This window comes from Ovis aries, chromosome 13 (assembly GCF_016772045.2).
Source record: "Ovis aries strain OAR_USU_Benz2616 breed Rambouillet chromosome 13, ARS-UI_Ramb_v3.0, whole genome shotgun sequence".
Taxonomy (NCBI): Eukaryota; Metazoa; Chordata; class Mammalia; order Artiodactyla; family Bovidae; genus Ovis; species Ovis aries.
This window is the reverse complement of record NC_056066.1, coordinates 81,360,319-81,432,260: the sequence shown is the minus strand read 5'-3', so window position 1 is coordinate 81,432,260 and position 71,942 is coordinate 81,360,319. Positions and strand designations below refer to the sequence as shown.

At 48.8% G+C, this 71,942-nt stretch overlaps 2 long non-coding RNA genes across 2 annotated transcripts; both read left to right on the top strand.

The window, feature by feature from the left end:
* The first annotated feature begins 29,777 nt into the window (after positions 1–29,777).
* On the top strand, positions 29,778–36,164 carry LOC132657593 (uncharacterized). Its single transcript, XR_009595999.1, has 2 exons — positions 29,778–29,985; positions 31,387–36,164. It is a non-coding gene; the product is annotated as an uncharacterized LOC132657593 (long non-coding RNA).
* Positions 36,165–40,323: 4,159 nt separating this feature from the next.
* LOC132657592 (uncharacterized) lies at positions 40,324–50,246 on the top strand. The gene is made up of 2 exons (XR_009595998.1): positions 40,324–47,904; positions 48,449–50,246. It is a non-coding gene; the product is annotated as an uncharacterized LOC132657592 (long non-coding RNA).
* The last annotated feature ends 21,696 nt before the right edge of the window (positions 50,247–71,942 follow it).

Below are 71,942 nucleotides of genomic sequence, written 5' to 3'. Positions count from 1 at the left end.
TTGCAAAGAGCTGGACGCGAGTTAGTGATTAAACAACTGAACAATGTCCTGTTTCAACATTTTCTGTCTTTCTGGCCACAAATGCAATCCAATGTGAAATTCAGCAACCGCGCATATAATAAAGGGTGACATGAAGAAGTGACCATCTGAAATATCTAAACCCAAGTCTTTATTTCCATTTTGACCGAAAGCAAGATGTTCCTTTCAGTGGTAAGAGGCCCTCAACCTCCCACTTCACTGTGTGACTCAGTCTTACTGCACTCCCAACGACATTCTGGATTTTTCTGTAATCTCCTCTCCTTAATAAATTCAAGATAGACCCACACATTGCAAACAGCTTATAATAGTGTTACTGTTTCTGGGCTAAATCAGGGATACAGCCCTGGCCAGTAGCTATGTCCATGGATAACTGAATAATTGCTTCAATTCCCCGCTTGTTTCTGAGAGAGTGTCAGCCTGGCCTCTGGGCATGGCTGATCATTACTCATTGTCAAACTGAGAGTTTCAATGCTTAATGTGACCGTGTGCACTATATCTGCTTTCTCCCTGGCAGATTATTTAAATACCATCGAGTTGAAGTCAAGTTGTCCCAGAGCGCACTGAATCTTGGCCCCAGAGGTCCCCATAGCAGCCCTTCCTTAAAGAGCTTCTTTTGCTATATTGTAATCTGTTTCTCAGTGAATATGTGATGATCGGATGCTTTCAGCCTGATTCTTTTTTCCTGCCTCATGTCCCCTGGAGATCCCGCTGCCTCCTTATAAAGGCCATGTGTATCTTATCTCTTCCAGCGCAGTTGCTAAAACCAGAAAGCAGCCTGGAAAACATTTCCCCAAACTGTACTGTTTTTCCTCATTTCTTTCTGACACCTCCAGATAACTTGTTAGCATACTGTCTTTCTCTATTGAGCCTTGCCCCAGTGGGTGTTTGGGGACTGAATGACATCACCTAGGAATTTATAATTAGAAACAACAATGCCACTTTCCAAATCTATAACACCAGGAGACAACTGGAGAGATTTTAAAATCTGTTGGTAAAACCTCAAAGGTAAAAGGTCTTTTCTAATCACGTGGACACACTCACTCTGCCAGCTTTTAGGACGCTACCAGGAAAGTGCTGGAACAGGCAGCAGCTAACCTTTCCAAGCACTGATGGCAGTGCCATATACCAAGGCGGACTCTCCAGACCTGGGGTTAGCCTTGGACTCCGGACAGGAAATGTCACTGGGATCTCGGCTCGCCCAGGCGAAGCTGTGTTTCTCCAAGTTCCTGGAAGTCTCTGAGAAGTGTTCTGAGTTTATGTCACTGCAGACATGGGGCACAGTGACTTGATTACTGAGCTTGTATTTGTTCAACCAATTCTTATTGTGCTAAGTCACTTCAGTCGCGCCTGACTCTTATGACCCCATGGACTGTAGCCCGACAGGCTCCTCTGTCCATGGGATTTCCCAGGCAAGAATACCGGAGTGGATTGCCATTTCCTTCATCCAGGGGATCTTAATGACCCAGGGATGGAACTTGGGCCTCCTGCATTGGTAAGCGGATTCTTTACCGGCCGAGCTACCAGGAAAACGATTAGTCACTGTGAGTGTGTGCCAAGTCACTTTAGTCGTGTCCAACTCTTTGCGACCCTATGGACTGTAGCCTGCCAGGCTCCTCTGTCCAAGAGATTCTCCAAGCAAGAATATCGGAGTGGGTTGCCATGCCCTCCTCCAGGAGATCTTCCCGACCTAGGGATCGAACCTGTGTCTCTCATGTCTCCTGGGTTCTTTACCTCTAGCACCACCACTGGACACATGCAACCATGTTTGAATTTAAATAACTTTCCCTGGCAGACTGCACCCTTCCATGACAGGGAGCCCCTGATAGGATCCCTGGTGGGGAACTAAGGTCCTGCATGCCCTGAAGTGGGGCTAAAAAATAAATAAATTTAAATTAACAAAAATTGAAGGACAAAGTAATCTCCCAGGTTGCATTTGCCACACTTCAAATGATCAGTAGCCATGTAGGGCTGGTGTTACCCTATTGGACAGCACAGATCTAGAACATTTTTATCATCGTGGAAAGTTGTTTTTGGACAATGCTGAGCTAAAGAGTCTGCCTTGCCTGGCACACTCCAGAATTACTCGTACTGACATGTTGTGATCATTAAATAGCACCTCTTTTATTCTCAAAGTGTCACTAATAATTTATGAATGGACAGGAACTTGGCCACCATCTCCTCGAAGCCCCCGCCCCCGCCAGCCTGGCGCAGCCACAGTCTTTGCCAGGATGTGAGACCCCAAACCCTTCTCTTTGATGAACAAGTTGGCAGTGTCCCGCAAGACCCCTGCCTTCTCCCTGCTTCTCTGGCACCTGTGAAATTCAACATTTATTGACAGGGGAAAAAAAAAATCCCAGTGAAGAAATTTTCAGTTCTCTTAAAGTGAATGATTTCCTTGTAAAGCAGTTTCAGTTTTGGTTTTTAGTTCCCCTTGCAGAAAGAACTCAGCTTGACTCCCTTTGCCCTGAAGGGTCATACAAGAAGGTGAGAGGTGGGGAGGCCCCGCCCATCGCGCATAGGCCCCGCCTCTATCTCAGGGACAGATGCCCAGGCCCCGCCCATCGTGCCCAGGCCCCGCCTTTAACTCAGGGGCTGACGCCCAGGCTGCGCCCAGGCCCCGCCTCTACTTCGGGGACCTCCGCGCTCAGGCTCCGCCTCTATCTCGTGGAGAGAGGCGTCCAGGCCCCGCCCGTCGCGCCCAGGCCCCGCCCCCAGCCCGCTCCCTCCCCGCCGCGGCCCCGCCTGTCGCGCCCAGCAGAGGGCAGCTGCGTTTCTTCTTCTCGGGGAAGGCTACACAAGCGTGAGGGACACTCTTCCTTTCGGTGTGACTTCTTTGTGAGCAGCAGTCCGAGGCCGCAGATAGCGCAGGTCGCTCTGAGGACACGGCGTCCGAGCCTGGAGCCGAGAGCCGCGGGGCGCAGGCGGCGTGCGGGGAGCCGCGCCCCGCGGCGCGCAGCGCCTCAGCCTCCGGGGCCCGCGGCGCGGACACCATTTTGCAGAACTCGGGAGGGAGGCCCGAGCCGCGCCCCCTGCGTCCCCGCCGCCGCGCGAGCCGGCCCAGGGCCAGCGGGCCGCCCCGGGAGCTCCTGCCCCAACGCCGGGTCCGCTGTTTGGCGGCGCCCTGAACCCAGCCTTGGTCTCACGCACCTGCCGGGGAACAAAATGGTGGGGACGGCAGGGGCGGCTGCAGGGACCAGGGCCGGGCCGTGCCTAGCGGCCCTCCCAGACCGCCCGCCCACAGCAGCATCTACCTGTCCGTCCAGCGTCTCTCTCCCTCAGTCCTTCTCTCCCCTCTCCCCTCCCCCATCTCTCCCCTCCCCCATCTCTCCCCTCCCCCATCTCTCCCCTCCCCCATCTCTCCCCTCCCCCATCTCTCCCCTCCCCCATCTCTCCCCTCCCCCATCTCTCCCCTCCCCCCATCTCTCCCCTCCCCCATCTCTCCCCTCCCCCCATCTCTCTCTCAACTTCTATTTCTCCCTCCGCCGCTGCCTCCTTCCCAATCTTTGTTTCATTTCTATCCTTTCCCCCTCCTGCCCCCCATCTCTCTCCTCCTCATTTTTCCGGAACATTCTCTGCAGGAGTCTTCCCCCCCCCCCCCCCCCCACGGACGGGGCCTGAAATCCCAGCTGATTAGAGATCTGCTCTGGGGCCCGTCAAGGCTACCACTTCATTACTGAGCATCGTTTATAATTTGTTTTTCTGTATCTAAGGGGAAGATGCTGAGGAAAGTTTGCGTTTGGCTTATTTTTGCATCTTCTGGTGCCCTGAACATATTTATGAGGTTAAAAAACTCCTGTCCAAATGGATGTCCACTGCTCTTCGTAAAATTCCCGGAAACCTTTTGGAAGGGGTTTCGTGGTGGCAACCCCCCAGGACTAGTTTGTTGCACCTTTTGGAAAGAAAACAAGCCTGCGGCTGAACTCCTGGGCTCTTGTAACAGCCAGTGATTGGTCCACTGTATCCTCAGTTTCCTTCTCTGAAATATCTGCCCCTTCTGTAAGGAGTAAGCAAGACTGCAGGTAAAGGGCTTCAGAAGGCATGTAGCATGGATTCAGTAAATAAGTAGCGAGTACTAGTTTATCATTTCTTTGCCACGAGCTCCCTCCTGGACGCTGGAGCTTGGCTTCTGAGCACACATGCTTGATGGAAGAAGCTTTGCATTATCTGAACCAAGCAGTTCTGCAGGAGGGTTTGGCTCCACCAACTCCACAAATGCATTCTTGAATTTTATTAGCCCACCCCTGCTACACTGGAGAGGATGCTGGAGTCCAGGAGGGTGGGTGATTCTGACATCCCACGCCACAGGCCAGAGGACCAGTGTTTGAACATCCCTCCTTCTCTAAGGCCTTTCTACCTCTGATTACTTTCCACCTCTTCTTGCCTCTAGGTCAAGTTATCAGGTCCTTATGGCTGAGATTTGTCTTGCCTGCTTCTTGAACCTGAACTGAAACTGACTTAAGTAAAATAGGAATTTATTGGCTCATATAGTTAAAAAATCTAGGAGTTCAGGCATGGCTGGATCCAGGACAGGGGCTCAAACCAACCACCAAGTTCATCTCTTTTTCTGCTTTACTTTGTGTTGGCTTCACTCTTAGATAGGTTCCCTCTCTGTAGTAGCCCCTGGTAACTTCACATTAACATTCTCTTAGTTTTAAGCCCTAGTGGAATTAAAGCATCTTTTTGCCAATGATTCCAACAAAAATCTTAACTCAGGTCTTATCTGACCAACTTAAGCCATTCATGAACAGATCAAGTGGCCAAACCTAGGAAATAATGTACGTTTCTTAAGTCAGGATTCAGGGTCAGCCCCTCAAAACAATAGAATGGAAAAGACTAGAGATCTCTTCAAGAAAATCAGAGATACCAAGGGAACATTTCATGCAAGGATGGGCTCAATAAAGGACAGAAATGGTATGGACCTAACAGAAGCAGAAGATATTAAGAAGAGGTGGCAAGAATACACAGAAGAACTATGCAAAAAAGATCTCCATGACCCAGATAACCACGATGGTGTGATGGCTCACCTAGAGCCAGACATCCTACAGTCTGAAGTCAAGTGGGCCTTAGGAAGCATCACTATGAACAAAACTAGTGGAGGTGATGGAATTCCAGCTGAGCTATTTCAAGTCCTAAAAGATAATGCTGTGGAAGTGCTGCACTCAATATGCCAGCAAGTTTGGAAAACTCAGCAGTGGCCACAGGACTGAAAAAGTTCAGATTTTACTCCAATCCCAAAGAAGGACAGTGTTAAATAATGTTCAAATTACTGCACAGTTACACTCACCTCACACGCTAGCAAAGTAATGCTCAAAATTCTCCAAGCCAGGCTTCAACACTACGTGAACCAAGAACTTCCAGACGTTCAAGCTGGATTTAGAAAAGGCAGAGGAACCAGAGATCGAGTTGCCAACATCTGTTGGATCATCGAAAAAGCAAGAGAGTTCCAGAAAAACATCTGCTTTATTGACTACGCCAAAATCTTTGACTGTGTGGATCACAACAAACTGTGGAAAATTCTTCAAGAGACAGGAATACCAGACCACCTGACCTGCCTCCTGAGAAATCTATATGCAGGTCAGGAAGCAACAGTTAGAACTGGACATGGAACAATGGACTGATTCCAAATTGGGAAAGGAGTACATCAAGGATGTATATTGTCACCCTGCTTATTTAATTTCTGTGCAGAGTACATCATATGAAATGTCAGGCTGGATGAAGCACAAACTGGAATTAAGATTACCAAGAGAAGTATCTATAACCTCAGATATGCAGATGACACCACCCTTATGGCAGAAAGTGAAGAGGAATTAAAGAGCCTCTTGATGAAAGTAAAAGAGGAGAGTGAAAAAGCAGGCTTAAAATTCATTCAAAAAACTAAGATCATGGCATCTGGTCCCATCACTTCATGGCAAATAGATGGGGAAACAATGGAAACAGTGAGACACTATTTTGGAGGGCTCCAAGATCACTGTGGATAGTGACTGAAGCCATGAAATTAAAAGATATTTGCTCCTTGGAAGAAAAGCAATGACAAACCTAGACAGTGTATTAAAAAGCAGAGACATTACTTTGCCTATAAAGGTCTGTCCAGTCAAAGCTATGGTTTCTCCAGTTGTCATGTATGGATGTGAGAGTTGGACTATAAAGAAAGCTGAGCGCCAAGGAATTGATGCTTTTGAACTGTGGAATTGGAGAAGACTCTTGAGAGTCCCTTGGACTGCAAGGAGATCCAACCAGTCAATCCGAAAGGAAATTAGTCCTGAATATTCATTGGAAGGACTGATGCTGAAGCTGAAACTCCAGTACTCTGGCCATCTGATTTGAAGAGCTGACTCACTGGAAAAGACCCTGATGCTGGGAAAGATTGAGGGCAGAAGGAGTAGGGGATGACAGAGGATGAGACGGTTGGATGGCATCACTGACTCAATGGACATGAGTTTGAGTAAGCTCCGGGAGTTGCTGATGGACGGGGAAGCCTGGTGTGCTGCAGTCCATGGCGTCTCAATGAGTCAGACACAACTGAGCAACTGAACTGAACTGAATTCATTGGAAGGACTGATGCTGAAGCTGAAGCTCCAGTACTTTGGCCACCTGATGTGAAGAGCTGACTTATCGGAAAAGACCATGATGCTGGGAAAGATTGAAGGCAGGAGGAGAAGGGGATGACAGAGGATGAGATAGTTGGATGGCATCACCAACTCAACAGACATGAGTTTGAGCAAACTCCGGGAGATGGTGAAAGATGGGGAAGGAAGACTGGCATGCTGCAGTCCATGCAGTCTCAAAGAGTCAAACATGACTGAGCAACTAAACAATAACCCAGAACCACATGAGCTGCAGGTGGTGGTGGTATTGGCCAAAGTAAACCAGGGAGCTTTTTCCCATAGAAGGGAAAGTGGGTGCTCTGTAAACAGAATCTGTGGCTGTCCGTGACACACTGTAGGTGCTCAATATACTTCAGCTATTAAAGGGAGCCCTTGACCAAAAGTTAAAGACCTTTGGGGATTATTGAAGCTCCAGAATCATACCGTTAAGCTGGTGGTTCTTTATCTTAAAATTCTTCCATCCATGAACCTCACTTTTAGAACTTCTGATTCAGTTGATTGGAGTAGGGGTGTGCCCAGCACTGGGTGTTAAACGCACCCAGAAGAAAGTATGGGGCTGAAAACTACTGCTTTAAACTAATCCATATGCTTGCTTGGTGCCCACAAAGCTCATAACCATGGCACCACCTCCTTGGTTTAAGACCCAAAGAATTGTTATATAATTTTATACATATAAGTAATGATTATATGTGACTCTTCAATGCAGAATTTGAAAATACCTTCACATTATTTCTTCCAGTGCCCCATCTGCTGAAACAGGACTTTGGTGGCAGCTAAAAAAATGCAAAGAGGATCAGAACTTGGGTGTGTGAGTGTGTGTGTGTCCTTTGTGATTATACAAAGCCTTGCTTTGGGTGGTTAAATCAGCAACACAGATGACTCAGGAACTTAACAAATGCTGAGTCATCCGCCTCTTTGTTATTTCAACTTTCTTCCCCTCTCCCCTACCTCCTGTAAACACCAGATGAAAAGTTGTGGGTATTTCACATCACCAAGACAGACAGGTGGACATCCTCTGTCTCCAGACACGGTATCCTGAGAAGGATACAGTATCCTCTCTGTGCCTCACTGCAGCCAAGAATGCATAACTTATACCTAATCAGACAATCACAATTAGAGGAACATTCTGTTACAGTGGGGCAGAGGGCGGGGGAAGGACTGCGGTCTTCAAAAATGCTAATCTCACAAAAGACAAAGAGAAGCTGTGGAAATGTTCCAGGTCCAAGGAGGCTAAAAAAACATGACAATTAAGTGCACACCCTGGCCCTAGACAGGAGCCTGTGCTGGAAGGGGAATGTCAAAAGGAACAGCACAAGGCTGACTGATAAAAACTGGGATCTGGATGGTAAGTTAAACTGTTAGATCAGGATAAATGTATTGAGTTTTGAAATCTATTGTGGCTGTGTAAGAGAGAATCCCCATTCTTAGCAAATACATACTTGGAGTATTTGAGAGTCAAGGGCCGTGATGAATGTAAGTCATGAATGGTTTAGGAAGAAATTGTGTGTGTGTACGTGTGTGTGTGGAGAGAGACCAAACAAGCAAACAGAGTAACATGTTAATAATGCTAATAGGTAAATATATAAAGGGAAAAAGGTAATCTACATTATTTCTCTATTTGCAACTTGGTGGATAAATTTAAATTATTTTCAAATTAAAGGTAGTTTAAAAGCTGGAGACAAAGAATAACTATAAAAATAAACCATTCATTTAGTTGAAATGTGGAAATACACTTCATGACTCATGAAGATTAAGAATTCAAACACATGCACACATGAACACACACGTGCACACCCCGTATATCAAAGCTCACACCTCATACTGAAAAAATGAAGCGTCCCTGCACGCACCCAAGATAATTCAATAGTCAAAATGTGAGGTTCATTCCTAAAGGTTTTCATAAACTCTCCCAGATTATGGGGTTTACCAGAAGCTGCCAGATGGTATAGCCACACCTCAACGATTTCTCAGGACTTGAAGTTTCTGAAATACAGACTCTTGAGAGGCCCTTGGACTGCAAGGAGATCCAACCAGTCCATTCTACAGGAGATCAGTCCTGGGTGTTCATTGGAAGGGCTGATGCTAAAGATGAAACTCCAGTACTTTGGCCACCTCATGTGAAGAGCTGACTCATTGGAAAAGACCCTGATGCTGGGAGGGACTGGGGGCAGGAGGAGAAGGGGGCGACCGAGGATGAGATGGCTGGATGGCATCACTGACTCGATGGACATGAGTTGGAGTGAACTCTGGGAGTTGGTGATGGACAGGGAGGCCTGGCGTGCTGCAGTTCATGGGGTGGCAGAGAGTGGGACACAACTGAGCGACTGAACTGAACTGAACTGAACTGAACTGAAGTTACGCTGAATGGCATACAGAAACACTCCCTCTGTTTAAAGCTCCCCAGTGGTATTCACTGTCCTACAGAATAAAATCCAAGCTCTTAACCTCTGGCTCATGAAGCCCTATGGGCTTCCCAGGCGGCACCAGCAGAAAGAATCCTCCCAATGCAGGAGACCTGAGAGACGTGGATTCGCTCCTGGGAGGAGGGAACGGCACCCCACCCCAGTGTCCTTGCCTGGAGAATCCCGTGGACAGAGGGGCCCGGCGGGCTACAGCCGACAGGGAAGCAGAAACTGCGCCCCGACTGAAGCAGCTGAGTGCACACACACAGGCACCCATGCCTACACCTACAGCTACACCCGCACCTATAGGTATCCTGTCTTTATTTTTTTGGTGGCACCACTCAGCTTCCAGGTTCTTAGTCCCCAGCCAGGGATGAAACGCAGGCCCCCAGCAGTGGACATGTGGAGTCTTAACCACCGAATCACCAGGGAATTCCCTGGTCTCTTATTTGTCAGGCTTCATCGCAAAGACTCCCCCATGTTAACCTGATTTCTAGAGCATGCTGAGGGCTTTCTGACCTCAGGGCCATGGCACCTGCTCTTCCCGCTCCTAGAAAACTCTTACCCGGTTCTCCACATAACCGCCTCCATCTTCTAAGACCGTTTCAGCCGCAGCTCAGCTGTCGCCCAGCTCTCTCTGTTTACCATGGAAGTGACCACTAAGTGGGTTGACTTTAAAATCCTTACAAACGTACTAGAGAAAACTCACCCAAACGTTCCCCGCTCTGCTCAGTGTCTGGGCACTCGTTCTCTCTCCTGCCCCAAAGAGACCGGGTTAAACGAGTCGGCCCCCGACTTCTCCCGGGTCATCGCCTCCTTTCTTGGGGTCATCATCACCCCCTTCTTTAGGGTCATCACCCCCTCCTTTGGGGTCATCACCTCCTCCTTTCTTGGGGTCATCTCCTCCTTCTTTAGGGTCATCACCTTCTTCGGGGTCATCACCCCCTTCTTTGGGGTCACTGCCTCCTTCTTTGGGGTCATCATCGCCTCCTCCTTGGGGTCATCACCTCCTCAGAGCGTTCTTCCATCTCTGCTCTTTTCTGTGCTGTTTTTCTCTGTTCTAAATATTAATTATTCATTTACTTGGAGTATAACCGCCTGACGGTGTTGTGGTAACTTCTGCTGTGCAACAACATGGGTCGGCTCTAAGTGCACATACCTGCTCCCTCTCGAGCCTCCCTTCCATTGTGCCGCCGGTCCCACCGCTCTGCGTCATCGCAGAGCACAGAGCTGAGCTCCCTGTTACAGGGCAGCTCCCCACCAGCCATCCGGTTCACGTGCAGTGAAGTGGAGGTGGAGGCTGCTCAGCCCCGCCCGCCTCTCTGCGACCCCACACAGTCCACGCACTTCTCCAGGCCCGAGCACTGGAGGGGGCAGCCCTTCCCCTCTCGGGGCCCCCCCCCCCGACCCAGGGGTCGAGCCTGGGTCTCCTGCACTGCGGGCGGCTGAGACGGGGTTCATGTCAGTCCTGCTCTTTCAGCTCCTCCCACCCTCTTCTCCCCTCACCCCCGTGTCCACAGGTGCGTTCTGCCGCGTTTTCTTCACAGCGTTCACTACTGTCCGGCCACACACACAGCGCGTGCGTCTGACAAGCATGATCCGCGTGCTTTCCTGGTTATCAGTCCAACGTGCCCGCCCCAAACCTCCAGTGGATTGAAAACCCCACGAGGGCGGGAAGCTTGTGTGTTTCATCACCACCAAATCCCAGCAGCTAAAGCAAGCCTGGTGTGATGGTCACCCTCGGACGTTTCTTGAATAAATCGGTAAACAGACGGGCAGGACTGCACACACAGCGGGCACTCCACCAGTGAGCACAGAAGAGCAGAGCGAGACGGGAAGACTTCAAGCGCCTGAACCCAAGACCTACTATTAAAGCTACAGCAACCAAGACAAGGTCTTCACTGATCTAAGAAGAGATCTGTAGATTAATGGAACATCCAGAGAAATCCCCGCAAAAATATGGTCAGTTGGTTTATAAAAAGGCATCAACTTAATTTAATGGGGAAGTGGTAGACTTTTTGACAAATGATGCTAGAACAATTGGATCTCCATATGAAAATAATAATGAACCTTGACCCTTTCCTCAGAGTATACATAAAAAATTAATTTTAAATGGACCAAAGAGCTAATAGACCTAAACATGAGAGAGAAAATTATAAAACTTCTAGGAGAAAAGTCTTTACAACCTTGGGTTAGGCAAATATTCCTTGGGGTACAAAATCTCTCATATAAAAGAAAAAAATTTGATAATTCTCATAAAAATTAAAAAATTGATCTCAAAAGACCCTATTCAGTTCAGTTCAGTCACTCAGTCATGTCCGACTCTTTGTGACCCCATGAACCACAGCACACCAGGCCTCCCTGTCCATCACCAACTCCCAGAGTCCACCCAAACCCATGTCCATCGAGTCCGTGATGCCATCCAGCCATCTCATCCTCTGTCGTCCCCTTCTCCTCCTGCCCCCAATTCCTCCCAGCATCAGAGTCTTTTCCAGTGAGTCAGCTCTTTGCATCAGGTGGCCAAAGTACTGGAGTTTCAGCTTCAGCATCAGGCCTTCCAATGAACACCCAGGACTGATCTCCTTCAGAATGGACTGGTTGGATCTCCTTTCAGTCCAAGGGACCCTCAAGAGTCTTCTCCAACACCACAGCTCAAAAGCATCAATTCTTTGACATGCAGCCTTATTCACAGTCCAACTCTCACATCCATACATGACCACTGGGAAAACCATAGCCTTGACTAGACGGACCTTTGTTGGCAAAGTAATGTCTCTGCTTTTGAATATACTATCTAGGTTGGTCATAACTTTCCTTCCAAGGAGTAAGGGTCTTTTAATTTCATGGCTGCAATCACCATCTGCAGTGATTTTGGAGCCCCCCAAAATAAAGTCTGACACTGTTTCCACTGTTTCCCCACCTATTTGCCATGAACTGACGGGACCAGACGCCACGATCTTAGTTTTCTGAACGTTGAGCTTTAAGCCAACTTTTTCACTCTTCTCTTTCACTTTCATGAAGAGGCTCTTTAGCTCTTCTTCACTTTCTGCCATAAGGGTGGTGTCATCTGCGTATCTGCAGTTATTGATATTTTTCCCAGCAATCTTGAGTCCAGTTTGTGCTTCTTCCAGCCCAGCGTTTCTCATGATGTACTCTGCATAGAAGTTAAACAAGCAGGGTGACAATATACAGCCTTGACGTACTCCTTTTCCTATTTGGAACCAGTCTCTTGTTCCATGTCCAGTTCTAACTGCTCCTTCCTGACCTGCATACAGGTTTCTCAAGAGGCAGGTCAGGTGGTCTGGTATTCCCATCTCTTTCAGAATTTTCCACAGTTTATTGTGATCCACACAGTCAAAGGCTTTGGCATAGTCAATAAAGCAGAAAAAGACCCTATTAAGAAAATGAAAAAGCAAGCCACAAATGGGGAAAATATTTGCGAAACATGTATCTGAGGAAAGACTTGAATCTAGAACACATAAAGAGTGCCTGTATTCTAGATGTATGAGTAGTAAGAGGACATTTTTCCCCCGGGGGAAAAATGTTTAAGCAGACGCTTCACCAAAGGAATAACAACATCAAACAAGCACATGTACAGACACCAAGCATCATTAGTCATTAGGAAATACACATTAAAACCACAATGAGGAATTTACCACACACCTGCCAAAATGGCTAAAATTTTAAAGATTGATAATCCAGTGGTTGGCAAACGTGCAGAGCAGTTGGACATTCCCTACAGGGCGGACAGGAATGCAAAATGGTGCGGCCACATTGTCTAATGGTTTACTGATTCCTATAAAGTGAAGCGTACACTTAGCTTGGGACCCAGCAATCCCACTCCAAGGTGTTACCAAGGAGAAATAAAATCATGCATCTATACAAACACGTGTGCTCAATCTTTCATAGCAGCTCTCTTTATAATAGCCAGCCCCGAACTGGAAATAACCAAGTGTCCATTTACTGATGAGTGAATAAACAGACTGTAGTACCTCCCTATAATGGAATGTTACACAGCAGAATAAGGGGAGGGATTACTAATACACCTGAGAACAAGGGTGAATCTCAAAAACGTGTTCAGCAAAAGTATGTAATCCGTTTATATGAAGTTCTAGGAAAGGCAAAGCTTTAGAAACAGAAAGCAGATCAGTGCTGGCTAAAGGCTGCAGTGATGGTTAGAGGGCTGTATGTCTCGGTCAGAATTCAAATCTAGGATTAGCACGGGTGCACTGCATTCTGTGTGCATTGCCCCAATAAAACACAAGCATGCTTGATGAAGAGAGAAGCGTGTTACTATCAAGTCTGATACTCCTTCACTTTCCACCTCCAGAAAGTGCCAGCCTCAGCAGCCACTGCCTGTCTGTGCCCACATTCTTGTGGAGCTGCTGGGTCACCATAACCTCCCCTGGTGTTGCCAGAGGACAGACAGTAGCGATGGCTAACGCTCACGTGGTGACCCAGGCGCTGAGCCTGGCCTCCTCATCCGTAAAATGGGATCGTTGCGGTGCCTGCCCCACTGGCTTGTTTGGGGGAAGGTGAGAGGAAGCCATCGTAGTAAGTATGACTTGGTTGATGCTCAGCAAATATTAGCAAGCACCGTACTAGTTATAAGCTGGGCACACATTAATATTAATATGTCTGGTCCTGGACTTAAGCTCTTTGGAGACATGATTCCATTTCACCCTCATAGGGCAGGGCTTCTTCTGAGTCTACTCTTACAGATCAGACGGAAGATCAGAGCAGAGAGGGGATAAAAGGTTACACAGCTGATAAGCGATCAGAGTTGGGATTCAAATCCAGACCTGCCTGACAGCATGCTGCGGGAATCCAGCTCTGATCAGCGCTGCTCTCCTTTCTCTTCTTTACCGCTGTTCTTGACTCACCGAGGAGTCCTGCATCATCAGATCCTTCAAATCCCCCTCTGCCCTCCTCTATGGCACGTCCTTCCTTAGCGTCTTGCTAAAAGAACACCAAATTAGCTGGGAAGCGGTGGTCGTTCAAAGAGCCTCCCCGGACCTCTCTCCACCTCCTTTCATTGCTGTGTTTTTCGTCATTGCATTTACCCTCTCGGTATAGTGTCAGATTTGCATAGTATCTTTTTTGCAGGCTGTCCACACACACACACACACACACACACGCACACACACACACTTCCTGATCCTCATCACCCACCCACTGGCAAAGACTGAATCTGTGGAATGCTGGTTTATTTTTCTCCTGCCCCTAGTACTTAGACTCTTCACAAGAAACTGGTCTAATCATAAAACTTTAGAAGGAACTTGTAAGGCCTTCATCCAGTGCTTTTTCATAGCTGGGGGAATCCAGAGAGGTTACATGACTTCCCCAAGACCACACGGCTGGTTGGAGCAAAGCCACAGAGCACGCGCTGGGTTCCCGGGCTCCCAGCAAGTGGCGGCTCGGCTGCTTCTCTCTGCTCCCACTTCCAGGGCTAAGAAGACAAGAAGCTCAAGACATGACTGAATCATTCTTAATCTTAATTTTTAAAATTATTTTTCATAATTTAAAAATTACTAAAGTGAGATGGCGGGCTGGAGTGAGGTGTCTAAGGGACATTTGAACCACAACACCTGTGTTCCATCCAGAGACCACGCTGGCCGTAGTTCATTCTAAGATGCGGTGTCTTACAAACCCTATAACGCTGTACTCAGCACAGTGTCATTGTTGTGGACAGTAATCAGGGTGAGTATTCAAGTTCTTATTTCATTCCTGTAGACATTGAAAATATTCCCTAATTTTTGGTGGCCTTGTCAGCTCTTCATTTTTATTTCTTGCGATGCTGGAAGGCTCACCAAGCAGGCACAGGCTGGGCCTCTCCCAGACTCTCTGTGGCCCCAGGTCCCATACCTGTTTAATGTCCACATTCTTCAAGATAGATGCCCATCAGACTCACTCCCAGGGGGCACACAGCTCTCTGGAAGGCAGAGAAAGACAGACAGTCTTCTCAGGCACAAGCTCTAACAGGAGGTGATGGTTATGCAACTGGCTTACACAATTTCCCTTTTGCATCTCTAGACATCTCAGCCTCGTCCCTGGTTGCGCGCTGTGGATGACTTGGCGTGAAGCATTATCTTTACAAGAAAAACAAGTCGAAGGCCTGTTCCCCTGGTGATGAAACCAGCACTCCCTCAGTGGGCAGCTGTGAGAAGTGGGTGCCGGTTATGCTCAGGCTTTAAGATTACAAGGCAACATCCCACGTGCCAGAGCATTACGTAGAGGCCCACTGGGGATAGATATTTGGGAGTGTGTGTTTGTCATAAAGTCAAAATCTGGGTGAACAGCCAGCCCAAAGTGGCAGAAAGAATGATTAGCCAACCAGTGACTCAAAGGGTGGGTGTGTATTTCTGGGATGAAAATGGATTGTTTAAGAAATTCTTTGTAGTCATCATAGATATCAATGTTTGATAGCACTGACTGGTCCCAACTTACGGCAAAAATGACTATCAGTAACAGTCAGAATACCTTTCTGTTTCCCCTTGAACAAACTATGGTTGAAGCAGCCCAGTTCCTTAGAATGAAAGTCTATCCTTAGCACTTAACTCTTGAGGATTTCCTCTGCAGCGGACTTTGGTTATTAACCAAGATAAGCATTTACCTCCCCATTTAGAGTTCAGATCAGATGGAGGAGGACGCAATAGCAAGACTGCTGCAGCTGCCAGCAGCAGCAGCATCTGTCAATCTGCTTTAGGGACAAAAGGAATTCATCATTGTCACAGTCTCCCTCTGACTTCAGGCACGGCCGGATCCAGGCATCAAGTGTGGCCAGCGGGCACTCGCCATCCCCCATTTCCTGGCTCTCTTTTCCTCCACGCTGTTGTCATCTTCAGATAGACTCCTTCCATGAGACTGTACAGTGATCACCTCTAGCTTCAGGCCTAAGCGATCCTCATGGCTGGCGAGTCCAAAGTAAACACGTGTGAACACACACCTTTCCTAATACCTCTAACAAAAGTCCCAGGTACAAATCTGACTGACCACATACTTGAGGCACATACCCAATCCAGAATGCATTCTTTCTTAGCTGTCCATTTCACGTGTATCCAGTTGTTCAGCATTACAAACCAGGGGAAAAAAATCTGAACGTTAGCCGCTCAGTTCAGTTCAGTTCAGTTCAGTCGCTCAGTCGTGTCCAACTCTTTGCGACCCCATGAATCACAGCACGCCAGGCCTCCCTGTCCATCACCAACTCCCAGAGTTCACTCAGACTCATGTCCATCGAGTCAGTGATGCCCTCCAGCCATCTCATCCTTGGTCGTCCCCTTCTCCTCCTGCCCCCAATCCCTCCCAGCATCAGTCTTTTCCAATGAGTCAACTCTTCGCATGAGGTGGCCAAAGTACTGGAGTTTCAGCTTTAGCATCATTCCCTCCAAAGAAAATCCCAGGTCTGAACTCCTTTAGAATGGACTGGCTGGATCTCCTTGCAGTCCAACGGACTCTCAAGAGTCTTCTCCAACACCACAGTTCAAAAGCATCAATTCTTCGGCGCTCAGCCTTCTTCACAGTCCAACTCTCACATCCATACATGACCACAGGAAAAACCATAGCCTTGACTAGACGGACCTTAGTCAGCAAAGTAATGTCTCTGCTTTTTAATATGCTATCTGGGTTGTTTATAGCTTTTCTTCCAAGGAGTAAGCGTCTTTTAATTTCATGGCTGCAGTCACCATCTGCAGTGATTTTGGAGCCCCAAAAATAAAGTCTGGCACTGTCTCCACTGTTTCCCCGTCTGTTTCCCGTGGAGTGATGGGACCCGATGCCATGATCTCCGTTTTCCGAATGTTGAGCCGCTCAGTTGTGTCCAACTCTTTATAACCCCGTGGACTGTAGCCCACCAGGCTCCTCTGTCCATGGGATTCTCCAGGCTAGAGTACTGGAGTGGGTAGCCATTCCCTCCTCCTCCAGGGCATCTTCCCCACCCAGAGAGCGAACCCAGGTCTCCTGCCCGGCAGGCAGATTCTTCATGACTGACTCACCAGGGAAGCCCTTTATAGACCAGACTGACAAGTCAGCTCTTCTCTGGGTCTCCTTAGACATTCATGTACGGTTACTCTGGAGTGGAGAGGTGACTGTGTCTTCGAACGCCAGAGGCACAATAGTTGGCTTATCTTTAGGAGCCACGGTCTAAGAAAACACTGTGAATCTGTAGACTGTGTTTCTACCCCAAGGAGCCAGGGGGCTCTCCCTTCCTCTGGAAAGAACAGGCATGTGCTCCCAGCTCAAGCTCCCTTGAGAGCTGGAACCACCATCGCCAGCATCACACACTGTCACTTGCTCCCCCTCCTGCGACTGTCCCTGGCCAAGCTGGGGTCACAGCGTCTGAGCAATGGGTGTGTCCATGCGCAGAATGACGCAGCGCCTCTGCACTGAGGAGAAGACTGTGAGAGAAGAAAGAGGGGGAAGGCTTGAGTGGACTTTGAATTTCCACTTGCCGCTCTGCTCCAGGAGGAGGCGATGGCACCCCACTCCAGTACTCCTGCTGGAAAATCCCATGGACGGAGGGGCCTGGTGGGCTGCAGTCCATGGGGTCGCGAGGAGTCAGACACGACTGAGTGACTTCCCTTTCACTTTTCACTTTCATGCACTGGAGAAGGAAATGGCAGCCCACTCCAGTGTCCTTGCCTGGAGAATCCCAGGGACGGGGGAGTCTGGTGGACTGCCATCTATGGGGTCGCAGAGAGTCGGACACGACTGACGAGACTTAGCAGCAGCAGCAACAACTCTGCTCCAGGCCAGCAGCACGGAGCCTCCTTTTGTGGGTGAAACAATCCTTGCCCTGAGCACTTGGCTCCTGAAGCTGGAGGCCGAGGGACCCTGCTGGCAGTCCTGAGTCCAGCGAGCTGACAGATCCAGCCGTTGGCCAGGAAAAAGAATCAACATGAGCTTTCTACTCTGCCTCCTTCCTTTAGAAGGAAATTGTCCCTGACATGGGTGCTTCTTCTTAATAAGTCATACGCAGTAGACTTCAGGCCTTGAGAAAATCTTAGCACTGGCTAACATGACCAGCAATAACAGAACTTCTTGGAGCCCCAGAAAACTCTGATGTATGAATTCCCACTTCCATTCGTGCACCCCCTTCTCCTCTTAGCTTTTAATACATTTTTGTAAATGATAATAAAATTTAAAAAAAAAAACAGAGAGTGAAGCCCTCCTGGAGATCCTGCCCAGTCTTTTTTTCTTTTTTCCCTTAAGTTTACAGTAGTCAGAATCACAGTTGAGGGTTAGGATATTCATCCAAACCAAATCTCAGATCTTGGGTGGGACCCATCCTGGGTGGGACCCAGGCTGAACCCCTGCCCTCGTTCTAATTATGAACTTTCTGACCCAGCTCCAGGTATGGGATTAAAGCTGCTTTGGAGTCTGAACTCTGCTCCACTGGAACAATCTGGGCTTTTCCTTCTTTCATTTCCTCAGAATCTGCTTGGGAGTGTCCGGGAGAAGGTTGTCACGAACAAAATTGTCATAAAAATAATCAAATAAATGGAGAGCAGGTCTATTTCCGGAATTTGAAGTTTTGTATGCTAGGAAAGAAACCCAAGGGGATAAGAAGCAGAGAGAAAAGTCAGGTGAACCCAATTACCAGGTCCACCTACTTCTAGTTCGCCCCTCTGGGACTCATTGCTCCTAACAATGGCCCTTTTAACTGCAAACACAGAAGGACTAACCTTTTTCTAGCCTGCCAGTGAGAACTATCAGCATATATTGGTAAGTATTTCCGTGCCAAGTTCACTTGGAAAGGATACCATCTCAAGCCTGGACAAAGCTCATATTGTCCTGGTCCAGTTCCAGTTATTTTAGGCAAAGAAGGGGAATTTCCACTCCTCCTTCTAATCAGCCATGAGCACTCTGCCCCGAGTAACCACTTCCTTAGACTCTGTCAGAGTCCAAGTCATTTAACAGGAAGAGAAAATCCCCTGATACTATGCACAGAATTCCTAGCTCGGCCAGTCACTATCAGAACATATCCATGAGCTCACGCAGGAGCACAGATGTGACCTCATTCAGTGGAAGGAATGCAAGAGAGCTGATTCTAAAAGAAAGGTCTGACACGGGGCAAAAGACGCCGTTTAATGTCAGTGTTGCTGACAACAGGGACTCTCACTACAGCAGACTCACCGTGCGCCAGGCACCAGTTCATCCGTACCATTCTCGTACTGGCCTGACCTGCAAGTTTACAGTGTTTAATGCTGTTTTTAAAGAGTCAGTTAACGAATATTAGGCGGTGAGAGAGACGACAAAAATCCACAGTAATATGCAAATGACATGGAGAAACAGTGGACTGGACAACGCCACCTCTCAAAATGAAAACAAACCAAAATATGCCACCACGATGAAGAAAGTGAAAAAGAAAAAAATTTACCTTACATTCACCTTTCCTTAGGTGCCAGACACTTGATGTTTGTAAAATATCTTATGAGCATTAACTCTAATACTCACAAAAACCCTATGAATTAAGAAATATTATTTATCCCCAATTTACTGATGAGGAAACTGAGGCTTAGGAACACCAAGCAACCGGCTCAGGGTGGCCTGGCCCCAGGGACAGGGCTGGGACCCACTAGACCCCAGAGCCCCGGGCAGGTGCTAACTGTGATGTCATCGGCATTTGTGCCAAGCTCAGGGTTCGGTCATCTGGGTGATGCCAGTCACTCCTCTGGGCAAAGGAAATGCCACGAGTCACCAGGAAAGAAGCCACTTCCTGTCCCTGCAGAATGAGAACAGCCCCATCAAGGTCCTCGCCATCCCTGGGTCCAGCCTCTAAGCTAAACGGCTTATCCTTGAACTGACAGATGACGAGTTAGTCACCTCTGCTCTGCGCCTCTCCCTGTTCCTGTAAGCAGCCTAGTCTCGTGGGTGGTTAGGGCACAAACTCAGAGCATCTCCAGGCACTGTGTGCAAGGCTGGAGCTGTCCCCTCCCAGCTCCCTAACAGGCAGAGCAACTTCCCAGCTGCTGTGTTGCTCACAGCAGCTTCAGCTGCTCCTCCTTGGAGCTGCTGTCAGCGCGAAAGGTGCTAGCTCACCGGGGGCACTGTCCCTCGCCCTCGTGGAACAGCTCACAGCCAGTAACCAACTGACCGGCTCAGGGTGTGAAGGGACAGCCCCTCTGCCTCCAGGTAACACTGCGGTGCCGCGGGTGCTTCCGAGGTTCAGGCGGAATGGGGAGGAAGGTGGACAGCAGCTAAGACAACCTTGGCGTAAACCCCTCCCTGTCCTGTGCAGCTGCCCTGCCCCGCCTTGCCCAGCTAAACCCCGGGCTTCCAAATCCACCTCCCTACTTCTGCTTCTAGAGAAGCAGCAGGGCCTTGAATTTGAGGAGAAAGCAACTGGAGAAAACTGGAGTTACACAAACCCACGTACAATGAGATAAGAATGGTAACAACACCTGCCTTCCTTATTACAGTCCTTATACGTGCACTGAACACTACTCAGGCATAGTTCTATTTGAGTCAGAGAGCAAACTCACACGGTGGGTACTCCAGTACTCCTCTTTTAGAGTCAAGAAAAGTGATGTTCAGAAGGGTTAATTAACTGGGCACACAGCCAATAAAGTGGTAGAGATGAAATTTGAGCTCAGATCTCTCAGACTCTCCCAGGCTTCCTGGGCTCTGTTTATGTAAATAAAGTTTTATTGAAACACAGCCATGCACATTATTTGCATATCATCTCTGACTGCCTCCGACCTACCAAGGCAGAGTTCAGCAGTTGACACAGACCAACACGCCCCAGAATATTTACAGTTGGTCTCTTTGTGGAAAATTTGCCAACCCCTACTCTGAATGATGTTGGTGGTGTTAGTTGGCCTCAGATACAGTGTGAATTCCCTTCCCTTCAAATCAAGGTTCCCCCTGCAGGGTGGTTTAGAGCAGAGGCTTTCTCGCCCCAGGGCAGGGAGAAGCTGACCTGCTCTACTAGGTTCTCAGGCAACACTCATGAAGAACAGTCACATCATCTGTTTGGCTTGCATTTCTCCTCCTGTTTCACCCACTGACTCTTGGGAAGGAATTCTATCAGTTCCTCCACAGATTAAGCCTACGGACACCCACAAGGAAGCTTTCTCTTGAGATCTCACGCTGGAATTCTCACTGTTCAAATATATCCCATACTTTTTGAACCACATCAAGCTCCCCAAGAAGGTCCTCTTCTAGCCTTTTAGTTACTGAATTTCAGTGCTTGGAAATGGTGATCACCTCCTTCCAGGGTTTTCTGCCACACAGCTCTCAGACTCTGAGCCCTTCTCACCTTTTCCCAGAAGTCAGTTGCCTCTTAATTATGTTGTGCTGCCCAGAGGGCAGTGGCGCCCCACTCCAGTCCTCTCGCCTGGAAAATCCCATGGACGGAGGAGCCTGATGGGCTGCAGTCCAAGGGGTCGCTAAGAGTCGGACATGGCCGAGTGACTTCCCTTTCACTTTTCACTTTCATGCATTAGAGAAGGAAATGGCAACCCACTCCAGTGTTCTTGCCTGGAGAATCCCAGGGACAGGGAGCCTGGTGGGCTGCTGTCTGTGGGGTCGCACAGAGCCGGACACAACTGAAGTGACTTAGCAGCAGCAGCAGCAGCAGCCCAGTCTTTGAACTGTAACCAATCGGCCTGCATGCTGGGATGATCAAAACACAACAAGTGCCCGGAACTGACTGAGAGGAAACAAACCGAACTCACTCAAGTTCAAATGAGAAGCTGCCCTTGAACACAGCATGCCGCTTCCCTCTCTCCGAAGGCCTTTTCCGGTCACCAGAATTTCCTAGTTTTGCTGTTGGGAGCTTGAACTAGCTTTGTTTGTTATTTAACACCTAAGACTTCTGACATTTTTTAATTAAAATTTTTTTTTAATTTAGAGTACGATTGCTTTCCAATGTTGTGTTGGTTTCTGCTGTACAGCAATGTGAGTCCGCTCTGTGGACACATCTGTCCCCTCCTCTGAGCCTCCCTCCCACCCCCAGCCCACCCCTCTAGGTCGACACGGGGCGCGGCGCCGGGCTCCCTGCGTGGGAGTCGCTTTCTGCTAGCCGCCTGTGTTGCACATGGTGCTGTCTATGTCGACGCTGGTCTCTCAGCCTGTGCCCCCACCCACTGCGTCCACAGCTGTCTGTGTCTGCGTCTCGATTCCTGACCTGCAGATAGGCTCATTCGTGCCATTTTTCTAGATTCCGTATGTATGTGCTAATATACAGCATTTGTCTTGCTCTTCCTGAGTTAGTTCACTCTGTAAGCCCTTTATGCAAAGGAAACCTTGGGACAAGCTTCCTACGAAGCAATTTCATCATATACATCAAGGATACTTTAAGCTTATACCCTGCAACTCAACCACCTCCCTTCTAGAATCCATCCCAAGCCTCAGAATCTAATGAAATAATCACAGATGACACCAATGACGCAGACATAGAGATATTCATCATGATGCTACCTTGAATAATAGGAAAAATGAAAACACCAATTTTAACATAAAGGGATGGCAAAAAAAATCAATTTCACATCTTTCTGAAAGAACATTTCATAGGCATGAAGATCATGTGTTTAAAGAAGTTTTGATGATATTGTAACAAGTTCATGAAACAGTAAGTTAAAAGCTATACACTGAGGACTTCCCTGGATGCCCAGCAGCTAAGACTCTGCACTAGTACTACAGAGGAGGCAGGTTTGATCCCTGGCCAGGGAACTAAGATCCTACAAGCGGCCCAGAGTGGCCAAGAAACCAAAGAAACCTCTCTATCGTAGAGGCTTCCCTGGTGGCTCAGCAGTAAAGAGCCCACCCGCCAATGCCGCAGACACAGGTTCCATCCTTGGGTTGAGAAGACTCCCCAGGAGAAGGAAGTGCCTACCCACGCCAGCATTCTCGCCGGGGAAATCCCACGGACAGAGGAGCCTGGCGGGCTGCAGTCCAGTGTCTCAAAGAGTCAGACCAACTTATCAATTAAACAACAACAACATATACTGAAGAATACCAAATCTGTAAAACACGTACACTTGTCTGTGTGTGTGTGTGTAAATACACACTCGGCAAACACAGAGTGAACAGAGGAGCAGCTTCGCTGTTTCGTTTGTTGTGTGGACCCAGAGCCCACGTGAGGCCTCTCAGGCAGCACCCCCGACCCCCGGGCTGGCCCGTCCTCTGCCGCGGGGCCGCCCTGTGCGTTGGATGATCAGTAGATGAGGCCTCTCAGGCTTGGTACTTCCAACACTCGGGCTGGCCCGTCCTCTGCGGTGGGGCCAGCCTGTTCGATGGAGGGGACACTCGGGCTGGCCCATCCTCTGTCTCAGGGCCAACGTGTGCGTTGTGGGGTCAGTAGCACCCTTGGCCTCTACCGTCTAGGGGTTGGTGGTGCCCTCCATCCACGCAGCCGCAATAACCAACATGTCTCCAAATGCTGTCGAATGTCCTTGGCATTCGACAAAAATCAGCCCTGGTAGAAAACCACTGGACATATCAAATAACATTGTTTAGGGTCCCTGACGGCGCAGTGGATAAGAATCCGCCTGCCGATGCAGGGACCCCGAGTTCGATCCCTGGTCCGGGAAGATTCCACACGCCACGGAGCAATTCAGCCCATGCAGCAGTTACTGAGCTCGGCCCTGGAGCTGGGGAGCCGCAGCTGCTGGGCCCACGCGCCGCGCCTGCCGCAGCCCACGCGCCGCGAGCCCGTGCTCCGCAGCAAGAGAAGCCTCGCAGGGAGACACCCACGCACGGAGACCGAGCAAGGCCCCCGCTCGTCACAGCCAGAGAGAGCCTGAGCAAAGCAGCGAAGACTAGGGGCAGCCGAAATAAATAAGGAAAAATTATATAAAAATAGTAATACTGTTTAATAACTGGATGAATTACAAAAGATGTGTGGACATGCCAGTAGTGATCTCTTGTCAATATGATTATTTCATTTTAATCCATCATTATGTTTTCCCAAATTTTCCACCTTACCAGGTCCTATTCATAACCCCTCAATCACAATTCCAAAATCCAAAAACACAAAACTCGTTTGACAGCAAATCTGGACTCCTCTGAATTTACCTGAGGGCTTTGATGATTCCAGGTGGCATGAATATTCATACATTTCTTCAAACAAGTATTCATGTGTTATTTGATATTCAGTGTGAGCAAAACATACCTAAACATCTGGAAGGACCTGGCGTACACAGCACACCCGGCTCCTAGGTGTGCGGCCGTGGGGCTGTGGGACTGTATTACTTTCACAATCAGCAAAACAGACAAATGAAAGCGTGGAAAGCACCGTGATACTCGTCAACTCAACAGAGCAGAGCAAACTGAGGAGGGATTATTATGTGGCCACTCAGCCAAAAACTTCTCTCCGGAAAGTGAATTCAGTTCAGTTCAGTCGCTCAGTTGTGTCCGACTCTTTGCGACCCCATGAATTGTGCCAGGCCTCCCTGTCCACCACCAACTCCTGGAGTTCACTCAGACTCACGTCCATCGAGTCCGTGATGCCATCCAGCCATCTCATCCTCTGTCGTCCCCTTCTCCTCCTGCACCCAATCCCTCCCAGCATCAGAGGCTTTTCCAATGAGTCAACTCTTCGCATGAGGTGGCCCAAGTACTGGAGTTTCACCTTCAGCATCATTCCTTCCAAAGAAATCCCAGGGCTGATCTCCTTTAGAATGGACTGGTTGGATCTCCTTGCAGTCCAAGAGATTCTTAAGAGTCTTCTCCAACACCACAGTTCAAAAGCATCAATTCTTCGGCGCTCAGCTTTCTTCTGGAGAAGGCAATGGCACCCCACTCCAGTATTCTTGCCTGGAAAATCCCATGGATGGAGGAGCCTGGTAGGCTACAGTCCATGGGGTCACGAAGAGTCGGACACGACAGAGCGAATTCATTTTCACTTTTCACTTTCATGTACTGGAGAAGGAAATGGCAACCCACTCCAGTGTTCTTGCCTGGAGAATCCCAAGGACGAGGGAGCCTGGTGGGCTGCCATCTATGGGTCGCACAGAGTTGGACACGACTGAAGTGACTTAGCAGCAGCAGCAGCAGCTTTCTTCACAGTCCAACTCACATCCATACATGACTACTGGAAAAACCATAGGCTTGACTAGACAGACCTTTGTTGGAAAGTAATGTCTCTGCTTTTGAATATGCTGTCTAGGTTGGTCATAACTTTCCTTCCAAGGAGTCAGCGTCTTGCAATCACCATCGGCAGTGATGTTGGATCCCCAAAAAATAAAGTCTGACACTGTATCTTCTGTTTCCCCATCTATTTCCCATGAAGTGCTGGGGAGTTGTAGTCAGCCTCCTCTACAGGTGAGGAGACACGCACGCCCGCAGCTGGAAATGCTGGTGCGCGTGAGGATGTGGTCTGTGTGATCGGCTCCTGTCCGAGCCCTTTCTTGATCCTGAGACACAGCACAGCGCCAGGCAGGGTCGGCCTCCAGACAGCAAGTGAACAGATGGGCACCTTCCTGGTATGAAGTTAATCTCTTAGAAGACCAAAGTCATCTGCATTCTACCTCTAAAAGCACATCAAGCAAGGTGGAGCTTTGCAGCAGCTAGACAAGACCCGAGGCTGACTGACAGATGCTCAGCTGCCACGCAGAAGCCGCCACGGGCGGTGACATAAACACCCTGCCGTCTGTAGGAGGCCTTGATGAAGCTGTGGGGACAGCGGTTTGGAGAAAGACTGCTTGGGTTCCAACCCAGCTTCACCATCGACTGCTTGCAAGTTCATTAAAGGTTCTGTGGCTCCACGTCCTCATTTGTGAATGAGAACCACATGGGACCTCTGTCACAGCTCCGCTGTGAGGGTGGGCGCGCTCACACAAGGAGAGTGCTGAGAAGGGGGTCCCGTGCTGAGGGCCCAGAGAGTCTCCGTCCTCGCCCCCCAGGACATCCTCCTAAGCGCTGGCTGATCCGATTGCTCTCTGCCCAGGTGAGATAGCAGCATGAGAATCCAGAGTCAGTCGTGGATGGGCTTGGTGCCCGTTCCTGCACATCCAGCCTCGCGCTGTGGGACGGGGCAAAGCCACTTTCCTTCTCTGCGCCTCGGCCTCCTCATAGATCCAATCTCAGTAACAAGCATCGTTGCGGAGCCATTGAGAGACACCAACGGGCTGTGGGGTGAGCCCCGCTCGGCTCAGTCATTTCTCAGTAGTGGTGGCTATGGCTGTTGACATCCTGTCGTACTGACAAGAAACTGGGAAGCAGAAAGTTCAGGCAACAAACCGTTAGAGATGCAGAACCCGCCTCAGTGCATCCCGTGAGCACCAGGCCTCCCCAGGGGTGCCACACCGGCTGCTGTTGGGATGCAGCATGACGGGGACGCAGTCACTCACTGCGCGTCACAATCGTGTTAGTTTCTTAGTTTCTGCCTGTGCAAGCCAGTCAGTCTCCCATTTACCGGTGACAAAGCTTCCTTCCACGATGAATGTAACCTCTTGCTTTTGTTTGCTGCTGTTCAGCAGCCATGTCCCACTCTTTGTGACCCCAAGGACTGTGGCCCGCCAGGCTCCTCTGTCCATGGGGATTCCCAGGCAAAAATGCTGGAGTGGGTCACCATTTCATTCTCCAGTGGGTCTTCCTGGACCAGGGATCAAACCTGCATCTCCTGCGCTGGCAGGCGGATTCTTTACCACTGGGCCACCAGGGAAGCCCATAAACGTAGGTAAGTAGTAAGAAATACTATGTGTTAGTACCATTTTCCTGATATTAATATTAGCAGTGTAATAAAAGTAGTAGATTGTTTTAAAGAAAAAGATTAAGTGAATATTAGACAAGGCAGAGACAGATATGGAGAAAAATCATGACGTTTGTGTGTGAACAGCTGTGTGTGAGAGGCTGTGGTTGACCACATCTGGTGATTAAAATAGCCCAGCAGGATGGTCAAAGGGCCTCTAGAGGGCTGCAGGCAACGGCAGGCTGAGTGACTCACCCCACGTTCCACGTTCCTTCTCGGTGAATCCGTCCTTTCTCCGAGAACACGTCGACCTTGAGAACATCAAATTCCTGACGGACTTCCTAACCACAAATTAGAACCACGCTATCAACTGTCTTGGTCTCCCATTTTAAGTGCTTCCTAATTTCCCATTTTATGTCATTAGCTGGTGTGTGTGTGTTAAAGAGAGGGCGGGTCCATGTGGACACAGGTCATACCTCCTTCACTTACATTCCCTGCGTCCGTAGCAGACACACGGGGGCGGCTTAACCACGAGAGTCTACCATGAGCTGTGTGGATGCACGGCTGTTCCTAATTCCCCCAATAACTTGATGAGATAGAAATAATCACATGCCAGTTTTTATAACTGGGGAAGAATTTGAGGCTTAAAGAGCTGCTATGGGCCCAAGGTGAAGCAGCTAGAACCAGAAGTTGAGCCTGACTGGTCGTCTGAACTTGGAACCTAGATCCTAAGTGTCATAGAACATTGAACACACTTTAAAAGTTGCCTCGGATGGACGGATGAAAGGAAGGAACAGGAGAGGCATAAGGAGGCAACAGGACTGTCTTGGAATAACCCTGAATCCATGTCATGGGTTCTACTACATATGTGCTAAGCACCCAGCAGACATTACCTTTAATCTTCATATAAAATGTCTGCTCAGATAAAGGGTCACATGGAAACGTCATAGAGGTTTGCTATTAAGACATCTGCTGCTAAGACCGAAGACCCTGAAGTCAGACACACTAGGTGCCAATCCTGGATAGGCCCCTTAAAAGCTAAGCAAACTTGGGCTGGCTGTTTGTACCGCCTGGGCCTCAGTTTCCCCATCTGTGATAGGGTGATGATATCCACACGTGTCTAGTCGCTCAGCAGTGTCCGACTCTTCGCGACGCCGTGGACTGCAGCCCGCCGGGCTTCTCTGACCATGGGGATTCTCCAGGCAAGAATACTGGAGTGGGCTGCCATGCCCTCCTCCAGGGGATCTTTTGAACCGGGCCTCCCGCACTGCAGGCAGATTCTTTATGACCGAGCCACCAGGGAACCCATCCGCTCCACGGGGGTCCTGGGAGCACCAGACGAGACCGTGTGTCCCAGGGCCCGCTTTTGCATCTCGTTCCAATGTGTGGTCCTTGTTTCTGTTGCCGCTGTTCCTGGAGTTATCATACTTGCCAACCTCAGAACTGAGCTATCAACCCAGGTCCATTCGAAGAGAGTGAGGAAGTTGGGAGTTGAAGTCGAACTTGAATTGAGAGAGTGTATTAACAGTTGGCAGACTGATGGCACCCCAGAAAGGTGCATATCCTAACCCCCAGAACTTGGAAATACGTTACCTTCACTGGCAACAGGGAATAGAGTTTGCAGTTGGAACCACGCTTGCTCCTCAGCAGACAGTAGGGAGTCAGCCTACAGGGAAGGTGGGGAGGGAAGTCTGAATTTTCCAGGTGGTGCCGGTGTAATCACAGAGCCCTTGAAAGTGTTAAAAGCGGGAGTGCACGGCCCTACAAGCAAGTCATGACGGGATCCATGTTGCTGGCTTTGAAGATGCAGGAAGGCTCCAGGGAGAAGCCGGAGCCCGATTCTCCCCAGGGCTCCCAGGAGGGGCGCGCTCTACCCACACTTTGATCATTTGCCCAAAGAGGCCTAGCTTGGACATCTGACCTCCAGAACTGTAAGATAAGTGTATACTTTTTAAAGCGTTTTTTTTTTTTTTCTTGATGTGGGTCATTTTTTAAAGTCTTAATTGAACTTGTTACAATGTTGTTTTGTTTTTTTACATTTGGGTTTCTCAGCCACAAGGCACATGGGATCTTAGCTCACCAGCCAGGCACTGAACCCCCAACCCCTCCACTGCAAGGTGAAGTCTAACTACAGGACCGCCAGGGAGGCCCCAAGTTCATATTATTCTAAGGTTCAAGTCGGAGGTGCTGCTGTGAGAGCAGCCCTGGGAAACGCATCCAGAGGGAAAGATTCCGACTCTGGCCTCAGCTTTATAGGAAGCAAGAGGTCTGTGCAGTTCGCCTCAGGGAGGCAGCTTGGTTTCATTCACCCTCTAAAAATAAAAGCAGAAACAGCCACTGCTTCTGTGTCTCCCGCCCGCCTGCATGCTGGAACCCCAGGGCTCACCCGGGGGTCTATGCAGACTAACGGCGGAGGTGGGCTTCCGGCTCGTTAGCCAGAGGAGGGGCGCCCGGGGACGTGGCAGGGGGCAGCCACCAGCAGTTTCCACCTGGGAGCAGGTGGAAGGTGTTTAACGGAGGAAACTGTCTGTTTTGTTTTGGGGTGGTTTTTTTTTTTTTTTTGCAAGACCAGGAAATGGGCTTTCTAGTGTCCGAGCTCCAGGGCTCACGGAGGAGCAGTGATCATGTAACTTTCCTTCACGCCAGAGATTTGATTAAAACAGGAAATGAGTTGCCTGGCCATTGGCAGCTGACAGACATCAGGGCACCGTGGTTTCCCCTGTTCCTTTCCAAACCTAACTGGCTTCACTGCGGGCAGGAGAGGCTGACCCTCAGAGACTGGCCCACCTATAAAGGGAGATGGTCTGTTTCAAGTTCAAGTTCACTTTCATTGTCCAGGTGTCTGTAAGATCTGCACACAGAGCACAGATCTTAACTGTTCTGAGTTTTGACAATGATGTACACCGCTGGGTGTATATAATTAACATCCACCCTAATTAACATCCGCCCAAAACAAGTCACAGAATGTGTTCATTGCCTCCTGTCCTATTCTGGGCAACACCAGCTACCACCCCCCACCCCCCAAGAGGCAACTGCTGCTCAGCTTTGGTTGCCATAAATTAGATTAGTTTTTCTAGACTTTCACATAAACAGCGTCATACATCGTGAGCTCCGATGGGTCTGATTTTTCACTTTGCATAATTGTGAGATTCATCTGTATCATTCCGTGTATCAGTGGCTCTTTTCATGTCACACTGAGCAGGCACGTCCAGCGAACGCGCCTCAGTTCTAAAGCCTGTTCTGCCGCCGATGCCATCCGGGTCGCTTCCAGTCTGCGGCTGTGATGAATAAAAATGCTGCGAACTCCCAGGTATAAGTCTGCTGTGCGGGCATTTGTTTTCATTTCTCTCGGGTAATGCCGAGGAGCAGGGTTCTAAGACACTGGCAGACAGTTCTCCAGGACGGCTGTCCTTCTGCCGGGCACCAACCGACAGAACCAGAGTGAATGCTGGAGGCGCTGCTCCTTCACCAGCACCGACTGCTCTTTGGGTGTTTGTTTTCTTCTTCTTCTTTGCTTTTCTAATATGTGTGAACTGATTGTATCTCACTGTGGCTTTAAATTGCATTTCCCTGATGACTAATGGTAAGTACTTTTTCAGGGGCTGATTGGCCATGCTTATATCTTTTTCTAAGATCTTCAAATAATTAAGTGTATTTGGATTTAGGCAAAAATAGGCATGAAAACTAGAGTTAACTCTTATAGGAGGTTAAAGTTCATAAACATCAGTATGAATTTATTCATGAATACACTTTGCATACATGCAGAGTGCTGAGCACATTACAAGTTAGCCCATGAAAATGCTAAATTCCGAAACATTTCTTTCAACTTCAAAAATTACTACATTCTTAAACATTTATTTCAACTTCACAAACTGTCTCAACTGATTTTCCAGGGGGTAAAATGTATCTCATTCTTTAGTTTTTACATTTTGTCTTAGTATAGGGGATTTTCCATATTCACAAAAGTTAGGGGGGGGGGTCATTATTTATTTTACAAAAATGTGCTAACAAAGAAGCACGCGTGTGAAGTGTTTGAGGTTTTCGCTCATTTAATATGTGCGTTTTTTCCTGTATTCGTTGTAGGAATTCTTTGTGTATTCTAGATGAAAGTTCTTCACCCCAGACAGGTGTGAGAATTTTCTCCCCGTCTGTAGCTTGTCTATTTTCTTCCTAGTATCTTTGGACAAGCAGAAACTTCTTATTGTTCAATTTATTCTATGATTCTGTGTCCAAAGAAATCTTTGCCTAACCCTAGTTTACAAAGAAGCTTTTCTAATCTTCCAGAAGATGCCTAGTCCTAGCATTTACATTTATTTCTGATTCATCTCAAATATTTATTTTTGTGTCTGGAGTTAGTGTGAAAGATGGAATCAACAAATTCCGTGGCCAGTGCTGTGGAGACATCAGGGTGATGGTTCTAAGTTCAGGGTCTAGGGCCGGATTCAGCAAATCCTTTTCTTTATACAGAAACAAGCCAGATAGTGAATATTTTTGGCTTTACAGGCCATATGGTCCCCGTTGCAATTTCTCAACTTTGTCTTTGTAGTACAAAAGCAGCTATAAACAGCATGTCAACACACGGGCATAGCTATGTTCCAATAAAACTTTATATGCAATTTATAATGAAATTTGAATATCATATAATTCTTATATCTCATGAAATATTATTTTATTTTTTAACCAGTTATAAAAAATTTAAAATCCTTTTTAGCTTACGGACTATACACAGACAGCAGCAGGATCTGACCTGCAGCCTGAGGCCGCAGCTGGCCAAGCCCTGGACGCCAGCAAGGCAAACATTCAACAAGCAGGACCCGCTACGGCAGCAGCGAGAGAGTCAAGAGCTGTGCGCTGCGGGCGAGCGCACACGGGGCGACGGGGAGTCTACTTTGGACGAGATCAAAAGGGATTATAACTAAACCACAACGAGATACCACTTCACACCCATTAGGATGGCTATTACCTTGTTTTTTTTAAGTGTTGGTGGAGATGTGGAAAAATTAGGACGTTGGTGCCTTGCTGGTGGGAATGTAAAAGGTGCAGCCCGTGTGGAAAGCCCGTAAAAGTTAAATAGAATTATCATACGATTCAACAATTCCACTCCCAGGTAAATACCCAAAGGATGGGAAGCAGAGGCTCAGACCCCTGTACACCAGTGCTCGTAGCAACGCTACTCACAGTGACCGAGAGCGGGAAACGACTGGCGCTCACTAACAGCTGAGTGAATAAAGAGGGGCAGACGTGCAATGGAATATGACTCAGCTGTAAAGACAGGGAGGTTCTACTACATGCTGCACCATGACTGAGACGCGAAAGCATTATGCTAAGTGGAATAAGCCAGACACAAAAGAACAAACGTCGTCTGATGCCACTGGTCTGAGGTGATATAGGTGGAACAGGCAGATTCAGAGAGAAGGAAAGTACGATCGAGATCACCAGGAGCTGGGAGGAAGGGGGAATTATTTACATTAGTACAGAGTCCCTATTCACGATGATAAGAGAGCTTTAAAAATTGACAGTGGTGATGGCTGTGTAGCACCCATCGGTGAAAATACACCGAATTCCACTGGACTGCACACCTAACGTTGTCAAACGGTTAACGTGGTCATTTTGTATTGTGGTACAATACTCATAGGTTGAAAAGTTAAAGGGATTGTGACTAAAAGTCTTACTCCAGCACCCTGTACTGAGTGTTGCGTTCAGTCCAGTCGCTCAGTCCTGTCTGACTTTTTTGCAACAGCATGGACTATAGCCAACCTCTGTCCATAGGATTTCCCAGGTAAGAATACTGGAGTGAGTTGCCATTTCCTTCTCCAGGGGATCTTCCTGACCCAGGGATCAAATCCAATAGTATCACATATTAATGCATTTGATCTCAACACTATGTAGTAGGTAGGTGCTGCTATTATTATTAAACCCATTTTATTGGACAGGGAGGCCTGGCGTGCTGCGGTTCATGGGGTCACAAAAAGTCAGTCACGACTGGGCGACTGAGCTGAACTGAAGTGATAGGTGAGGAAACGGAGGCTTTAGTCTCAACAAAAAGCCGCACCTCTAGTGACTCTCAGAACCAGGGTTCAAACCCCAGCAGGCCGGCTCTAGGTTTGTGCTTTCAGCTACGCGCTCCACTGCCTCTAAAAGCAGTGATTCTCTGGGCCTTGGCTGACCTTGTTTCCTGGGATGCATTTAAAAGTCCCCATGGCCAGGGGGCCCCTGTTTGAATCAACCTCTGGAGGCTGGCCCAGGCATCGCGCACTGTGCCAGCGCTGCAAGTGCTGCCAGTGTGTAGTCAAGGTGAGAATAACTGAGATGTCATTACCCCAGAAACGGGCAGGGCTCAGGCCGGTGGGGAGGGGAGAAGATTCCACTCCAGGCCATCCACTGAGTGTGGGTCTTTATTAAACCACTCTGGTCCTTTTCATACATGAGAATGATGACGAGTCCTCAACAGGAGTAATCACACCCAGTGTTTACTGGGCAACAAGGCCCCCAGCACGACCTTGCACGCTTCTCATACTTTGTCTCCATTAACCTTCACAGCATGTAAATGCCATCATCCCCATTTCACAGATGAGACAACCGAGGCCTGAAGACGGTGAGCTGCTTGCCCAAGGCCGCACTGTTACCGAGAGGCAACATGCGTCTGGCCAAGCACGTGCCGGCCAAGCTCAGCCTGCAGCCTGCCTGCCCAGCGAAGGCGGTCAAGGGCGTCCCAGCAGGAACAGTGAGGAGCAGCGTGGCCGGTTCTGTCTTGGCTTCTGTATCCGTCCGCCTGCGGCAAGGGGTCTTGACTGAGTCAGGACGTGGGGGCGCCGTGGCTCAGCGCTGCCCCAAGGAGGTTTGTCAGTCAACCTGAATAATCTCACTCTGGAGTGGAGGGCAGGCCTGATGCTGGGAGAACATTCTTGGGGAAGCTCGATGTACTAACGCCATCAGCTGGACTCTGACAAGCAGATTCACAAGGCCCCTGGTCCGGGGAGAAGGTGGCAGAGAGAGTGTGTGTGTTCCTAGGTCTGGATCACGTTGATGGTGTCCACAACATAGAGGCAGCCTGGCTAGGGAGATGGGCTGACCCCAGGCGGACGCCACATGGAGAAGGGTCCCTTGACCTTTTCCTCTGATTCTGAGTCTGAGGCCACATCTTGCTGAGTCAGCGCTCTGCCCCGAGGACAGTGTCCACCACTCTGGGTGTGCGCAAGCTCAGACTCTCTGCAATCCCATGGGCTGCAGGCTCCTCTCTCCGTGGGTTTCCCAGGCAAGAATACTGGAGTGGGTTGCCATTCCCTTCTCCAGGGGATCTTCTCGACTCAGGGATCAAACCCACATCTCCTGCATTGCAGGCGGATTGTTTACAACTGAGCCACTAGGAAAGCCCGGCTTGCAGGATGGCTGCTGGTTAAAATTTGTGCATCCGGGAGGGGCGGGGCAGGGCTGCCCTGAGGACAAGTGGATGAGCTGAGATCCCGGCTGAACACTTGTTAACAAATAAAGGGATGAGGGAAAGAATGTCCCAAGGGAAGAAAAATTCCTGTTCCAAGTTCAAATTAAGCCTTTCGATTATGTTACCATGACTGATGAGAAAACTGGGGCTCAAAGAGGTCTAGTGATTTTGCCGACTACCACGTGCTGGAAAGTACCGGAACCTTGGGAGGGATTGGGGGCAGGAGAAGAAGGGGACGACAGAGGATGAGATGGCTGGAGGGCATCACGGACTTGATGGACATGAGTCTGAGTGAACTCCGGGAGTTGGTGATGGACAGGGAGGCCTGGCGTGCTGTGATTCATGGGATCGCAAAGAGTCGGATACGACTGAGCAACTGAACTGAACTGTGCCAGGAAGTGGTCTGTGAGTTTGAAATTCTTTAGATCTCTACAGAATCTTCACCCAAAAACCTATGGAATGGAAGTTACAGAAATGAGGTCCAGAGACATCAGCAAGCCTCAGTTCACATGGTTGAATAAGGAGCAGAGCAGAGTCTCCAATCAAAGGCAGAGTCTCCAACCTCAAGGTTCAGCCACTGTTCTGTTAGCCCATTTGGAGTCAGGCAACTGGCTTTGATTGGCACCAGGTTGATAACTATTACACCTCTGTTTCTGGGGCTTTTAAGGTTTCTATTTTAAGAGAACTTTCACAGTCCTTCAACAAAATTTTCCACTCTTCAAAACCAGGTGTTTTGGTGTCATGTCCCGAGTGATGGCAGTGTTTCTGGTCTCAGCTGTGAAAATGTAATCAGTAGATCGCTGCAAAGAATATGAAGTCTTGCTTCTCTGACGGTGATCAGCGTGGGTTCTACACCCCTGCACACTTTCCCCAGGCCCCCTTGTGCCGGTCAGGAAGGAAAGGGGGCTTCTCCCCTTACGGGTGGTTCCATCCACGGGGACAGAGCTCATCGCCTAAAACTCCTGGCCTTTTCTTCCCTTCCCCAACTCCTCTCCTGGAGGAGAGGATTACTAGTAGGTAAGTTGGGGAAGAACCGAGTCGTCCTCTGCTCCCTGTCTCCTTGTGGACGGGGGAGTTGTTCTCTGCTCCTGTGTTGGAACTGGAAGATTCATTTCATTCTGGGGTCCGCGAGGGGAAGCCCAGTGGCCCCCAGATATCTGCTGTAGAGGCGATAAATCTACCGTAGACTTATCGGCCATGGGGGTGGCGTTTTGGCTCCCACCTGCACTGTAGATTGGATGCTTCTGTGTTCCTCCCCTTCTCAAATTTCTGTGTTGAAAACTAATCCCCACTGTCATGGTGTTAGGAGAGGCAGGCCTTTGGGAAGTAATTAGGTCGCGAAGGAGGACCCCCACGAGTGGATTAGTGTCAGTCACTCACTTGTGTCTGACTCTTTTCGACCCCATGGACTGTAGCTCACCAGGCTCCTCCATCCATGGAATTCTCCAAACAAGAACACTGGAGTGGGTAGCCTATCTCTTCTCCAGGGGATCGTCCTGACCCAGGATTCAAACCGGGGTCTCCTGCATTGCAGGCAGATTCTTTACCAACTGAGCTATCAGGGAAGCCCTCGCAAAAGCCTTAATCAAGACCAAACAGTTTTCACTTCCAATCTTTTGAAAAGTTAGAGGGGAGTCAGTTGTTTTGGAGGAGCCCAGCATCTCTTTCTCGTTGCTTGGGTTACAGTGCCCTGACTGTCCTTTGAGGAATTACCCAGCCCACCGTGAGTAGTCACATCAGTGGGACTGTCAAGACACCCTGCCGTTTCCTAACCAAGGGATGAATCCGCAGCCAAGACAGACACCGGGACGGTCCATCTCCGCCGGAGTGAGGCAGGGTGGGGAGCACACTGCAGCTCCCCCACTCCGGGAGAGTATTTCTGAGGCGCCTGCCTGCTCCCCAGGTGAACGGGACAGCTCTGGCTCTCGGCCTCTCTGTCCCCCTCCCTCTCCAGCTCTCCCTCCCTTTTCCTTTCTTTCTCCCTTAGCTCTCAGTTCCCCACCTGTTTGTGACTCAATATCAGCCCATTAAACTCTTCTCAACACAAATCAGCCAGAGTTGGTTGCCTTTGCAAGAAAAAGTACCAACCCCCCAGTCTAAACGTGAACTGAAAGATTTAGAACCTTGGTTTCCACGCCCTCATCTAACAGCTGGAGAAATTAAAGTTAAGAGGAGACTTTCAAATCTGGGGTCAAGGAGGCCTTGTGACTTGATGATTAAAAGCACGAGTTCTTGAGACAACTGGTCTGGACATGAAGCCTGCCTCTGCCATTTTGTAGTTATTAATTGATATGGGACACATGGCTTTCCAAGCTTCAGGTCCTCACCTTTTAATATAGGATAAGAATAGTACCTAGCTTCCAGGGCTGGGAATGCGATAAAGTGCATAATAACCTTTGGCTGTTATTTTAGTGACTATTCTAGATTTCTTCTGAGAAGTCAAGCAAAACAGGAATGTAAATTGAAAAAAAAAAAAAAAAGATGCTGAGCAGGAAGGCATTGAAGAAAGCCTTTCTCCAAAGGGATGTTTATTTCAGAGGCAAGCAGGGGGAAGCTCAACCAGCTGTTTTCCAGGAAATCATCCACTTAACCCAGGGTGAGCTCTAAATTTTAATGACCAGCCAGTGTTGAAAGACTGCAAAAAAAGAAGAAAACAAAAAAAAAGGATGAGGATGTAAAAATCCAACCACAGTGCATAAACTCTGACGTCTCCAACATTTAGTCAGATTCCTGAGTTTGGAGGTGGTTCCCATCTCCACCAGGAAGAGTCACAGTCATCGCGGATACAATCATCACCGCCAAAAACTGAGCTCAACAGTAAGTGTCAGAAATCAGGTTCCAAGGTTCACTAGGATCTTGGAGCAGTAAGATGTGAATGATTAATCCGCACCCACTGGACTAGAAGTTTGGGGGTGGGGCTTTGCCTTGGAAGCTTCTCCTGCAACAGATGTTCTCCTTAGTCTCCAAGCTCCCCCTTCCCTGTCCATCCAAAGCTTCTCAACTCAGTGCAAATGCCACCTCCTCCTCCTCCGAGAAGCCTTCCCGGTTCTCTCTAAGGGAGCTACGCCTCCGAGAAGCCTTCCCGGTTCTCTCTAAGGGAGCTACACTCTCAGAGTGTTAGTTTTCTTTCTAGCAGTCCCAGGTTTGCAATGAGATGCTTTTTGTGATTGTTGGATCAGCTGCTTTTCCCAAGTAGACTGCAAGTTCCACGTGACCAGAGACGGTATCTGTTATATATACTACTGTAGATCAGGTTAGATTGGTTTCAGACCCACAATAGTAACTCTGTATGTCTTTGTTGATTTAATGACTTTGGCAATGCTCTATTAATTACCATTCATTCACTCAGCTGATGAGCACTTACATCTTAAGCGTGTACTTTTCAGTCAATTAATTATTAATAACCTCTGCTGCTGCTGCTAAGCCACCTGTAGTGTCCGACTCTGTACGACCCCATAGACGGCAGCCCACCAGGCTCCCAGTCCTTGGGATTCTCCAGGCAAGAACACTGGAGTGGGTTGCCATTTCCTTCTCCAATGCATGAAAGTAATAAGTGAAAGTGAAGTCACTCAGTCATGCCTGACTCTTTGCGACCCCATGGACTACAGCCCACCAGACTCCACCGCCCCTGGGATTCTCCAGGCAAGAGTACTAAGTGGGGTGCCATCGCCTTCTCCGAAGTGCTTACTGTCTGCCAGGCACAAACGTGAGCAGCGAGGACAGAGCCGTGACAAAGAGACAAAGCTGCGCCTTCGTGGCATTCAGGGGAGGAGAGCATCGGTGAGCACACGAAGGAGACATGTGCCCGTGGAGCCTCAAGCGCTTTGGAGAAAAACAAGCAGAGAAGAGAATGGGGAGAGCCAGGATGGGGGCAATTTTGGAGTTTCCCACGTGAGGGAACAAGTGGGGCTTCGTGGGGAGGGGTCCAGACCGAGCCGCAGTGAGGGGCGTGTCCTGCGTCAGCGCTGCCAGGCGGAGGGCACCGGGCGGAGGGCACCGGGAGGAGGACCCGGCGCCCGGGAGCAGACGCAGGCAGGGCCCTGAAGGACTTAGGTTTTGCTCTGAGATGGGGAGTTGCTGGGAAGATACATCTGGAAAGAGAAGGGGGATTTCAGATTATTCTGGAGGGAGTTCCTCGACATCCAGTGGTTAGGACTCTACTCTCTCACTGCTGAGGGCCTGGGTTCAACCCCTAGTCAGGGAACTAAAAATCCTACAGGCTGTATGGAGTGCCTGAGTAAATATATATATATGAATATAGATTATTGACTGCATATATATCTGAATATCTGAATATACATATTTGACATATATTTGGCAATTGGCCAATATTTGAACACATACATATATATGCATGAAATAGTCTGACTCGAGACCAAGTGGAAGGGGGCCCGCGGAGGTGGGCGGGCCTTTCTCTCCCTGGCCGGGGGCTGGGCAGGATGTGGCGGTCAGTAGTCGGGCTCTGGGAAGGTAAGGGCACCAGGGGGTGCTGAAGGATTGACTGCGAGATGTGAAGGAATAACGGGGTGTCAGGGTGACTCAAAAATCTCTAGCCTAAGCCACTGAATGACGGAGCTCCTTCTAGCGGACTCTGAGGAAAGCAGGTCGTGGGGCGGCGTGACGGTGGGGAACGCGGGCTGGGGCAGCTGGGCTTCAGGCGCGTGAGGTCTCAGACTGTTTATAGCATGCCAGGGGAGGCAGTTACAGCACAGAGCCCGTCCTTGGTCAACAGCGCAGCTAAGGGGTGATCCGCCGCGTGAACGAGCGCCGGGCGCCCTGACGGTGATGTGACGGACGGGGGTGGGGGCGTCGCAGGTGCTGGGCGCGGCGTTGGTGAGAAGGTGCCAGGACAGCTGCGACCCGCGCAGGGACCGCCAGGCCGAGTCCCGGAGGAAGGAATGAGCTTGGTGCGTTTGAGAAGCAGAAAGAAGGCAACTCCAGGCGGCTAACCCACAGCTGGGTCTTACTTTGAACGTGATGGGAGGGGCTCCCCTGGTGGTCCGCGGCTAAGACTGTACACTCCCAATGCAGGGGCCCTGGGCTCGATCCCGAGTTGGAGAACTACATCCCACAGGCCACAACTTAGAGTTCATATGCTGCAACTAAGACCCTGTGCAAGCGAGGGAGTTTTTTTTAAAAGAAGACCCTAAAATCATAAAGATTATTATAAACACAATGGGAAGCTGTTGGGAGACTTCCAGGAAGGATGCGGTCACACCTGATTCCCATTTTAAAAAATAACTTTGGAGGGCTTCCCTGGTGGCTCAGTGGTAAAGAATCCACCTGCCAATGCAGGAGACCCGGGTTTGATCCCTGGTCCCGGAAGATCCCACATGCCACGAGCTCCGTGCGCCGTAACTACGGAACCTATGCTCTGGAGCCCGGGGCTGTAACTGCTGGGTCCGCGCGCTGCAGCTATTGGCGTCCATGTGCCTAGAGCCTGTGCTCCAAACCAGGAGAAGCCAGGGCAGTGAGAAGCCAGGACACCGCGACTAGAGGAAAAAGTCTGCACAGCACAGCCCCGGGAAAGCAAGGGTAACGCCGGACACTGGGTTTGCGTAAGAGGGAGCAGGAAGCCCCATTAGCAGGCCAAACAGGACGCTGACTCAGGCCAGTGGAGGCGGAGAGAACCAGACAGACGCGGGACCTGCCTTGGAGGGGGAGACAACAGGACGAAAGGAAGAGGGTCGGGGTGCTGAGGTCTTGGGGTGCGCAGGTTGTTGCAGGGCCCCGGGAGCTCAGGGGGAAACTCAGCAGGACGAGGGTCCGGGTTCTCTCTGCGCACCTGACGTGGGACACGACCGAGGGCGGGGGAGCAGGGGAGCATACTGGCACCTGTTTTTAGAGTCACGTACACATACAGGGTAGCAAGACACATGAGAAATAATCCAGCCTGATGGCTTTCCCCCAAAACAGCATTTCGGGCAATCAGGCCAGGAAAGCCCCTCCTGCCGGCTCCCTTCACTCCTCACTATCCTTCCCCCAAGGCAACCACCGTCCTCGCCTGACACAGGCCTCATTGACAGCTTTCAACCTATGATTCACAGATGATAATCCGAGGGGAGCGTGGGGCACTTGCTTATGTAACTCTCCGACAAACAGGCTCCCTCGGTCTTTGAGGCCGAGCGCTCGTCTCACTCGGAGGCGGCTTGGCTCCCCTCCCGCCCCGAGGGGGCGCCGCGGAGCCGGCGCGGGCTGCGGCCCGGCGGCCTTTCCCCCGCGAGTCCGCGGGCGGCAAACCCGGCGCGCGGTCCCACCGCAGAGCCCGGCTGCTGGCGGGCGGCGGGCCTGCCGCGCCCAGCTCCCCTCCGGTTTCACTTCACTCGCCCAGTCCCCACAGAGGCTCTGCTAAGGCACCCTTGTCAGCTCCTAGTTCTTGTGGCGTTTCATACTTGAATGGCGTTACCGCCAATCTTCCTCTGTCCTGGAGATTAGTCTTTCTGTTTCTCTTTCTCTCCTCCCCTCTCACTATTCCTGGGATTATTTCTTTTGGAAATAATTCCCTGTGCACTCTGCCTCCATAAATCTCTGAATCCTGGCACATGGAACAAGCCTGTATTACAAGGGAACGGAATCAGCAGGCCACGGGGAGGCAAGCTTTCACCCTCTGCAGTTTCGCCCCCGGAGGAGGGCCGGGTAACGCCTCCCGGACAGACGGGTCATCTTTCCAACTGCTTTTGCTCGTCGGGAGACCCCCCAGTCCCACGTCTTTTTATTAAAGTACTGTATTCGCCTTCTTGGCTCTGCACATGTTTTCTGCATAATACGGAACAGTGACCTTTAAGTCTTCCGCACCCTGGTGTGCTCTGGACTCACAGACCAGTTTTCACAGACAGACACACACCACACACACACACACACACACACACACCCTGAATCTGCACAGACACACATACACACATACCCTGAATCTGTACAGACACACCACACACACACACGCACACACACCCCACCCCTGAATCTGTACACACACCACACACACACACACACACACCCCACCCCCAAATCTGTACTAGCTGACTGCTGGCAAAAGAAAACACCTTTTCACTGTTACTTTGGCTCTGTGTGTGTGGTTTTTTTTAACACCTTGAGATATAATTTACATGCCATAAAGTTCACCCGTTTTAAGTGTGTAATTCAATCTTTTTTTTTCCAGTTTATTTACTGAGGTGTACGCTGGCTGCTTCTTTTTGAAAAAGGGGCCACTGGGTGAGCGTTTTGACTCCACAGTCCCTCCTCACTTTGAGAGGTGACATCTAAAGATCAGAGACCAGATTCTGTTTCAGCCCCCAAAATAGTTGTTTTATTCATTGTGCCATTTACAACTCACTTCCTGTGTTTTGACTCTGAGCTGCAGGCCTGCTTCTTAGAAGCCAGGTGGATTTGGTTTTTTGTTTTTTTTTTTACACTGTCAAGAAGTTTCTCTTGTGGTAGAGGAATTTTCTGCTTGCTTTTTTGTTTTGTTAGTGTTTAGTGAGTCTTCAGATCTTTGCTTCATCTGCTGGGCTAATTAGAGAGACGTGAAATGTACCTTTGTGACAAGACAGACTATTCAGACACAGTCAGTATTTAGAGCTCCGCTCAAACGTTCACAGCATTCTGACTGTTGAGACTGGTGAAAAAGGAGGATGCCTAGAAGTATAAATAGGGCATGGAGGCCTAGAACTTTCCCCTAATATTACAGTCTTCATCTATCCTTGGGTTTTGACATCTCTGGGTCTTTATTATTTGAGAAACAGAAATGACAATAATCACTTTAGGAGATCTGCCTGAGGATCATGTGAGATAATTCACTTGAACGCACGCAGAATGCTACCAGTTTTTAAAATCTATTACTGTTCACGGAACATGAATCTTAAAAAGCTTCACGAATGGTGTAAGAGCTCTATTTTGGCGAACGCATATTAAACAATGCACTCTGCCTGCTGCTGCAGAGTGTGCACCTGCTTGACCAATGGCTCAGCAAACCGATAATGAGGCTCGCTGTGTGCCAGGCCCTGGGGAGCCAATGGCGGTTAGGCAGGCAGAGCTGGGCGGAAGGAAGAGAGTCAGCGTAGAGCTGAGCAAATGAATATCTAAGTGCAAACCATGCAAGGGCTGGGGAAGAAGCTATTGTGATGTGTGCGTGTCTAAAGCAACTTAAGATAATAAGTATTTTGCTAGTAAACGTATACCTATAGGCACAGAAAAATTTTCTGAAACAATTCATGAGTAATTGGTTATAAGGGTCTCTTTTTGCGACAGAAACCAGCAAAGCACAGAGGGGAATGTCTTCTACTTTCCTATACAACCTCAAGTTTCTAACTATAAGCATGCACTTCTATCATTTGTTTTGTTGTGATCCTAGAAAGAAACAGGTTTCTCTTTACTAAGATATAAGTAGGCTTTATTAAGCCTATCAATAGGCTTTTTTGGTCAATAGGCTTTTTTGGTCAATAGGCTGAGAGTCCATTTTTATTTTCTTCCTTAGACTTCTATATAAAAACAAGCTTTTATTTTAAATGAATAAATGATTAACTGCCTTGAAATACTTAACTTGTCATGCCAAACTAATTAAATATTAAATATTACACTTGAAAAGACAAAGGTCATTTACTAGAGTGCAAGAATTCATCCACCCCTACCAAATCATTACCAGCCTGCTTATGCTCACAACGTCTGCCCAGGTAACACTTTGGTTCAGCAGCTGTTTACTGAGTGCTTACTGTGCACGAGCCTTGGTTCTGAGCACTGACTAGTAGGTAAAACAAAGCCCTCAGGGAGTTACAGAAGAGACTCTGGTTGGAGCAAACAGACAAGTAAACCAAATACATATTCACATACAGTAAGTGCTAGAAAAAACATGCAAGCAGGGCTGGCTGGCTCGAGTCCTGGGGAAACCGAGGGTGCCTTTCGCTCGCCATTCAGAGTCCACTCTAGCTGCATCGCTGCAGAGAAAGGTCGGCAGGCCTATCTGACGCCATCAGCCTGGATGGAGAGAAGGGAGGAAGCTGCGCAGATAAATGACGCAAGCTGTTCTCTGCCAGAAGGACCGGCCAGTAAAGGCTCTGAAGTGGGAGAGCTGGAAACCAGTAGCTCGACAGGAAGTACAGGACAACTGTACTGTTTATTCTAGACCCGTCACAGTGTTCCTAACACTTCATCATTTAAGATTTAAAAAAACTAAAGGTGAACACTGATAGCTTTATTATTGTGTATACAGGACTCGGATTGTGTGGTTCTGGACATTGCTCCTCTTTCTTCAATAGTTAATACAAAAATGTCAGTATGGACTACACATCCTAGAAAAAATAGATATATCTTGATTAAGACAGGGTTTAAGATTCTTTAGCCATCTTCATGTCATTATGATGTATTTTTATTATTCTCACAGTATCTCATAAAATGTGTATTTCATTACTATAGCACACACCCATTTAAAAATTCTTTTTTACTATGGTAAAAAGCGCATAATATAAACACACACATTCTAACCCTGGGGCTTCCCTGGGGGCTCAGTGGTAAAGAACCCGCCTGCCTGTGCGGGAGATGCAGGTTGGATCCCAGCGTGAGGAAGATCCCCTGGAGGAGGAAATGGCAAGCCCCTCCAGTGTTCTCACCTGAGAAATCCCCTGGACAGAGGGGCCTGGAGGGCTACAGTCCATGGGGCTGCAGAAGAGTCAGACACGACTGAGTGAGCAGCAGCAGCACCTTGGTCCCATTTAACTGTACAGTCCTGGGGCACCAAGTATATTCTCACCGCTGTACAACTCTTACCTTCAGCCATCTCTTGAATTTTCCACCTTTCTAAACTGAAACTCTGTCCCCACTAAGCACGCCCGCCCCACGCCCGGCCCCTGGCCACCACCAGTGTGCTTTCTGACTCTATGGATTTGTCTGTTCTAGGCATCTCGTACAGGGCAGTCAGAGAGTACTTGTCTGCACCTTAAGCAGACTGGAATAGTACAAGCCCGTTTTTAGCCACCGAAAATTAGTGAATATTACTTCAAGATCATAGGGAAAGGACCCTGAGACACACTGTCTTCTGCCTACTGTGAGATGCTCAGCGGTCGGAGGGGCACAATGACAGGGAGTCCTTGAACTACTTAAAATAGCAAGAGAAACAACTCGCGGTCACGAGTCTCAGCGCAGCCTCCGACTGCGTGTGCTGGCACGCACTTCCTGCTGTGGCCCTTCCCTTAAAGTGAGGAGCTGGCTGTGGAGTTGTCTCGAAGCCCTTTGACTCCTTCTCCTGCCCCTTCGCTCACATTCTCAGTTCTAACTTGACGAATTCTGATGAAAAGCACCGCTTCGGCATCCGTGATCTTTCACTCTCCCTGGATGAGCACTAGGTTAATCTTCTCTTCCTCTTCCAAACAGGATCCGTGGGCAGGCTGCTCTAGAATAGTGGCTCTCAACCAGAGGCATCCAAATCCGCCCCCCTCCCCGTCCTTCTTGGGGGCATGTGGCCGTTACAGGAGACGGGGCTGCCGCTCATGACTGTGGGGGGGGGGTGCTGCCAGCATAGTGGGTCCAGACCTGAGGAGCTGGTAAACACCCCACAACGCACAGGACAGGCTCCCAGTACAGAATGGTCCAGTCCGAACATCAGCAGTGCCAAAGATGGGGACCTTGGGTCTAGAGGGACTGGGAAAGAGCGAGACGGGAGAAAACGAGCGGAGATCACTACCTACTTATGCCCGTCTGGTGTTTCCCACCTAAGAAACAGCAAAGCAACTTCTGTCTTATGTTGACTCTTCACTCTTGATTGGGCTTCCCAGCTGGTGTGAGGGGTCCAGAATCCGCCAGCCAATGCAGGAGACCCAGAGATGCCAGTTTGATCCCTGGAGCAGGAAATGGCCACCCACTCCAGTATTCTTACCTGGGAAATCCCATGGACACAGGAGCCTGGCAGGTTACAATTCATGGGGTTGCAAAGAGTTGGACACGACTGAACACACTTACTTACTAACTTATTCTCCTGATTACACTTTCTTATTCCTGAAGACTTGGGTGTGTGACTTCAATAACGCCATGTTAGACCCAAACACAATGGAGTAAATGAAAACTGGAGGGCGAATTCTAACATGTACTAGAGCTGTCTGAGCATTCTTTCTAAGACTTGAAAAAGTCTTCAGATCCTGGTTTAATTTAATGGATGATACATTCATCTGCATATGGCATTCAGCAGCAAAGTAAACTTCTTTCTGCCTCTTTGTTTCCAAATCAATGGGGAACAAAGGATATCCTCATTCCATTCAAGCAGTTTCAATGATTCTCAAATGAATGTGGGAGTAATAGTCAAGCCATTTAAAATACACTGATGAGAAAGCATACTTAGTAACCTTGTAAACATTCTATGAAAGTACAAGGGAACCTTTAAGAATAATATCCAAGTGTCCTTTTTATATAATAGCCCTTTATTTTTTGAATGTTCAGATGCCAATAAAACAGAATTGAACAGAACAGACGAGAAGAATGCAACTCCCAAATTTTCTAGTGCTGTTAAAACATGGCTGTTGTTTCTTAACACTCAGAAGATTTCGTTTCTTCAGCCCCACTTACAGAAAGGACCTTGGACACATAGCTCACCAACCGCCAGAGGAATTCAAGAGGAAGCTAACCGCACCCTAAGGTGTTTGAAGCTCTCAAACGATGACCCAAGTTTTTTTTTTTTTTCCCAAACAGCAGCAGCTTGGCGGGAAGCAGGAATAAGACAAGAGAACTGACTGAAACCCACCCTCCAAATGGGAAGAAAAACTACCAATAATGACCTGTGAGGTTTGAAATCACTGCTCGTTTTACTATTCGTTATTCAGACGGCTTCCAGCCTCATTACCTGGCATATTCTCCTGCTTCTGAGCTGCCTGTGGAAATGCACGTCAGGAAGGCTGAGCCAGCCTTTCAGAGGACAGGAAGCCTTCTTTACCCTCCCATTCTGTCTGCCTTCTCTCTGTGTCTCTGTTACTGTCTGCGTGTGTTGGAATCCCCTCCAGCGTTCCAAAGGCCAACGCAGTAGTCCGCCGTTGGGGTGCTCAGCCAAGCACAGCCACTGCTCAACTGTGTTCTCTCTCTCAGCCCTTTCACCCACTGATTTCAAATTTCTCTCTCAACCGAATGAGTTACAGAGAGGCGAGCTGGAAAACCACACCGGGGAGAGCTCTTCGAGAGGAGAGCAGCCTGACGTTTTCATCTAAATTCTCAGTCCCCACTCCAGCCTACAAGGCGGCAGGAAACTCGCAGCCGGAATTGAATGAGCTCAGCCGGCCTCGAACTGGTTCTTCTAAAAAGAGTGTGTGTGTGTGTGTGTGTGTGTGTGTAGGTGTGTGTGTGTGTGTGTGTAGGTGTGTAGGGAACACAGGCACTCTGCCCAGGAGAACTTAAGAGAGAAAGAAATCCTCTCTCCCAACACTGTCTGAAGTTGGCTGCCAGGGATTCAATACATACCTGACCAAAAAAAGACAATGTCCTACCTAACTGGTTTGACTGTTTCCCGGCTACTACCTGGAGAAGTAAACAGAACCTTATCATTCTCAGGTACATCTGACTTGGACATTTTTCCCCCCAAGTAAATATTTCTCATTTCAACGCTCTTCCACTGTTGCCAACTGCTGTCTCTGAACTGGACCGACTGACAGTTCTGTCTCAGAGGAAGTCGGCTCCATAGCAACCAGCCAGGAAGGCCTGCACCTTCCACCAGGCTGCCTCTCTGCGGCCACTGGGAGGCACTGGGGGACCCTGCAGTTATCCTGTCAGGCCAGTGCTGAACCAAGAGAGGTTCTTCCTGTGCCCCCCTGGGCTCCTCCAGTCGGGCAGGATTTCTGTCTTGATCGCTTAGCTCTTCTCAATGAATCCAACACTCGGGGCATTTTTCTCTCTTGATTCAGGAAGTGGCGAGCTGAGCTCTGAGAGTCTTTCTGCTCCGATGATATAAACAAATTGTAGAGGAAGTCAAGTCAAACTTTCCCTTGCTGCTTTTGTTCTCCCAACCAGCGATTCAGAAAACAGAGCCAACTTTTTTTTTTCTTGGATGACTTTTAAAGATTGCTCTTAACTGGAAAGGCAGAAACGCTCCTCCTCTTTTTTTTTTTTTTTAAACCAAGATACTCAACTTACTTTTTTCAAAAAAGAAATGCCCTAGAAGGTTTGGTTTTTCTTTTTTTTTAAATAAGGCTGTTTTCGAGACTTTTCAAAACAAATGTCTCCCTTGACATTGCAGTTACCTAATGGTTGTTCTTTACTTCAAGTTTCAACCAAAAGAGCATTAATGAGCTCTGTGTGGACAATGGCCGGACTTGATTCAGAGGCCCTTGGTGCCCTGATTTATAGCCAAGGAGAGCAAACAGTCATGATTCAATCAGAGTGCCCGTACAGGGTGCCCGTACAAGGCACACCACAGACAGAAACGAGACAACTTATCTGCAGAATCTGCAGATACTGCTTGAAAAAAAATCACACATAAGCAGCCCTTCTCGCCGTGGAAGCTTCTTGAAGGCCTTATCACCAGCTTGTAAGATGTCATCTCTGGGTCTCACTCCTGGTTCTGAGAGAGGCCATTTCCAAACCAGAGGTACCTGACAACCCCGGGCGAACGCTCACCACCCCTGACCTAGTCACCTAATGAAAGAGGCTCCGCGCCGCGTAAGCGAAGGGAGGCAGGACGGCAGGGAGCCGCACGAGCATCTGCAGGGCGGCTTCCCACACTGGTGCTCTGGCGTGCTAGTCCCGGCACCAGAGCTAAGAGGCGACGTCACGTGGATATCTGTATGCCACCCCTGCTCGTCCTCGGCTGGCGCTCAGTGTACACAGGTGGGTAGCCAACTTTCAGTACAGCCTGATCTTCTAGTGAAGCATGTTAAGTTCAAGCACAGGCTCACGCTCCTGCCTGCGTCTCTGTGTTCCCTTCTGCACGGTGCTGTCACGCGGGTTAAAAGGAGCAGAGCGACATCTCACCCCAAAGCGTGGTGTGTGTGAGACTCTCGGTGAAAGGCAGTTATTGTTAAAATTCACACCACTGAGTTCGCCTGGGTCAGGAAAAACCAGCATCGGTGAAATCTGAATTTGGACTGTATTTACAAAGTTCCTTCTATTAATATGTCAGAACATGTTTGTCTAACCATGACTGTCCCCGCCCTCATCTACATTATATACTGCAGCTACTTATAGATCAATAGGTACATAAAATCAGTTACGCAAGTTGTAATTGTGCAGTTATTGAATAAAGAGAGGATGAAAGGAAAATGTAAGGTTCTGAAAGCTGGCTTGAGTTCACTTATCTTATATTTTTTATCTTATCTTCATTGAACTGTTGATTTACTTGTCTACACTCTCTTCTCTGTTGGTCATTTTCCAGGCGTGCATCTTCCTTGAGCATCAGCTGAGAGAGCTATTTCATTTCCACCGCCGGGGAAGCAGCCACACAGCACACCCGGAGGCAGTGCCTTGCCTGGAGGCCTCCGAGGTGCGCTCGGCAGTGTTAGGAGCTGTGTGCACCGCCACACCCCGTAACTGCCTTGAGAGCTTTGATGTAGAAGCATGCAAGACTTACAGTGCTCCAGAATTTCTATAAAGCAAATAGAGCTATTATGCCCTGATGCAATTGCCATACATTTACCAAATTCAACGCCTGCATGTACTGGGCGCCAGGATACAAAAAGAGGTCAGCAGTGCTGGCTGGTCCCACATAAAGACTCGACACGCACACACTTGCAGGACCAGAGAAGCAGGCACCCTGCTACACGTCCTATGTGCGCAGTCACTTCAGTCGTGTCCTACTCTTGGCGACCCCGAGGACTGAAGCCCAGCAGGCGCCTCTGTCCATGGGGATTCTCCACGGACAGAATTCTCCAGCAAGAATACTGGAGTTGGCTGTCGTTTCCTCCTCCAGGGCATCTTCTGGACCCAGGGATCAAACCTGCGTCTCAAGTCTCCTGCACTGACAAGTGAATTCTGTGCCACCAGCACCACCTGAGAAGGAAGTAAACCCTCGTACTCAACAAACAGCAACTGTGTGTGAAGACACACAGGAGGGTCACATTTGGTGCATTTCCCACTTATCAGTTCACCTCTTATTATACGTGATGCAACTTGACCTTGGAATTCTGGTGCGTGCTCTGTCCAGGGGTAAGTGGGGTCCCAGGGAAAGCAAGAGAGAATTTTGAAGAAAAGTATTCACTAGGCTATTGGGTTTTTAAATCATTCTATTAATCATGATCCTCCAGAAAAATAGAATCAATAGGATATGGGTGTATAGGAAGAGATTTATCATAAGGAAATTGACTCATGCAGTTATGGAGACTGAAAGGTTGCATGATTCTCTGTCTAGAAGCTGGCAGCCCAGGAGAGCCAGGGGTATGGTTCCAGGCTGAGTCCAAAGGCCTGAGAAACAAGAGGACTCGGGGCAGGAAGGTCAGCGTCCCCGCTTACGCCAGGAGTCAGGAAGAGCCAGACTCTCCTCCTCTGCTGTCCTGTTCTGTTCAGCCACTCCAGGGACTGGATGCGGTGCGCCCAGACTAGGGGGCCACGCTGCTTCATTGAGTCTACCAACCCAGTGCTCGTCTCATCTGGAAACACCTTCACAGCCATTCCCAGAAACAGCATGGAACCAGTATCTGGGCAACCCGTGATCATGCTGACACGCAGAATTAATCATCACCACCCACTAAAGAGGAACAGGTGACGTGACGACCCAGGAAAAAGAAGGACTGACACTGACAGAGACGACATGAAGAGACGCCCAGCTCCTCGGAAGGGACGGCAACCGAGACGCGTGCCTGCACGCTCAGTCGTGTCTGACTCTGCCACCTGCTCCTCCGTCCACGGGATTCTCTGGGCAAGAACACTGGGGTGGGTTGCCATTTCCTCCCCCAGGGGATCTTCCCAACCTGGGGAGCGAACCCACGGTCTTCTGCGTCTCCTTGAATTGGAAGACAGATTCTTCACCACTGAGCCACTTGGGAAGATGCAGCCCTGTCCTAGGAAACACACATTGCCTAAAATCTTAGACATCATATGTAAAAAACTTGACAGATATTTTCCCAAATTTGACACAAAAATCCTAAAGATGTGTATCACAGTAATGTGTTGTGAAGCCAAGACAATAATTTATTTTAAAATAAATGTTAATTAATCCTGATGGCAGAAGGATTAAATCTTCTTCCCGGTGGTGTCTCTCTAGAAAATGATAATCCAAGATCATTGTCATAGTAACCGGTAGTCCAAGAGTATGCAGGGCTTCCTAGGTGACACCAGCAGTAAAGAATCTGCGTGCCCACGCAGGAGACCTAAGAAAAGTAGGTTCGATCCCTGGGCCAGGAAGATCCCCTGGAGGAGGAAACGGCAACCTACTCCAGTATTCTTACCGGGGAAATTCCACGAACACAGGAGCTGGGCAGGCTGCAGTCCATGGGGTCACAAACAGTTGGACGTGGTTGAATGAGCACACAAGAAAATGTAGACAAAATATATAGGAAGCATATACTGTAGGAAAAGTCAGGTAGTTAATTTAAAAAAAAACCAATTATATGCATTATCTGACTGAATTACCCACCTCCACCCTGGCCACATGACACAGTTCAGGCCAGTGAAGCAGTAACAGGAGGTTTCTGGGAGAGTCCTGGACAGGTTTGTTGTGTTGAAAAGGAAAAGAGGTCCTGGGTTCTACTTGTCTTCCTTTTCCCTGACTTGAGAGGAAAGCAGCCAGGCATCCTGCAAGCACAAAGAATCACAGAGCTCCTACATTCTAGAGCCTCTGAAACAGTAACTTCCTGACTCTGGACTTCCTTTTACGTGAGAGGAAAAAACCCTAAGTCTCCGCTGGCTTTTCGCTATGGTGGTTGCTACTTACAGCTGAAAGCATCCCGAACTGGTTTAATGCAGTCAAGGTGGAGCACGATCAGATGACCAAGCTCACAACAGCAGTGAATGGAGTGATCAGAAAGAAAACCAGATCTTTCTGACCTTAAAATCTATACCTTTAAGTATGATGTTACACTGTCGTCATGATTTCTACAAGTAAGCAAAAACACATAGCTGTTTGGGAATGCATGTAAGAATTAAAGATTTTAAAATTTAAAAAATAAAAAACTAAAATTAAAGAGAAAAAAAAAAAAAAAACATAGCAAATGTGTTTGCTCCGAATAGAGTAACAAGACCATGTCATATTGCCTCAAACTCTAGGACACTAAGTCTATATTCCAATTTTAACTTAATTGTAAATTTCTGGGAGGATATGGAAAGTGCTAAGGAATCCCTTAATATTGATAATGTTGAAAATATGCCACAAATGTGCCTCCTAATTTTTTTTAAGATTTCTTTTTGGGATGTGGGCCACTTTTAAAGTCGTATGGAATTTGTTACAATATTATTTCTGTTCTACATTTTGGTTTTAGGCCACAAGGCATGTGCAATCTCAGCTCCCTCAGCAGGGATCGAACCCACATGCCCTGCAATTGAAAGCGAAGTCTTAACCACTAGACCACCAGGAAGTCCTTGTACCTCTAATTTATTCCCATTATCTATTTCTCTGTCAATCACGCTGAGCCCGAGCTTTCCATTTTACAGATGAGAAGACTGTAGCTCAGAGTTCAGGTGGCCCGTGCAGGGTGGTAAGAGCGGGATTAAACTCAGCTCTGCTACAGCCCAGAGCTGGCTTCACTGCAACTTAGAGGGACAGTAGTAAAGTGTGTCCTGTGTGTGTTAGGACTGCGTTGGCCAAAAACTTCCTTTTGGTTTTTCCATAAGATATTATAGAAAAACCTAAATGAACTTTCTGGCCAATCCAAATGAATGAATGATCTTCCCTGTGGCAGCAGCTCTGACGGCTCATCCATAACGAATAAAGCTCGGGAAAGAGTCTAGCGGCAGATATTGAAGTGACATAAACCAGTCCATTCCTGCTCAGCCCCATCTAGCTGTAACCTTTGGTGAATCTCACAATCTCTCTAAGCTTCTGCTTCTTCCTCTGTGAAAAGGAGAGGACGTGAATACAACCTCACAGAATAGTCCTGAGGGCTCAAAGTGGGCAAAGCTGCCGGGTTCCAGCCAGACTGTCCAACAGCCCTTGACAAGCGTTCACAGTCATTTAACTGCTGTCCCCCATGTCCTCCCTACATGCAAACGAGGTGGTTCTGTTCTGAGCTGGGTATTTCTCTTTGACAAACTCTGAGCACTCTCAAAACTAGAAGGAATATGCAATAATCTGAGAGCAAATGGTCTCTGCAAAAGGAAAGACCTGACTGTTGCTAAAAACAATGTTCTCCATGCCCATCCATGTGTGCTAAGTCGCTTCAGTCGTGTCGGATTCTGTGCAACCCCATGGACTGTAGCACATGAGCCTCTTCTGTCCATAGCATTCTCCAGGTAAGAACACTGGAGTGGGGAGCCATGCCCTCCTCCAGGCAATCTTCCCGACCCGGAGATTGAACCGTGTCTCTTACATCTCCTGCACTGGCAGCACATTCTTAACCACCAGTGCCGCCTGGCAGGGAACAAAATGAAAACAGAATCTGGTGAGGGTGCCGGGGGCAGGGGTGGGGGGCAGTGTAGAAAAGAAAGTTTTTCTGCCCTTGCAAAATGTTGGCCAATCATATATTTGACAAAGGATTTGTATCCAGAATGTGTTTGAAAGTTTTCAAACAACAAGAAAACCAACCACTCAATATTTTAAAGTGGCAAAAGATTTGAAGATATACTAATGACAAATAAGCAAATGAGAAAATGGTCAGTGTCTTTAGTCACAGTGACGAGAGACCACTAGGAACCTGGAATGTCAGGTCCAGGAATCAAGGCAAACTGGAAGTGGTCAAACAGGAGATGGCAAGAGTGAATGTTGACATTCTAGGAATCAATGAACTAAGATGGACTGGAATGGGTGAGTTTAACTCAGATGACCATTATATCTACTACTGTGGGCAGGAATCCCTTAGAAGAAATGGAGTAGCCATCATAGTCAACGAGAGAGTCCGAAATGCAGTACTTGGATGCAATCTCAAAAATGACAGAATGATCTCTGTTCGTCTCCAAGGCAAACCATTCAATATCACAGTAATCCAAGTCTATGCCCCAACCAGTAATGCTGAAGAAGCTGAAGTTGAACGGTTCTCTGAACACCTACAAGACCTTCTAGAACTAACACCGTGCCCCAACCACCAAAAAAGATGAACCCATTAAAAGAGCTAAATTTTAAAAACCCATATCTATCAAGTGCTAGCTTCATAGGACTTTGTGTATTTGATCCTGGGCAAATAATACATCTTTAATACACGCGGTATGGGAAATTTCCAAAGAAAATTAAGAGCCAGAGCTTTGGAAGAGAGGGCTAAGAAGAGAGAGGGACTAAAATTTGAATGAAATGTCGATGGACAGGACTTTACCTCAAAGATTGATGTTTCTTCCTGAAAACTTCAGCCACTACTGGGCCATCTGCCATTTTACAAGATGGGGAGAAAGACGCAAAAGCAACGACAGGCCCGCTAAACCCCTGCTGCTCCTCGGGCACTCCACTCGGGGCTCTCACGCTGCTGGCCCAGATCACAGGCACGGCCAGAGAGGCCAGCAGCTCGCCCCTAGGTCACACAGCGGCTGCAGCGCAGCCAGAACTCCCGAGATGCCCCTCTTCCCATCCTTCCCCCAGCACAGCCTTCCCCACCGGGGAAGGAGCACGCAGCCAAGCGGGTGACGCTGCTGGGGGGTGGGGGTGGGGATTTCTCACTCTAAGGTGCCTCCTGCACACACAGAGTCCCTCCCCCCACCTTCCTGCCCTCGGAGGTCCCTCCGTTTTTAGTTTTATGTTGGATACCTGCCCCATCCACCACCCCCCACCCCATTACATGAGTGTTAGCCAGCGTTATTCAACATGGTTTTCATTTGCATCCCCCCATAAGGAATGGGCTTCCCCGGTGGCTCAGCTGGTAAAGAATCTGGCGGCAGGGCAGGAGACCTGCGTTTGATCCCTGGATTGGGAGGATCCCCTGGAGAAGGGAACGCCTCCCCACTGCAGTATTCTGGCCCGGAGAATTCCATGGACTGTATGGTCAATGGGGTTGCAGAGAGTCAGACACGACTGAGCGACTTTCACATTCTTTCCATAAGGAATATTTTTTGGAGAAGGAAATGGCAACCCATTCCAGAATCCTTGCCTGGGAAATCCCACGGACAAAGGATCCTAGCAGGCCACAGTCCATGAGTCCAAAGAGGCGGACACGGCTGAGCAGCAGAGCGCGCGTGCATAAGGAAGATGTTTAGGCTCTTTTTTCTAATTATCCCCACGTTAATACCGCAGACGGACTGTACATCCATTCATGTGCTGGGCGTCTCTGTGGGCTGTATCTAGAAAAAGATGAGCTCTGAGAAACGTCAACAGTGCAGTCCCCTGGCAGGCGGCTCTGTGCCCCTCAGAACACGGGGGTGGGAGGTAGGCGAGCCAGCAGCACAGAGCGGGCTTCCCAGACATCACCTCATCCAGCCCTCTGCTCGGATGCTCGGTTCCGGGCTCCACCCAGAGCTGGGGAGCCGTGTTAACTCCAGCGGCCCCTTCTTGAAAACGGTGGTGTGGTGTGCAATTCTCCGGGCAAGAATTCCGGAGCGGGTTGCCATTTCCTTCTCCAGGGGACCTTCCCAACCCAGGGATGGAACCCGGGTCTCCTGCATTGCAGGTGGATTCTTTACGCCTGTGATGAATCCTGCGAGAGACTGAGCTACCAGGAAAGCCCAGTCTCCTGGAAACAGGACTCTCTGCTTTCGTTTTGCCCCTCCTGTCTCTCTCAATCGCTGTCTTCTCCAGGAGGGAAGCAGCAGTGATTCCAGGAAAGGAAACCGCGGGGGGACGCTGGTGTCTCTCCCAGGTGGCAAGACTGCTCCTGATCACCCCCAATTCCGTATCTCCCAGCTTCGCAAGCTTGCTGTGAATTGTTCCTTTCATTTCAAAGGCCTGAATCACTGTTTGCAGAAAAGGGTTTAGACTCTGAAAACGCCCTAAACTGGCCCTTTCTGGAAATCATGATGCCTAATCTTCACAAGCATGGAGCTAGGTTCTTTTCAGGGATTATCAAAATTTCATTTTTGCAAACACCACCATCTTACAGGTGGGGAATGGAGGCCCAGAGAAATCGGTGAATTCACCCCAGGTCACATGAGGACTCGCAGCGGCCAGCCCAGCTACAAATCCAGGACAGCCTGGCTCCGAGTGCATGCTGCTGACCACGCCGAGAAGCCCCCACTTAAGTTTAGTGCATCACTTCCCTCAGAGCGGGGAGGAAACAGAAGTCGGAGATTTTTCAAAGGGGGAGGGGCCACCTTTGTGCTTTATAAGTTTACTTGCCCAGCCACAGAAGAACACGCTGGTGCTGAGTAGTATATAGACTTTTTCTTTTTTTTAGGTCATGCTTCTGATAACTGGGCTTCCCTGGTGGGTCAGAGGTTAAAGCGTCTGCCTGCAATGTGGGAGACCTGGGTTCGATACCTGGGTCAGGAAGATCCCCTGGAGAAGGAAATGGCAACCCACTCCAGTATTCTTGCCTGGAGAATCCCATGGATGGAGGAGCCTGGTGGGCTACAGTCCGCGGGGTCGCAAAAAGAGTCGGACACGACTAAGCTACTTCACTTTCACTTTCACTTTCTGCTAACTGGGGAAGCTCAGATGGTAAAGAATCTGCCTGCAATGCAAGAGACCAGGGTTCAATCCCTGGGTTGGGAAAATCCCATGGAGGAGGGAGTGGCAACTCACTCCAGTGTTCCTGCCCGGAGAATTCCATGCACAGAGGAACCTGGTGGGCCACAGTCCATAGGGTCGCAAAAAATAGGAAGCGACTGAGCAAATAACACTTATTTCTGGTAACTAATAATAATTAAAGACTTGCTACCCAGCCATTTACTGCTTTCAGCAAGAGATTTCTCTCTTCCTCCTCAATTACTGTATTATAAACTGACTTCCTCAAGGGAGAGACTTCGCATGAAGACAGGGCTCTGAGGGGAGAGCTCACCCTCATACACTGCCAGATGTTCCCAGAATCTTCAGACAGATCTGAATAATGAACTGCGCTTCTTATGTTGCTCACATTTGCTTTTCCACCTATCATTCTTGAGCATGGTTTGCAGTGTTAACTGTGAACCGTTTCCTGGCTTCTTGGAGAACTAAGTCAACATTCATTCCTTTTTTTTTTTTTTTCAGAGTAAAAGGAAGAAAAAATATCATGTCTATAATGATCTATAATGTGTATTCTATCAGGTATAAAAACTGGGAATATACCATCCGATATGCACTTTATACAGATTAGCTCTAATCCCTTCCACAACTTCCAGTAAATGTTCCAACACCCAGTTTTAAAAAAGGAATCTCAGAAAAGGGAAGCAACTGGCCTGGGACACACAATGGAGCTTTGACAGCAGCCGATTTCAAGCTCCTCTTTCGCTGGTCCCGGAACTCACGTGCTGTGCAGCGCTGCTGTTTGCCGTGTGGCCATCACATTCGTCAAAACTTTCTCTTGCAGGAACTTCCAGCAGAAGCCTGAAGTCTCCATTTCTAACCCGACAAATCCCCTCCACCCGGTCCTTGATATTTTCAGTCACTCTGTGGTTTTTAAAACATGGACAGACTCCCGGTCTCTGGTCCGTCATGTAAGAAGCTTAGAAGTCACCACTCCATCTCAGCAACAGGCGAAAAGCTGAACAAACTGAAAAAACGAGCAGCTCTTCTGAGATCAGTAAGAGAAGTGAAGAGAGATCAAACCAGTCCATCCTAAAGGAGATTAACCCCAAATATTCACTTAGAAGGACTAACGCTGAAGCTGAAGCTCCAATACTTTGCCCACCTGATTCAAAGAGCCAGCTTATTGGAAAAGACCCTGATGCTGGGAAAGCCTGAGGACAGGAGAAGGGGACGACACAGGACCAGATGGTTGGATCGCATCACTGACTCAATGGATGTGAGTTTGAGCAGGCGCCAGGAGGTGGTGAAGGACAGGGAAGCCCGGCCTGCTGCAGTCCATGGGGTCACAAGGAGTCGGACACGACTGAGCGGCTGAATACGAGCAACAGCAGGAGAAGCGAGGTCACAGGGCAAACCGCGCCCCCAGCCTGGGGAGACGGGCACTGCCAGGAAGCCGGCACCTGGGGCACCGCCAGCCGTGGTGGGAGTCAGAGGTGGGCTGAGAAGCCAGTGCTGAAACTGAATGGCAGCTGGGGCGCCTGTGGACTGGTCTCAGGTCTAAAAATTCCAGGGATACCCAGTCGTAGGGAGGGGGCCCACTCTGTGAGATTCACTGACCAGGTTCTCACAGTGAGTATCAGGGAAAAGTCCCCTCATGCTCCGAGCAGGGGAGGGGAAGAAGGGGCAGTCCGCAACAGGCTACAGCATCCTGTCCCTCCGAACACACTCCGCCCTCAGGAGAGACTGCTTAACCAGGCCTTCCTCTGCTGCGGTTTTATGAGAACTGAACTGACTTAGGAGAAGGAAAATACCTAACTCCAGGCCCCTGTGGTTCTCCACGTGGAGGAAGGGAAATACCCAGCTCCAGCCCACTCGAGCCACCTGCTGCATCTAAGGAAGATGAGCTCACCGCACAAGGGCACCAGAGGCTCACAGCTGAATACAGGACTCCCCTCCCCTCCCCATCCCCCCCCCCCCCCCCCCCCCCCCCCCCCCCCCCCCCCTCCCCCCCCCCCCCCCCTCCCCTCCTCCCCTCCCTCCCTCCCCCCCCCCCTCCCTCCCCCTCCCCCCCCTCCCCTCCCCCTCCCCTCCCCTCCCCTCCCCTCCCCATCCCCTCCCCTCCCCTCACACTGCCAAACCTGCAGCAGTTCCTTCTCCTGCGTGCAGCATGCCAGACCGTCAGAAAAAACCCACAAGGCCTGCTAAATTAGAAAAACAAACCCACAGTTTGGAGAGAGAGAGCAAGCATGAGAACTAGAGGTGGCAGGGATGTTGGAATTCTTAGACTGGGAACTTAAAACAACAAGGATTAAGACGCTGAGAGGTCTCCTGGGGAGACAGCATGTAGGAACAGATGGGAAATGTGAGCAGAGAGTCAGAGGGAAAATCTAAGAATTAAAGGAAATGCTAGAGATAGAAAAGGCTGCCACAGAAAGGAAGACTGTCTTTAACTGGTGTCCTAGTAGACTGGACATGGCGGAGAAAAGCCGTCTCCAGGCTGGAGGATATATCAATAGAACACTCATAAACCAAAAAGCACAGTTACTGAAGACAGAAAATAATTTAAAAACCGGAGTGGAAGGCCCAGCGGCTGTGGGAGAACCAGAAAAAGTGTGCCAAGGTGTCAGGGGGATCCCAGAGGAGAAGAGAGCGCGAAGGCGACAGAAGAGATGCCTGAGGCACAAATAACTGGGAGTTTCCCCCAAATTAACGTCAGACACTAAGGCAGACACCCAGGAAGCCCGGAGACATCGGGAAGGACAAATGCCCACGGCTAGGCTACACCTTCCTTCTTCACTCAGTATGACGACATCTTTATGTACGTGCTCAATCGTGCCCGACTCTTTGCCACCCCATGGAGCCCACCAGGCTCCTCTGTCCATGGGATTTTCCAGGCAAGAATACTCGGGTGGGTGGCCACTTCCTTCTCCCGAGGATCTTCCCGACCCAGGGATCGAACCCCTGTCTCCTGAATCTTCTTCCACTGGCAGGCAGATTCTTTTACCACTAAGCCACCTGGGAAGCCCTAGGCATGTGATATTTAAATGGGAGAATATCAAAAATAAACGAAGAAATACTGAAAGGAGTTAGAAGGAAAATCACTTTACTGATGGGCAGAGACCTCTGATTTCTCAGAAACCAATACTCAAAAAGAGTGGAGGGAAATACTTAAAAGGTTGAGAGGAAAAAAAGACCAACTGAGAATTCTGTTCTGGGCAAAATGATCCTTTTCAAAAGTGAAGGAAAAATGAAGACTTTCTCAGACAAACAGAAATTGAGAATATTTGTCGCCGGCAGACCAGAGCTGCAAGACCTGTTAAAATCGGCTCTCTGGAGAGAAGGAAAACAAGTCAGAAGCTCAGACCTACATAGAGAAGGCAGAGCGAAAGAGGGGTAAGTGAAGGCAAAATGATGTTACTGTCCTTATTCTTTACTGACCTAACTGATAGCTGCTTATTCAAACTAACAGCAGCAGCCATGCATTCAGTCATATGCGCCTGCGTGTGCGTGTGTGTACTTATGGATAAGCGAACAGGATGCGGTGATGATGCAAGAGATGAGGGAGGGATCTGGGTGATGGCTGTAGAGGTGCCTGCACTCCCCGTGAAGTGGCGTACTGTTATTTGAAAGTGGACTTGGGGACTTCCCAGGTGGCCCAGTGATTAAGACTTTGATTTCCAGTGCAGGGGGTGCTGGTTTGACCCCTGGTCAGGAGGTTAAGATCCCACGGGCCTCGTGGCCAAATAAACCAGAACGGAAACAACAGAAGCAATACTGTAGTAAGTTCAATACAGACGGTAAAAATGGTCCACAAGACAAGGAAAGGAGAGTGGACTCGGATCAATAGAAACGTGTGTGTGTAAAAATACATGTGATTCAGTGTGCGCTGCGGGCTCTGGAGCAGCCCCCGCAGGAAGCAGGAGACGTGGCGCAGAGCCACGCAGCCGGGCGTGCACAGCCCAGGGAAGCACCACCCTCGGCAGAGGAGCTGAGCGCCGGGCCCAGGCTGAGCGCGGCGGGACACAGCTGCGCTCACCGAAGTCTCTTAGCTGGAAAAAGGTGCTACTTTTAGTTCCTCGGGTGGCAGGCCCTGGCACCCCTGGCCTTACTTTCAGTGCAGAGTGGGGAAGCCACTGGGAGGCTCCAGAGGAAACGGTTTTGAATAGTGATGGCAGCAGGCAGGGCCAGAGAAAGTGGGGGAAACATTCAACAGTTCACTTCTAGAAGAAGAGCAGAGACACTACTTTGCCAACTAAGGTCCGTCTAGTAAAAGCTATGGTTCTTCCAGTGGTCATGTATGGATGTGAGAGTTGGACCATAAAGAAGGCTGAGCGCCGAAGAATTGATGCTTTTGAACTGTGGTGCTGGAGAAGACTCTTGAGAGTCCCTTGGACTGCAAGGAGATCCAACCAGTCCATCCTAAAGGAGATCAGTCCTGAATATTCATTGAAAGGACTGATGCTGAAGCTGAAACTCCAATACTTTGGCTACCTGATGTGAAGAACTGACTCATTGGAAAAGACCCTGATGCTGGGAAGGATTAAAGGTGGGAGGAGAAGGGGACAACAGAGGACGAGATGGTTGGATGGCATCACCGACTTGATGGACATGGGTTTGAGCAGACTCTGGGAGCTGGTGACGGACAGGGAGGCCTGGCGTGCTGCGATTCATGGGGTCGCAAAGAGTGGGACACGACTGAGCGACTGAACTGAAAAGAAGATCTTGGGCTCGAAAGCCCTGCCTCGTTGCTGCCCACCCCACCCTGTTCACACTCAGGCAGCAGATCAGCAGCAGTTACGGAGCCACGTTCGGTCAACAAATGCTTTGGTCCCTACCGTGTGTCCCTCCCCAGAGCTGGAGCTAACGGGGCTTCCCTGGTGGTCCAATGCTTATGACCTCCCCTTTCAATGCAGGGGGCGCAGGTTCAACTCCTCGTCTGGAAGCTAAGATGGCATATGCCTTTCAGCCAAAAAAAAAAAAACAAACCCATAAAACAGACGCAAGACTGTAACAAATTCAACAAAGACTTTAAATTGGTCCACATCAAAAAAATCTCTAGAAAAAATCTGAGCTACCATTGGTCAAAAGGCAACCTGCCAGAATTGCCTCTTTGGACTCTAGCTTGGCCGAGCAGCACAGGTCCCCCTGCAGGGCAGCTGCAGCGGCCACACCCCAGCCCCAGGCCTGGTGTCCCCTGACGAGCCCCCAGCCCAGGGGCAGCATGTGCCACTGAGACCCAGGGCCCTGAGACATGCCGTGTGTCAGGAGCTCACTCAAGTCCTGGCTTGTTTCTGCTGTTTATACGCAGCTTCCCTCGCAGCTCAGCTGGGAAAGAATCTGCCTGCAATGCAGGAGATCTTGGTTCAATTCCTGGGTTGGGAAGATCTTCCGGAGAAGGGATAGGCTACCCACACCAGTATTCTTGGGCTTCCCTGGTGGCTCAGCTGGTAAAGAGTCCCCCCGCAATGCGGGAGACCTGGGTTCAACCCCTGGGTTAGGGAGATCCCCTGGAGAAGGGACAGACTACCCACCCCAGCGCTCTGGCCTGGAAAATTCCACGGACTGTAGAGTCTATGGGGTCACAAAGAGTCGGACAGGACTGAGCGACTCATTTTTCACCGTAGCCATACTATTATGCTAAACCATAAGTAACTGCCATTTTTACAGTGTGGCAAGAGCCGACACCAAGAGTTTCACGGCTCACCCTAGCATGTTCCACCTGGCCCTCAGAGGCCTTTGGGCTTGCGCTGTAGGCGTTTCAAACTGTTTTTCAGTTCCTCAGACTGTAAGAACACTTACTTCCAGGTCTTCACGAGTGCTGCCCCCCGCTGAAGCCCTCACTGGGCCGCACTTCGATGCCGCGTCCTCCTAGGAACGACCCCCGACCCTCTGCCGTCTGCACTGCTGCGCTCCCTGCACCACCCCAAGGGACACCTTCCAGCACTGGTAACGGCAATACCACCTAACACTTAGAAATGTGCTAACGCAGATGCCCTTCTAGGAAGTCTAGTAAATCAGCTCTGCCTGTCTCTTAACCGCGGCTGGCAATGACCCTAGGTCCTCTCTCTACAAGAGCATAATCACGCAGCGGAGACATGCCCAGGCGCCTCGGAAACACTGCAAATTCAGTGCCAGATCGCTGGAACAAGGCAAATATGGCAACAAGCGAGTCACGTGAATTCTCTGGTTTCCGAGTGCATACAGAAGTTATGTTTACACGAGTGTGCAATACCATGAGTCTAAGAAACAATGTCTATACCCTAATTTTACAATACTTAAAAGATATTTGATTGCTAGGAAATCTAACCATCATCTGAGCCAGATATTTGATTGCTAGAAAGTCTAACCATCATCTGAGCCATCGGCGAATCATAATAGTGATGTCAAAGATGACTGGCTGCTGTATCAGATACGGTGATGAGAAAGTTTGAAATAGTGTGAGGATTACCAAATCATGACACAGAGACGTGAAGTGAGCAGATGCTGCTGGAAAAGCGACAGCAACACGCTCGCCTGACACAGGCTTGCCTCCGAGCTTCAATGTGCACGGCACGCAAGCCTGTGAAGCACAATACAGCAAGGCACGCCCGTGCACACGGCTTCCCAGGGGGCCCGCTGGCAAAGGATCGCCTTCCAACACGGAGTCTCAGGAGAAGGTCCCCTGGAGGAGGGAATGGCAATCCACTCTGTATTCTTACCTGAGAAATCCCACAGACAGAGGAGCCTGGTGAGCTACAGTCCATGGGGTCGCAAAGAGCTGGACATGACTGAGCGCATGTTCAGGCAGGCCTGTAGATAAATTTTTTCTCTCAATCCCACCTGCCTGCACATAACTGAATCCTCCCAACAACACTGTGTGGTACATACTTTTATTAGCTCCATTTTACAGATGAGAAAACTAAGGCATAGAGACGTACAGTGACCAGCTCAAGCCCAGATACCTGGTAAGTGACAGCACCGAGTTTTGAACCCTGTCTTTTTCCAGAGCCTTCCGAATGACACTCTGTGTCGTCACTGTAGGGACTGTCCGTCTGTCTCCCACACCAGACCGAAAGTAACTCAAGGGCAGGACCAGCGTCCACTCGGCCCTGAGGTGTACGTGCAATGCCTACTTTCAGGGTATCTGGCCCAAAGGAGCCACCTCTACTGGACTTGACAAACAGAAACGAAGGACGTGTTGCCCAAATATCAAGGGGTTTGTTGTTCTGTTCCGACTCTACGTTGTGTCTGACTCTGCAACCCCTTCCACATTCTCCTGGAGTTTGCTCAGATTCACGGCCACTGAGTCAGTGATGCCATCCAACCATCTCACCCTCTGCTGCCCCTGTCTACTTTCACCTTCAATCTTCCCCAGCATCATGGTCTTTTCCAACGAGTCAGCTCTTTTTTAAAGTGCTATGAACCACTGCTTATGAGGCAGCCTGGGAACTAATTAAAGGGAGGGGGCACAGAACTGAGAGGAGAGGAAACAGGCAGAAAAAGGACTTGAATGGACCCATTCTGAGGAGTGGGCGGGCATAAGAGTCACGGGATAGAGCCTTTAGCTTTTCCCAGCAAAAGTAGGTCAGGGGTGGAATAAATGATCAGTGACTTTTCTTGCATTCTGATATTCTTGGAGAGGCAGGCAAGAGGGAAATGAAAGGAAAAAGAGAAAACCAGGGGTGTCGCAGCATGCCGGATGACATCTAACACTCAGACCTTTGGCTGAGCAGTTGTGGTCCTTACGCGTTTAGGGTTCATTTGCTATTTCACTGACTATTTACCATGCACTTAGGGTGTGCTTATTATTTTCTCTAGTGAACAAAGCAAAGTCACTAACCATCTGGAGATTATACCCTAGACCCTGGCATTTCAAGAGGGCAGCCACAAGCCACACATGGCCCTTGAGCACGTGAGAGGTGTCAGCTGGGGCTGAGACGGGCTGGGAGTATAAAACAGACGCTGCAACCGTCAATCCATTAAAAATAAATGAGTAGTAAAAAAAAAATCAGACAGCGGATTCTGAAGACTTGGTCCAAAAAATGAATTTAAAGTACTTCATTAGAAATCTGGAGAAGGAAATGGCAGCCCACTCCAGCGTTCTTGCCTGGAGAATCCCGTGGACAGAGGAGCCTGGTGGGCTGCCATCTGTGGGGTCGCACAGAGTCAGACAAGACTGAAGCGACTTAGCAGCAGCAGCATTTGAAGTGACTGAATGTTCAACATAACACTGAGGCGGTGATACCATGGACGTTGTTTTTCGTTCGCTGAATCATGTCTGACTCTCTGTGACGCCATGGACTGCAGCACTCCAGGCTCCCCTGTCCTTTACTATCTCCCAGAGATTGCTCAAATTCATATCCTTTGGGTCAGTGATGCCATCTAACCATCTCATCCTCTGTCATCCCCTTCTCCTCCTGCCTTTAACCTTTCCCAGCATCAGGGTCTTCTCCAGTGAGTTGGCTCTTTGCATCATGTGGCCAGAGTATTGGAGCTTCAGCTTTAGAATCAGTCCTTCCAATGAATATTCGGGGTTGATGTCCTTTAGGATGGACTGGTTGGATCTCCTTGCAGTCCAAGGGACTCTCAAGAGTCTTCTCCAACACCACAGTTCAAAAGCATCAATTCTTCAGTGCGCATCCTTTATGATCCAAGTCTCACATCCGTACACGACTACTGGAAAAACCACAGCTTTAACTACAGGGGCCTTTGTCACACGTTAGATCATGTGTTACGTCATATATTATAGACGTATCGAGTTTAATCAAACATGCTGTTGAGCTAGACTGGGACCCTCTAGTGTAGGGTCTTGGGCTCACATCTCCTTGGGCAACAGAATCCAAAGAAACTCTAAGGGATGAAAAACAGCTGCGGGCATGGGCTGCTGGAGCAAATCTGAAGAGCAGGATACAAGACGGCCACAAGCCCACTGCCATTTCGGAGGCACCAGCAGCAGAGGCAGGGACTGCCCACAGCCCTTGCACAGTGGCACCCGCGTGGGTGTGCAGACCACCTACACTCCGCCTCCACCCACGGGCCCGCCCCATCATTACCCCACTTACCCCCAAGGAAGGGGCCAAGCAGCTCCTCCCCAGAGGCACCCATTTTCTGTTCTCCGTCGTGCGGCGGCGCAAGCCCCGATGCAGCCTCGGCTGGAATTCTCGATTTCTTTTCCATCTTTTTAATATTTATTTATTGTCTCTGGCTGCACCTGGTCTCAGTCACACCACGCCAGGTCTTCGATCTTCTCCGTGGCGTGTGTGATGTAGTTCCTGACTGGGAATCAAGCCCAGGCTCCCTGCACTGGGAGGGCCATGCCTCAGCCCCTGGGCCACCAGGGAAGTCCCCCGGTCTCTATTAATTAAAGAGTCCAGGGGCCTGTGTCTGTAACATTGTTATAATTAATTTCACCTGTTTCTTTCTACCTTCAGCGTGTGTTTCCTGGCACATTTCTAAAGTCCTATGTGGTTTGCATTGGGTTTCTGTTGGTGGCCCTGTTCTAGGGATTTATAAGCTAACCATAAATACAGGTGTTAGCACAATACCCTGGACTGATGAGTGCTCTGAAGAAAACGTGAATCGGGGCAAGAGAGAGAGAGATGGGAGGCGCTGGCACTATTTTAGGTTGCTCGTGGTAGGCCTTTCTGAGGAAGGAATATTTAACCATCCAAAGAAGTAGATAAAGCTTGATTCCAAAAAGAACTGCATTAATACCTGCTCTTTCACTGTATTATCAGCCAAAATACTGAGTGAATATTCATAGGAAAACCGAGGGAATAAAACAGGTGAAATATTTTGTGCCTCCTCAAATGAATGACTTCCAGAGACTTAGCAGCCAAGAATAATGATTTTCTCTTATACAGGTCACAAATAATCAGAGACCACTCTTATTTAGGCCCAAGTAGTAAAGATCTTACAGATAGAGTTTCCCTTCCCTGTAGCTATTGGCAACCACATCATTCATTTTTATTTAATTCTGATAAAACCCATGGATGATGATGATGGGGGTGGGGACGATTAGAGCCTCAGGTCCCCAGGGCCTAGTTCTATTTCAAACAATAATTGTGTTTCCTGCATCTACAGAATAAATGCACAGTAGTGGTTCAACACTTTACCGAGACACTTGTAAAATCTTCCATGTTAAGAGTACTGCTATTACTGTGATAGGGTTATCTGAGGCCCTCTCAAAAGTATGGTATAAAAACTTAAGCCCAGATTAGAGAGCTCTGCCCCGGGGAAATGAAAATAAACACAAAGTGGAGCAGTGCACCTCTTGAAAGTCTAAGATGCAGCTGACCTTTGATCATCAGGAAGCCTTAGAATGTCAGGTGCACAGTCACTGAGCTGCCTGTGGGTGGGTGGGTGCGTGGGTGCGTGGGTGGGTGCGTGGGCCCCGGGTCCCATCATCCACAGGGCCACAGGCTCACTGCGTTTTGGTTAAACTTGACACTGGACACAGTGTTTGCTAGTAGAACAATGAGATTGCGTGCACAACTCAGGAGCTGTTTAGTGGACTCAAATCCAATCAAAGAGCTTCAGAGTTTCTGCTTTCATACTCAGGGAGCCCTGGACACATCACAGATCATTCCGCGTGGCTGACAGCAAGCCCCACACCCCAAAACCCTGATGTAGGCCAGACTCTGGGAATTAAGACTGTGACCACCACTTAGGAAAGAGCTCTACTGTATTTGCTTTAGGCCCAGATCTTGGCTACACATGAATCAAAGTCTCTGCCTCTTCTCATTCCCCACAAGGAAAAAAAGAACAGAGTATTTCCTTTATTTTGTAAAATTGCTTCCAGTTTTTCCTAGTGATTCTTAAAAACAGAAGCGTGGCCAGTGGCTTAACGGTCAGCTCCTGAGACTGACTCACACATCTGAGCCATCATTTAGGGAGGAGTTACCTCGAAAAGTCCTGGGAAAAATTTGTTCTAATCACTAATATGTTATGCTTTTAAAAATTAGGTTGTGGCCAGAATTCTCAGAATCCCTAAAATAAGAAGAATGACTTGGGTTATTATTCTGTTGAGTGGCCCTTCAAAACTTAAAAGCAGCTGGAAAGACCAAGTCTATACCTCATGAATGGAAAGCTAAGTGTGTTTGATGACGTGTGTTTTTATTTTTCACATACATCTCATCTGTCTTACCCATGATTCACGTGCCTATAGCAGTCCACAGATATAAGCTCTATTACTCTCTCGTCGAAGTAACAGTGCTGGTAAAGGAAACCCTAAAAGGCCCGGAAAGATGCATTCACACAAGAGGGTCACACTGAAATCTCATTAGAAAGGAAATAGGTCCTTAAAACAAAAACTGCTGGAAGATGCAGAGGATAGTATTAACGTACTTAAGTAGAAGGCAATTAATCAGCCTCCTTGCTTCCTTAGTTTCCAGCTGTAGAAATATGCCAAGGGCGGGGGAAAAAACAACATCAACATCTCCCCTAATCCTATCAAGTGTAGGAAGGGCACTATTTTGACTCCAAAGCGAGGACTGAGGATGGGGGTATGCAGTGGGAACGTGGGTTCTCCCTAATGACAGAAAGGCTTTCACAGTATCCGTTCCCAGACTATAAACACTCGAAGACTCCTAGCCAAGCACATAATAAAATTTTCTTCTGCCTCCCTCCCTCTCTTCTTTCTGATTTCCTGTAGTTTATTCTATTCACATGTAAATCGTGATTATTAGTGTAGCCTCTGACTTAAAGAATGGTGACTTTCTCTGCAAGTTTCCAAAGCTTTCTTCTGAGAAGAAAGCCATCTTCTAGGAGATATTTTACTGGTTGAGAAATGTATGCGTTCATGTCAGCAATTGTTGGATTTGAAACAAGAATATGAAAAATGACCCACTGACAGTGATCACAACGAGAGACATCACCCACGAAAGCCTGTCTCTACAAACAGAACGAACACGACATCCTTAACCCAAAACACAAAGGACGGTCTTGTGCAATAGACCACGAATCTAATCCAAAAGCCAGACAATATTTTCTCCAAGAGATGGCACTCTGAAATTTTCCTACAACTGGTTCAGATCAAGAAGTAAATCTTCTCTCTTTCACTTGGGAAGTAAACAGTGACTATGAGACTCCTTTCAGAGATGAATCGTTTAGCCCCTGCCTCTGACGTGGGGTTAGGTCGTTTGTTTGTCTCTGGGATGTAGTCTACCCTTGACTACAACTGGGTTCCGTGATTTGTTCCAACGTTTTCTGGCAATTTCTTTTTTTTTTTTTTTGGACAAAGACCAGAAGCTTAAATCCCACTGAATTAGTCGGCTGGGTTATTACCAAGGTGGAACAGAGCCAGAAAGCTGAAAACATACACACCGGGCACTGTTGGGCCATTAAAGTCAGCCTTCACAAGGTTAGGGTCATTCCAAGGGCTCACACCCACCGGTTAGTTCAGCAAACTGGAAATGCTATTCCTGCTTCTTTTTCTAAGCAGCAAGTACAGAAGAGACATAATTCTGAGGTCAGCAATTCTTTTGCCTCTTGGAACATACTAGAAAGTAAGAAATGACTATCCCCTTCCTTATAACATTGACATCTCTAGATTAACCAACAAGCCAAAGAGAGAGAGAGAGGAGGGAGAGAAGGAAAGTGGAAGGGAAAGACGAGAGTGAATAAGAGAGAGAGCACAGTGCTCCACAGTCACAGAGTAAACCACGGAAACACACCCGGACACACTGTTCTGAAAACGCAAGTCACCCAAGCAGCTTCCAGGTTCAGTCAAGGGAAGAGCACATTGAAATAATACCTCCAATTTGCATGCCGCTTAGAGTTTATCCAAGACCTGCATATAATATCACTAATTGTTTTGTCGTCTGATATCATTAAGTGCCTTTTATACTGGAGAGAGTCCAGGATTAAGGGAGGTTAAATAAATAAGAAAGATCATGCCTCTAGTACAAGACTGAGCCAAAACAGACCGTGGTATGGGAATCCTCTGGTGGTCCAGTGGTTAGGACTCTGCACTTCCACTTCCTGGGGCCTGGGTTTGCTCACTGGTGGAGGAATTAAAATCCCATCAGCTACGGGCCAAAAAACAAATACAATAAAAGAAAATAGACCTTGCTCCCTGTCTCAGCCTTAGTTTCTGGTGTTTTTCTGATCCTGCCATAGCATTCATATGTCTCAAACATGTTCACAGATATCTGAGAGTTTTTATAAACCCCGTCACAAGGTGATTTTCTAAGAATTAAAGCACTGTACTAAATCACACCTATCAGTGGTTCACAGTACATTGTGAATTGAATTGAATTGTGAAGTTGCTCAGGCGTGTCCGACTCTTTGCGACCCCATGGACTGTAGCCAACCAGGCTCCTCTGTCCATGGAATTTTCCAGGCAAGAGTACTGGAGTGGATTGCCATTTCCTTCTCCAGCGGATCTTCCTGACCCAGGGATCGAACCCAGGCCTCCTGCATTGTAGACAGACGCTTTACTGTCTGAGCCAGCAGAGAAGTCTCACAGTACATTAGCAGACCCCTACAACTGGTCCACCTCCTTCCATTCTGCTCAGAAAGCACACAGGGATGGGTCACAGGCCTATTCTTCCAGCCCAGCATCTCCTCCCGTAGAAAACGACTCTCCCTCCGTAGAACTGGTTCTCCACAGAGGCCACTTTGCCCACTGAGGGATGTCTGGCAATATCTGGAGTTATTTTTGGTGATCCTGACGGGTGGAGGGAGGTGAGCACCAGTATCCAGTGGATAGAGGCTGGGGCACTGTTAGAGGTCTGACGATGCACAGGACGGTCCCCAGCAAAGAGCTGTAGGGCCAGGGTAGCAGTGCTCTGAAACCCCGCTCTGGTCCCATCGCCCTGGGGCCCTGACCTCCTCCTGACCCCACACCAAGCAGGGTCACGGGACCCACGCCTGGCCAACTGGGATTCCCCTTGCCCACAGGACTTTTCCCAGAGGTGCTAGGGAACATGTTCTCTGTTTCTCTCTGAGATCAAAACCTCAAGGCCAACAGAAACCTGGTCCCAGCAGACCAAGACTGAGGACAGGGAGAGGCGGGCAGAGCGAAGAAGGAGGCAAGTCTGAGGACGCGGCTGGGATCAGGCCCTGCCTCTTTAGCTCTTACCCTTTGGAGCTACATGAGCCTGTGAGTTCCAATTTTGTAAGCGGATTTCTTTTCAGACTTTTGCTTATGCTAGTTAGAGGTTTCCATGATTTGCAAGCAAGAGTCTTGGCTTCTGCAGAAGTGAGTGAGACTAATATAAGAATACCTTAAATACTTTCTAACCAATATTTTTAAGACTATGTCATTTACCAATGCCAGTACTTTAACTATTTGTGTCCAGTCGCTTCAGCCATGTCCGACTCTTTGTGACCCCATAGACTGTGGGCCAGTCTCTGTCCATGGGATTCTCCAGGCAAGAACACTGGAGTGGGTAGCCATACCCTCCTCCAAGGAATCTTCCTGACCCAGGCATCAAACCCAGGGCTCCGGCATTGCAGACAGATTCTTTACCACTGAGCCACCATGGAAACCCCTACTACTAACAAACAGCACTGCGGTCCACTAGTTAAAAACAAAGCCTCTTTCAAGTATTTTTATTTTATTATTATTTTGTAACATTTATGTGTATTTACGTGGCCGCACCAGGCTTTAGCTGCTGCACACAGGACTGCTGATCCCCACTGCAGTGTGCAAACTCTTTAGTTGAGGCATGTGGGATCTACTTCCCTGAGCCCCATGCTCAGCCGTGTCCAACTCTGTGACCCATGGACCGTAGCCCACCAGGCTCCTCTGTCCATGTGATTCTCCAGGTAAGAATACCGGAGTGGAGTGCCATTTCCTTCTCCAGGGGATCTTCCTGACCCAGAGATGGAACACAAGTTTCCTGCACTGGCAGGCAGATTCTCTACCACTGAGCCACCTGGGAAGCGCCTCGTTTCCTGACCAGGATCAAACCGGGGCTCCCTGCACTGGGAGCACAGTCTTAACCACTGGATGACCAGGGAAGTCCGATCTACTGGAAATAAGGAATCACCAAAATCACCAACATGCGTCTTCCTTCAGCTAAACAGGGAAGAAACAAAACTTTTGAGGCTCATCAACCAGATCAAAGACCTGGTACATGAAATAATTTAAGGAGTTATAGCGACCAGACTGAGCCCAAAGTCAGATCTCAAATGTCAAGGCAATCACTTGATAGACAATGTAACAGGAGATGCACCTGAGTCTTTGACTCACCTTGAACCGAGAAGTCTGGGGTGTTGTGAAGGATTCTTCCAGAAAACATTTCAAGGAATCTCTACTGGGATGATTAAGAAGCATCTCAAAGTCAACATGTTTGGAGAGGGAGGACCCAGGAGGAGCAGGACAGACTCTCTGAGCTGAACAGATGGAGCTGATAGGCCTGGGAGACTGAAGCAGCCAAGTTCAAAGGGCAGGGTACCAAAGAGAGGAGTAGGGTAGAGAGGCAGAACTCCAGAGACAAAGGACCCATGTGGAGTCATCGGTTGACTACTGATCAGCACACACACCAGAAGTAACTTCACGAGACTTCAGAGAGAACCACCCTGGATTGCAGTGGTGACGCTAATGGTAAAGAACTGGCCCACCAATGCAGGAGACACAGAAAACACGGGTTCAATCCCTGGGTTGGGAAGATCCCCTGGAGGAGGGTATGGCAACCCACTCTCGTATTCTTGTCTGGAGAATCCTGTGGACAGAGGAGCCTGGAGGGCTACAGTCAACAGGGGTGCACAGAGTTGGACACAACTGAAGCAACTCTGCACAGCACACATGAACACCAGAACTCATACAGCCAGACCGGACAACCTCACGATTCCCAGACAATGGGCAGGACGCTCAGAAGGGTCTTGCCTCAGTAGCAAGGAGTAATTAGCCTTGGAGGCTAAACACTGCTCTGATCTTGGAGAACAAATCTTAAAAGCAAGACCTGAAAGGATCAAACTATTTCCAGGTCATTTAACTGCATCCCAGAACAAAGCTCGAGAATATTCATGGAAACATAAAAACGCCTCACACACAACAAGGTCAAATGCATGTGGGTGAACGGTTTAAAAAAAAATACTAGGCCTGCAAAGATGGAGGAAAATAGGACCCAGCTGATACTTGTGATGCAAAAGAATTGCCTGAGCAGCCTAAAGAACCATGAGAAATAATAAACTATTGCTGTTTTAAGGCACAAATTTAGAGGTTGTCTGTTAAACAAGAATAAACAACAGGGAGGGCGATCTTCTCTTCTCT